The sequence below is a fragment of the Lactuca sativa genome, chromosome 8 (assembly GCF_002870075.4).
Source record: "Lactuca sativa cultivar Salinas chromosome 8, Lsat_Salinas_v11, whole genome shotgun sequence".
Lineage (NCBI taxonomy): Eukaryota > Viridiplantae > Streptophyta > Magnoliopsida > Asterales > Asteraceae > Lactuca > Lactuca sativa.
This window is the reverse complement of record NC_056630.2, coordinates 94,673,163-94,745,251: the sequence shown is the minus strand read 5'-3', so window position 1 is coordinate 94,745,251 and position 72,089 is coordinate 94,673,163. Positions and strand designations below refer to the sequence as shown.

General features: G+C 37.8%; 3 protein-coding genes across 4 annotated transcripts; all 3 read left to right on the top strand.

Moving 5' to 3' along the window:
• The first annotated feature begins 22,517 nt into the window (after positions 1 to 22,517).
• LOC111908314 (nod factor hydrolase protein 1) lies at positions 22,518 to 23,996 on the top strand. The gene is made up of 2 exons (XM_023904149.3): positions 22,518 to 23,685; positions 23,797 to 23,996. The coding sequence occupies exons 1-2, from the start codon at positions 22,566 to 22,568 to the stop codon at positions 23,817 to 23,819; spliced, it is 1,143 nt and encodes a 380-aa protein (XP_023759917.1). The 5' UTR covers positions 22,518 to 22,565; the 3' UTR covers positions 23,820 to 23,996.
• Positions 23,997 to 26,057: 2,061 nt separating this feature from the next.
• Positions 26,058 to 27,397, top strand: LOC111908345 (60S ribosomal protein L39-1). The gene is made up of 3 exons (XM_023904167.3): positions 26,058 to 26,205; positions 26,928 to 27,031; positions 27,172 to 27,397. Exons 1-3 carry the CDS (start codon positions 26,203 to 26,205, stop codon positions 27,218 to 27,220), a joined length of 156 nt encoding a protein of 51 aa, XP_023759935.1. The 5' UTR covers positions 26,058 to 26,202; the 3' UTR covers positions 27,221 to 27,397.
• Positions 27,398 to 27,549: 152 nt separating this feature from the next.
• On the top strand, positions 27,550 to 45,011 carry LOC111908346 (uncharacterized). 2 transcript variants are annotated; one of them, XM_023904169.3, is made up of 6 exons: positions 27,550 to 28,017; positions 36,539 to 43,142; positions 43,249 to 43,810; positions 43,929 to 44,338; positions 44,448 to 44,524; positions 44,631 to 44,818. In XM_023904169.3, the coding sequence occupies exons 2-6, from the start codon at positions 43,012 to 43,014 to the stop codon at positions 44,675 to 44,677; spliced, it is 1,227 nt and encodes a 408-aa protein (XP_023759937.1). In that variant the 5' UTR covers positions 27,550 to 28,017; positions 36,539 to 43,011; the 3' UTR covers positions 44,678 to 44,818. The 2 variants fall into 2 exon arrangements, with proteins under 2 accessions (XP_023759937.1, XP_023759936.1); XM_023904168.3 differs by lacking the exon at positions 27,550 to 28,017 and having other exon boundaries at positions 42,576 to 43,142; positions 44,448 to 44,546; positions 44,631 to 45,011.
• Positions 45,012 to 72,089: the final 27,078 nt, after the last annotated feature.

Genomic DNA, 72,089 nt, shown 5'->3' with positions numbered 1-72,089 from the left:
GGTTTCCAAAATAGTTTTATATCAGAGTACCCAAAAATCCAAATCAAAATATGAGGGAGTGTACGGTAACGCCTTCGCCTTCCCACGGTCATCCGTTGTACCTGAAACAATAATCGATAAATGTAAGCTCGAAGGCTTAGTGAGTTACCCCAAAATACCAACCTCATACAACCATAAACATATCAAATAACAAACACAGAACAACCATGCATCTCGAGTCTACACTGTGACCGGTCTGCCCGCACCGGGCCTTCAGTCCACCTGGTCCACTCTCTGAGTCTACAGTATAACTGGACCACCCGCACCGGTCCTTCAGTCTATATGGCCCACTCTCCAAGCCTCGACACGTCTGGACCGCCTCTCGGGACCTTCAACCTATTCGGACTGCTTGTCGGGCCTTCGGCCTAACTATGTGCCCTCCGGGATCTGAAGGTCTATCCGGTCCGCCCTGGGTATGTTAGCCTACAGCACGGAGCATGACCCGCCTCAACCCAACCCCATACCAATCACACAATCATGTGCACATAAATATCATACGCTAGCATGTGTATAACAGATAATCATAACGATCTAACAGATCACTAACACAACAACCATCCTATAACCAGGATACCAACCTAACTGGTCACTAACATAACATCATCCTATATAACAGGATACCGATCTAAACTAGGTCACTAACATAATACCATCCTGACTAACAGCATGCGGATCTAGCAGATCAATAAACATATCAAGCAAATACCCGGATACAAATCCAATAAAGGGTCGGCCATGGTTCCTTAGACCTTGTTGATATAACAAGGATAACTTATCTCGCAATGGCGGTCTGAACTGAAGTAGCGACTCCCGAAGTGCTGTCTCACTGAAAATCCCGAGCTATCCAAAATAACGAATGCTGATTCAACACATAGGCTATCAATCCTGACTAAGGGGTCCATATAGTCCATTTTTTCTTTTCTCTAATTTGGGCCAAGGCCCAATACCAAAACAAAACCCAACAGTAGGTAGGCTTTCCAAGCCCACTAATGGCCCAATTTGCTAAATTGGGCCTAATCCCCCTAATCGGCCTTACCCTAAAACTAAACATCTTCTTGGCCCACATTATCTGACTTTTGATGGCCCACTAATGCCCAAAGAACCAAAATCCCCTGCATGGCCCAAACCGAGGCCCAAAATTTGCAAGGCCCGTATATGATGAGTACGTTGGGCGTACTAGCTAAATGCTAAGTATGTTGGGCGTACCAGCATGTACGTTCAGCGTACTCCCCTGTTAAGTCACTTTCCTATTATGTTCTTAATACTCCAATCCAAAAGCTACAATCACAGATCCAAGTCCTTTTCAACGTCTTAATCCATAAAGTCACTAACTTGGTGACTTTGCATGACCCTAATAAGCCCAAACTCCTAAATATTCCATTCTCATAGAAATGATCTTAACTTATGCATGAATCCAATAAGACATTCAAGATGGCAACTTTCTGCCTTAGGGACTCATTTTGAATTGAGAGTGGCAACTTTAAGTCCAAAAATCAGATTTGAACCATAAAGTTCTATACTTGGGACCAAAATGACTTCAAAATCAAACTACACTAGATCTAAGCATTCTTGAGGAAAGTTATGAACTTTATACCTCCAAAGAGTCTCAAATGATGATGCTATTCCAGATCTATGAGCTCAAACTTCCCATGTCCTTCCTTTCCAACTTCTTCTTTCCTCTTCCAAGCTTAAAAACACCAAGATGGCCTCTCAAGATAAAGATCACACAAGAATGAAGAAATGAGACGTTCTAGGGTTTTTCTGAGGTTGGGGAGGCTGATAAGGAGGCTAGGGTTTGAGCCATAATGTTCCATATATAGTGGTTAGCCCCCAAATTAGGGTTTAGGATCTCTAAGAGTACAATGGGCGTACTCCTCCCACACCCGCAATCATTTAACCTTCTCCGTTGGGCGTACTCACCCAGTTTCCACCTTTTCATGCTTAGTCCTTTGTTTCTACTTCCTTCCAAAACAAGGGCCAAAAGTGACATAATTCAAATTCGAGGGATGAATTTTAAGCAACTCGTAAAATGGGATGTTACATGTGGGGTACTAGGCTAGATATTAAAACAATGTTCACATTCCATGATTTCTATTCCACATTTTGCCTAGTCTTGTTTTACTAAACTTGTTTACTTTCAAGGGGGGTTATTTACGATATGGTTTTTAAAGTTTCAGTATATAACAACTTATATAAAACAATAAAACATGATCTTCACGGCTTTCAATGTTCTAGGGCATCTGGTTATGTTGTGAATTTACTCGTATAGGGTTAAGGTTTAGACCTAGCTTGATCCAAAATCTTTCAGTTTGTCACATCATCCCCCTGTTAGAGAGAATTTTGTCCCGAAATTAGCATCTTCATTGGGTTCTTGGTAATTCTGAGGGAAAGTTGCAGGTATCTCTGTTTCATCTGGTCTTTCCGTTCCTAGGTGGAATTAGGTTCTTGTGTAACACTCAGAATCAGAAAGACCAAGAAAGGAAAGGAAAACCATAAGTCAAAGGGGTCAACTCGTCGAGTCCATAGGTGAACTCGACGAGTTGGAGCGGTTTCCGTGTCGGGATTTAAGTGACTGACTCAGCGAGTCAGGTCTGGGTTGGGAAACCCTGATTTCCGGGCTTGGTGCCCTATTTAAGCATCATTTGAGGCCTTCACCCCAGCCTCCATCACTCCCTTTACCTTCCTTTGAAAACCTAAGCCTCCATTGTAGTACTCTCAAGCTTTCTTTTCCATTTGGGTGCTTAGAAGCAAAAAGGAAGAAAGGAACCTTGGGTCATTCAAGAAGTGGCAGTGGGCTCTGAGTTGGTTTGCTATTTCAGATCATTGGAAGGTATGGAGCTCATAACTTGGCTGTTACTCATTTAGATTCCCTTTCCTAGTTAGATTTTATCATTTTGGTCCATTTCCAAGGCCAATCCGTGTATTGTGCCTTTGTGAGCAAAGATAACTTCGGATCTAGGGTTGTCTTGGCCCATAAACCCATAAAGTATCAGTCTTTGGTGTGTTGGTGAAGCATGCTTGTCTTAAACCCTATCCCTAGAGTGTTTTAAGCCTATAGCTCCTTGCTTTTACGTAAAGTTTGCAACTTTACATGAAGGATGGACCTTAAAAGAGTGGATCTACAGTTTGGAGCCCCTGCATGGCTCGAAAATCCACTGTATGGATTAAGAACTGAAGCAACTCGGTGAGTCGCATGGGTGGACTCGGCGAGTTGTATGAAGATAGGCAGGAACTCGACGAGTTGGAAGAACAACTCGGCGAGTCTATTGAAAATTGTCGTGGACTCGGCGAGTCTGTTCTTGGACTCGAAGAGTTGGATCTCAGAACCTCAACCTTTTCTGGTTAAGACTTAGATCGGTGAGTTGAGTGGTGACTCAGTGAGTTGGTCAGGAAGGGACTCGGAGATCGTTGATCTCGACGAGTCGACGAGGTGACTCCGCGAGTTGAGGCGTATTGTGAGAGTTTTTGAGTATAAGGACTCGACGAGTCAACGGGTTGACTCGGCGAGTAGAGTCAGTCAGGAAGGTTGACTTTGACCAGGACTTTGACTTTGTCAAGAGTGGACTTAATTGGCTTCTAGAGTTCAGTTTGGATCTAAGTGATATATATATATATATATATATATATATATATATATATATATATATATATACATATATATATTGATATTGGTAGCTCGGGGAGCTAGTGGAGCAGCGGTTCAGAGAATTGTCGGACAGCAGCCAGAGGGTTACCAGCAAAGTTCAGCAGTGCAGGTGAGTTTCCCTTTGTGTGAATGGGTCTACGGCCACAATGTCGGCCCATGTAGTTATGAGTAGGAAGACCCGAGGGTTAGCCCTAGGCACTGTTTGCTATTATGATATTCAGGACCAAGGTCCAATGTCGGGTGGGTGCCCTAGGAGTGGTTGCATGATAGAATATACTTGTTGTCTGTGTGATGCATGTATGTGCCTGGTAGAGAGGTGAGTGTGGGCAAGGTCTCGTATCTCACCAATAGCAGAGTATGGATGGTGTTCCAAATCTCATTAGTAGCAGAGCAGGGGCGAGGCCCGAGATAGGTATGGAGTGAGTGTAGGCGGGGGGCCCGTATCTAACTTACAGTAGGAGCTTAGACGGGGTTCCATGACTCACTAGTAACAGGATAGGGGCGAGGCCCAAGACAGGCGAGGCCTTAGGACAGGAATACAGTAGGGTATGTTCAGTTGTGTGTTATATGTTATTTTGTATTATGTGGGTAGCGGGCGGGGCCCAGAGACAGGCGGGGCCTAAAAAAACATATATGTATCCGAGCGGGGCTTGAAGCCAGGCGGGGCCGTTGTAGCGGGCAAGGCCCGAGGTAGGGGCGAGGTTCAAAATAGCGGGCGTGGCCCAGTATATGCTATATGTGTTTGTACAGGGTATGTGGTAGGTTGGGAACTCACTAAGCTTCGTGCTTACGGTTTTCAGTTTTGGTTTCAGGTACTTCCGGTAGCGGAGGGAAGAGCTCGGGGTGATCGCATGGCACACACCATTAATTGGACAGCCTGGGATGTTTTACTCTGATAATGATAATATGTTTTGAATTAATACTCTGAATGTATGTTATGAATTATGACATGTCTTTTATAAATATGGTTTTAGTAATGTTTAAAGAATTTTTTTTAGTCGTGATTTTTGGACGTTACATCTTGCCTGGTGTTCTAGTGGACCTTCGCTATTGTTATCTAACCTTGTTCTGTTCTTTCTTTTTCCCCTGTCCATGACTCCTTCATGTTCCTCTTTGGGGTGTAGGTTCTTGTTTACTTGGATTTCATTGAGTGAGACTATAAGAGTTTCAGCGGTCCGTCACTTCTTAAGGTTGGGCCAATGAAATGTGGGATGTATGTCGCTGAGTTTCTTGTGGTAACCAAAAACTATAGGCTACTAGACCGATCCTGGAAAGGATCTAGAATGGTCGAATGATGATTGAGTACTTGATGCCCTAGATGTATTGTCTCTAAACTTTTAAGACAAGCACTATTGTTACTTAGGTTAAATTTGTGTGCGATGTAGCTGGCCTTATGAGTCTTAGGTTGTCTTGGGAGTCTCTTCCTATGGAATTCCGAGCTAGTGGTATGTTGACTTCTGCTTGTTTCTTGAAGTTAGTCGAATAGGTCCTTGATTCGGAATAGGGGATGTTGATCCTTGATGATGGGTTTTTTTTTACTCTTGATAGTCAATGGTCCTATGGATAACTCACCCTTGCTCTCTGAGCTTTGAGGCTTGGTCTGATAATTTCCTTACTTATTAGGTCGTTCCATCGACTGGACACTTTCTGTGGTTATGTTGATGCTAAGTGTCGTTGGGGATTTGGCTATGGGAATGGTTCCAAGAGTCGAGTCGATTCCGAACTCAACTTGGCACATGGTTGATATTTCCGAAAGGACTTCGGGAACATCTCGGGGAGGTTATAAACTTCTGAGATTCCTTTGAGGTCTTTTTGTTTCTTGTTTCCGATTTCTATTGTCGCTAGAAAAGACTGTGGTACCTTTTATGTAGGTACTTATGAGTCTAGATGCAAGAGATGATTCAGAGGTTTGTCGTTATAGATTGAAAAAGTTTCGTTAATCGGGCGGGTAAGGCGAAGGATCTCTTTGCAGCGCATGGAATTGGTATGGTGAGGATTAAGCCAATCCATCTCAAATGACGATGTCAGACTTCTTACTGTAACAGATGTTAAATCGATTTGGAAGGGATGATTGTTTAGAATGATAGTGTATTCTATGTACATGCTTTTGACGCTACCAATTTAATCCTTGTTATTACCAGAATTAGGGTGTACTAGCAGTACGAGTACCTTGAGAGATGATGAAATTTTGTAGTATGTTTCCTACTAGGTCTCTCCATAATAGTTTGGTGTAACCTAGTCGTATATAATTAGGATTGAAAAGAAAGTCGACTGAGTGGCCCTGCCCTAAATCCACCACCAGACAAGGAACATGAATTAAGGCAAAATCACGTACTCTAAATGCGTAGAATCTTAATTATAGATGACCCTTCGTTAACACTAAGCCATCATAGTTCCCTACAAGGGTCTTTAGTTTTTATACAATTGATATGATTTGTTCGGATGAGGGAGCAAGTTATGATTTTGTTTTTAATTAGCAAAAGTTTTAGTGAAAATTCGATGCTTAATTATTGTTGTTTGGAAACGTACCGAAAAATCCCAGTAGTTTTCCTTGTTGCTTCATCATGTCCTGATGGATTTGAGCCAAAAGAACATCATATGTGCTCATGCAAACCCTAATGCTTGGATCTAGGTTTCTCTATTGTACATGCATTCATCCAAGTCTTGCAAACACTAGATCTAGTGAGTATAATTCGAAATTAACATAACAAAAGCAAATCTAGATGATTACCTCTTCTTGGAAGCTTGAATCTTTTGTCCTTGGATCTTAGAGTCACAAATGCCACTCCTTTAATGGCTTACAAACACCAATAGCAAGAGGATGATCTTGGAGAGAGGTTGGAGGCTCTAGAATTCGACTCTTGCACTCTAGGAATAGGGTTAGCCGATTTTTGAAGCCTAAGGGGCCTATTTATACTTATGTTGCTAGGGTTTCAGTTAAAACCCTAATTGGATAGCTTAGGCCTTAAGCAGTCTAAAGAACCTTCCAGAATAAGGCCTTGGACGAAAACTAGATGGGCTCCCACTCTATTTTCATCCACCCCTTAATCCCAAAGGATTCTCAGCCCAAATCAACTATCACACAATTGACAGTTCCAGTCCCCTTTATTTAATTAATCTCTTTTAGCCACATAATTAATTCTTAATTAATTCTTGTCTAATATTAATTAAACTATATGATTTCTCTATTAATATATTATTCATATAACATATTAATAAATCATAATGACCTATTTATTCATAAATCATCCTATCATGTTGCTTTGGTGAAGGCAACCTAAAAGGACCATGCACAACCGGGTCAAGTACTTACCAAATAGAGTTACGGGATTAGACACTAATCCAACAATTGTTTCATCATGTCCTATTGTTAAACTCCTTCCGCTCCTCCATCATTCCTCTTTGTTGGACAATCTCTCTTGAAATGTCCCGTTTCACCACATGTGTGGCATACTGGACTTACTACAGTATCGGGGGTTGGAGCGATGCATTGGGCCAGGGTCTTACAGTGGCGGGCGGCGTGCCCCTTCTTGTTACACCTATTTCAATGCAACTTTCGGTAGACTCCATTATGATGGAAACCGCGTTTGTTGCATTTTGGGAGGCTTCCAACATATGATTTTCTCAGTGTTGAGGTAGTAGGGTCAGTGGGGGTATGGACTGCTACAGCTTGTTGCCTTTTGGCAGGCCCTTGAGTCGAACTGCCCCTTCTCTCGTTCCCGAACTTTCGTTTCATGTTCTTAGGTTTGGGGTTTGGGGTGTCCTTGTAATCAGTCACCCGTTGGTTTCCTTGGTTGTTACTACGGTTGGAATTGTCGACACTATTTCCATTTTTTTGTGTTGTTAGCGTTGAGTTGCGCCATGACAGCTATCATGGCAGCTGTTACGGCGGCTTGGAATGTAGTGGAGTCTATCTGTAGAATTGGTGTTTCGCCGGTGTGCTGGTTATTTCCATGGGAAAACATGATTCTCTTTCATGATTAGAAACGAGCTCATAAGTAACCATGGTAATTTCTAGTTGTATTCATCTATTTATATTTACATATAAATTTCACGTGTTGTTGTACAGTTCTTGAACGATCTAAAGATCAAACAACTTATCAAACAATGACAAAAAATATAAACAATAAAGATTCACAAAGAAAAACTTTTCACTAAGAATGATAATCTCACAAAGAGATAAACGTATGCACAAAGCGGCTATTAGGGTTTATGAAAACGCACGACATATTACAAATTGATACAAAAGATTATATACTACTATTCTAGACAATCCCTATAAATCAGGGATATGCCAGCTAACTAATTTACGCTAACTATGGAAACAAGATAAATACAAAAACTGTTACAACGTGCTGAATAAAGATATATATTGATCAACTGAGATGATGATGTTGATGCTGACGTTGAGTCATGCGCTGACGCTAATAGACTAATTTCAAACATCATCATATTTCAAGGTTTGACCTTACAGTTCTCAATGTTTCGACCTACATCCCTATGATGTATTTATGGTAGAGAGTAGAAATAGGTATTGTACGAACCTTATGCTTATCAAAATAGAATATAGCTATTAATACAATTAGTGGATTCAGATTACATGGGTTCTTGGAGGGTGTACCTTACTTGATTCACTACTACTAGTTGCGACGAAAGAGTAAATAACCTAAGACATAGTGCGAGTAGTGTAGTCACTAGCTTACTTGGCTATCCTAGTCTATCATATGCCAAAATGGCGCGCAAGGTGCCTAGCCATTTCACTCATATCACGAGTGGCCTCTTCCGCTCTCCGATCTGCTAAGGTCACCGTAGCTTCAGCTGCAATGATTTGTTGTCTCATGGTGGCCACTTCCTCCTCTAAGGAGTGTAGACGGTCTGTAAGGCCCTCCTGCTCTACTTGTTGGTTCAGTATTGCTCCCGAATGGTGTTCTTGTTCTTCGTGGAGGTGTTGAATTTGCATTGTTTCATTTCGGGTTTCGCCTCTAATTTCCGTTACTTCATGATGCAGAGCCTGAATTTGGGTGTCTAGACGGGCTACTTGTGGTACAATTGGCAGTAGTTCTTGACTCGGGAGGGTGTTGGGGTCCGGGGTATGGTGTAGTGGGTGCATGCCCAATGTGGATCGTCAGTTGTTTCCTCTAGCCCATGCGTGTAGCTGAGTTTCCCATTGTGTAAGTGCTTCCTGGACAAGGTAGATGTCAGCAACGAAGTGTGCCCTTTCAGGGGTAGTACTTTCTTACTAGGTATGGTTATCCAGAGAGGACCTCTATTGGGTGTCTTACGTACCTGGAATGAAGGAGTTGAAAGGGTCTCTTTTCTGTTTTCGACAGGGTAAGGCTCGCTAAGGATCTATCCAACACCTTCAGCCTCGTCTGGCTCTTCATTAGAATCCTCCCCCTCGTAATCCACCTCTTGGTATTCTTCGGGACCCACTTATGGGTTTTCCTCATGAACGTCTTCTAGCTCCTCCTCGATCCATCCGTTGGCAACAATGGCAGTGTAGTGGGGGTCTTCGTGATGAAATTCAATAATGTTATATGCGCGAGAATAGAGGTATGAGAAATACGTAGAAGATTTAGGCGTGGGGGTTATATGGTATCCTAAAATACTCCTATAGTATTTTAAACGCTGTGTTTGGTTCTGGGTATCTTATTGTTGGTAAGTGTAGACTCGTTGTTTACTATGACTATTTCCCAACATATTCTAGTTACACCCCGGATGAATATAGTTGACCAGGCTATATCTATTCAAGATCTAATTACATATTCCGCGGCCTACCCATAGTTTTCATCTCATCATACTACTTTTATTATGCCCTCGTTATGAAACTGCCCTAACTTGTATGTACTTATATTTTACTTAAATTATTATTATATTTTTAAAAGTATATTTGTAGTCAGAGTGTTTTAGTCCCATTGTATTTATAGTTGTATATCTTGTATGGTTTGATATACTAGTTCACTATAAACAATGCTCTGATACCAATCTGTCACACCCCCAAACCAGAATGGCGGAAACGTCTGGGGGCGGATGGAGTGACTTCATGTACAATATCATAACAATTGAATAGTAATGAAACATAGCAACACAAACATTCATACATTTAGAATTCAAGTATTACATTGTTTACAAACACAGTTGTTCCAAAAGTTGAATAAAAATAACTGAAAAGTAGGAAAACATGGGACGCCGACGCCGACCCTCAAGAAGGGTTGAGTACCTGTCTACTGGTTTCCTAAGAATATAAGTGATTTTGAAAAGTGTCAACAGTTAAGTTTGTGAGTTCATAAGCATTTTGAATGAAAAGGGTTTGTAACTGTTTCGCAAAAAAATGGTTTCGTATATTTCCAGAAAATCCGAAATTTTCTTTAATATGAACTGTAATTGTAAGCAATTCCTTTGTATTTTTTCCTTGTAAAGTAATAATTGTGTAATTCCAGAAAATCCAATATTTTCTTAAAGGTGAATTGTAGTCTTAAACCCTAAGACCAAGATGTAGGTGAATATTGTACATAAAATAGTATATAGTTTCATATTTTTTAATAAAACTAATGAAGTATAAGCTTCCCGTAAACCAAATAGTTTCGCTAATCTCTATGTGAGTTCTTATAACCATGCTAATACGACTGATATGTCTGAAACTTCGTTCTTCAGGCGTCAGAGTCGGTAAGACAGTTGTCACCCTAGACTTGATGGTCTAACTGTAGCGAACAACTGAGGTGTGGGGTTGTTAATCCCATATAGATCTATACACAACGGTCTCGCTCTCCTTCCAGGAGACTCTGGTTATAATGCATGACTTAAGGTGTACGCTAGGTAGGTACGATGAAGGAAAGTCTCACAAAAGCATTAACAAATTTACATGAACTATGACTCCTTTAAATAATTATATGTATCTCCGAAAGGTGTGGTTTGCGACTTCCAAACTATACCAACTATAGTTTATCTTGTTTTGTTGAAACTGTTCATATAATCTTTTATATAATTATAAAGGTGTATTCTAGTAGGAAAATATGAAATCAAAACATAATATTTTGGGGATTAAAACTCGCTAAACTAGTAGATGACTATAATGTAACCATTTTTGCTAGTAAAGTTATGTTTTAGTAAAAGTTCCCAAAAGCCATGTAGTTTTACAAATCATAACTTTTCTTATGATTTTATAACATAGATTAAGTTTGTTTTAACAGTATGTATATCACAAATACTTATACCAAAACTAGTATAAACCATAACTTGTACAAGTAGTATTTTAGCTTTAACATAAAGATGAAAGTTTGTAATTATTTGTGGGATAAACAAAGTTTTACTTGTATCCCCCCCCCCCTAAAACATGAAAAAAAAAGCTTGAAAAATATGGGGGTATGAACTCACCTTTAGGGATGAGCAGCGGAAGCGGGTACCTGCTTTCGGAACCGGAACCGCCTCGGAACTGCCGGTTCCGGAACCGGAACTGCCTTAGGCGGTTCCGGTTCTGGTTCCTAAAGTCTCGGAACCGCCTTAGGCGGTTCTGGTTCCAATTCTCATTTTTAAAAAACCGATACCCGCTGGATACCCACCGGTTCCGGTTCCAATACCGGGTACCCGGAACCGGCGGTTAACCAGAACCGGTACCGCCGGGTACCCGCCTCTTTAAAACATATATATATATATATATATATATATATATATATATATATATATATATATATATTTATATTTATATTTATATTTATATTTATATTTATATTTTGGAAAAAGAAGTGGCGTAAAGACTAAAGCGTAATTGCCTTATCAATTTTAGGGTTTGTGACTGAGAATTCATTCTTACCAAAAAAATGCAGACACTCACACAGTCACACTCCCCTCTCGGCTCTCGCAAATCGCAATCGTAAGCACCGACACTCAGATTCGTTTACTCGTTTGATTCGCTGGAGTAGAAGACGAAGGTGGATCGTTCGATTCTTAGGCCCCGCTCAGTCGTTGATCGCTCACGTTGTTCCCCGTGTTCAATCGACGAACGAAGAAAGTTAGAAACCCAATTGCCGACCAAATCGTTGACCATCGCTGCAAGCCTGCAACTACAAGTCTTCATCTTCAAGGTTAGATTCTCGAAGTCTCAAACTGTTACCTCCATCTATTAATCTCTCCAAGCCTGCATTAAAATGTCGATTTTTTGACTGGTACCTCCATGACTGCAACTAAAATCTCTCGAAGCCTGCAACTAAAGTGTCGATTTTTAATAGTGTTGATTAATCAAATTTGATTTAGTGCCCTGTATCTGTATGTGTTCTGATTCCTATGGCATAGTTAATATTAAACCGTATAAAGTCCATTTTTTTGGATGAAGTGCATCTGCTACTCCACGATATCTGTATTTGTGAATTTTTAATACTATTTTACTAAGAAAACAGACACGATATCAAATAATTTGTTCAATGAAGTGCCTATGCAACTCCACCACTCTAAGGAAAAACTGATGAACCATTCAGTAAGTTGATTTGTGAATCTTTAATGCTATTTATGAAGAAAACAGACACATGCTATCAAAGAAATTGGCATGATGTTTACATTCATGTTCCCTGTAGTCTATTGCTGTAAAGACTTTGAAGTCTTCCATTAGCACTTGTCTGTATTATAGTGGTTTAGGGTTTAGGAGCTCAAAATTTTCATTGTTATATTTTGGTTGTAGCTGTATGTGTTTTGATTTAGTGCCCTGTATCTATATGTGTTCAGATTCCCACTGTTTTTTTGTGTTTTGTGGTGTCAAAAGTTCATTGTTTTCTTTTGGATGTTATTGATTTATGTTTGTTGTCTGAAATTTTAGGTTCAACAATGGAAAGTAGTCGAATTGATGTTGACTTGGATGGTGAAAGTGAGGCGGTTGAGCAAAACAAAGTGCCGGTAGTTGGGGACAAAAGGACATCAAACGCTTGGCGCAACTACACAGATGTTAGAGATCCAAAGACGGGCAAGATTATAAAGGCGCAATGAAAACATTGTTCCAGAATCTTGACAGTTACTACAAAGAATGGTACATCATCTTTGGGTAAACATAATGCTGTATGTTTACAGAATCCTGATAATATTGATAAAAAACAAAAGAAAATTAGCACTTTTAGAACAAGTCAAAGTGATGCGACTACTGTTTCTAATTGGGAATTTAACCAAAATACAATCAGGCTTGCTTTAGCAAAGATGATTGTCATTGATGAGCAACCATTTTCATACGTTGAACGTGACGGGTTCATATATTTTTGTAGTGTTGCTGTTCCACAGTTTTGTATCCCGTCACGTTTTCACGGTTGCTAGAGATATTAGTAAAGTGTTTCTTTGTGAGACGGAGCAATTGAGAAATACCTTGAAAAGTTTGAATTCTAGGATCGCTCTTACTACTGATTGTTGGACTTCTGTGCAAAATTTAAGCTATATGTGTTTAACTGCTCATTTTATTGATGATAACTGGAAATTACATAAAATAATTTTGAATTTCCGTAATATTGATAGTCATAAAGGAAAGGAAATCGGGAAAGAAGTAGAATCTTGTATTCTTTATTGGGGTATTGAAGAGAAGTTATCTTGCATCACTGTAGATAATGCAAGTGCTAATGATGTAGCTGTTGCTCATATAAAAGACAATCTAATGGATAAACTTGTCTTAGGAGGTGAGTTTTTCCATATGAGATGTGCCGCCCATATCTTAAACTTGATTGTTAAAGATGGTCTCGATTTGATTAAAGATGCCATTGTTAGGATTAGGGGTGTAGTTAGATATGTCAGGAGCTCTACGGAAACATCAAAGTTGTTTGATACTTGTGTTTCAAAATCAAAAATTTTGAGTAAAGCATCTGTATCTCTTGATGTACCAACACGGTGGAACGCCACTTACATTATGTTGGAAACGGCAGTTAAGTTTGAGAGAGCTTTTAAAAGAATGAGACAAGAAGACCCCGCATTTGAGAAAGATCTTAAAGATGGATTTCCATCCCAAAAAGATTAGGAAAGTGCTAGAAATTTATCTCTTTGTTTGAAGCAGTTTTTTGAAGCCACGAAAAGGATGTCGGGAACTTTGTATGTTACGGCTAATATGCATTATCATGAGATATTAGGTGTACTTGCTTCCTTGTTGGAGTGGACACAAGATGAAGATATCAATATTGTTCTTATGGGTGATCAAATGAGGAAAAAGTTTGACAAGTATTATGGAGACTTTGGAAAAACAAATGTGATGGTGTTAGTTGCGGTTGCACTTGATCCAAGGTATAAGATGAGGTTTGTGAAGTTTTCTCTAAGAAAAATCTATCCTTTAGACTTCAAGAAGGTTGAAGAACTATATGCTAAAGTGTTTGAGGTTTTGAATCAACTATATAATCATTATTCTAATGTTTCTTCAACGGGCAAGAATGATGGTTCTAGTTCTTTCAATACAAATGATAATGATGGTCAAAATTTTGATGGTGTGGTTAAGAATAAGCAAATGAGAAAAATATATGATGAGTTTTATGAAAATGATGTTGAAGATGCTATGGAAAAATCTGCATTGGAGGAATATCTTGATGCTCCACCCGAAAAAATGAATAATGAAACATTTGATATTTTGAAGTGGTGGAGTGACAAATGCACAACATACAAGGTGATGGCATCAATGGCAAAGGACATTCTAGCCATTCCGGTTTCTACGGTTGCTAGTGAGTCCACTTTTAGTACATCCGGACGTGTAGTTGATGACTTTCGTAGTAATTTGCTTCCAAAGACGGTAGAAGCTTTGATTTGTACTCAAGATTGGTTAAGGGCATCAAATGTTTGTATTGACCTTGAACAGTTATTGGAAGATGTGGAAAAATATGAGGAAGGTAATATGGAAGATACACTTTTATTTATTCTTTTATTTTATGTTTCTTATATAATATTTAATATTCTAATTTGAATTTTTATGTTTAATTCCATTGCAGAAATCAGTCGCAATATGGAAGATACACGTGGAGGGAGTTAGTAGTTGCTGTTTTTGAAGTTGGGATGGTGCTGTTTTTGCTGCCTACTATTGCTGTTTGCTGTTTTGCTGTTTTTTGCTTGCTGTTTTGCTGTTTGGCTGTTTTGCTGTGGTTCTTTTGCTGTTTTTGTGCTGTTTTGAAACTTGATAAAATTTGTTTACTGTTTTGCTGTTTTGTTGTTTGTTATTGCTGAAAATTGTCATTTGTTATACTACTTGATAAATTCCAATTGTGTTGGCATGGTGTTTTGAGATCAAGTTTTTATGATTATTTTAGTTTTATATATTGCAGTCCTAGTCTCCTGTTGTTTATAAAAGTTTATTCAATGAAATGTATACAATAAAAGATGTAAATTATCAAGAAGCCGGATACCCGGAACCGGAACCGGTTCCGGGAGCGGTTTCAATTTTCTAGGAACCGGTGTAGGCGGTTCCGGTTCCAATACCCAAAAACTAAGAACCGCCGGTTCCGGGAGCGGTTCCGGTTCCGGCTAAAATAGGCGGGTACCCGGTTGTGCTCATCCCTACTCACCTTGATGATTTCGTGAGTTGAAGGAAGGAAAAGCGAAGGAGATTTCGAGCCTAGCCTTGCACAAACTGAAGAACACTCGAAAATTGCTAGTGTTCTATGGATTCTAGCACACGAAAAGGGTGTGTAAACAAGATGATCTTAACCTAAAATGTATTAAATCATTTGGGTTTTACAAGAACTTACCCAAGTTTTTCTAGGACCACTTGAAGATGCATCTTCCTTTGGAGGTGGTTCACGAAATTTGGAGAGGGAATGAGAGTGTTTGGAGAGTAAAATGAGTGAAGAATGATTTTAGTGTGGCTGTGTGTGTGTGTGTGGGGGGGGGGGGGTGTTTGCGGCCGAACACTCCTTAAATGGGGGGTTTGGTTGCTTTCCTATTTATTTGGTGGGTAATTTGCTTAGAGACATGGTGGATAATTAGAATAGAAATATGGTGGTCATTAGTACATATGCATGGATACATGTTGGTTAATTGTATTGATGTTTGTGGGGTATAAGTGAGGTGTCACCACCTTTTGGCATTTCTTCTTTTTTTCTTTTTTGTTTTTCTTGACTCCCAACCGAAACCTCACAAGGGTTTCGACCACAAAAGGAGGTGATTTCGGCCTAGGCTTGGCCGAAATCTCTTGGTATACATTCTTAATGATGATTTCGGTCCTATAGTATTATAAACAAGTGTTTTTGGGTCTTATATTGGAAGGTTTTTGGCCTTAATTGGCCATGGATTATAGTTTTCGGTCCTAAGCATTTCCACTAAGGGTTTTCGGTTCTAAGATGTCTTATGTAGGAGATTTCGGTCCTAGGGTGTCCTAGCTTGGTGATTTCGGTCATGAGATGTTCTAGGGTGGGGTACTAGGCTAGATCTTAAAACAATGTTCACATTTCATGATTTCTATTCCACATTTTGCCTGGTCTTGTTTTACTAAACTTGTTTACTTTCAAAGGGGGTTATTTACGATATGATTTTCAAAGTTTAAGTATATAATAACTTATATAAAACATGCTCTTCAAGGCTTTCAATGTTCTAGGGCATCTGGTTATGTTGTGAATTTACTCGTATAGGGTTAAAGTTTAGACATAACTTGATCCAAAATCTTTCGGGTTGTCACAGGGGTAGGAAGGCTGGACATTTCAAGGGTGGGGGCGGGGACGTGGGAACGAGAAAGTTTCGGGGGCAAAGGCGGGGGATGCATTCCCCATCCCATTTACTCCGGTTGACATCCCTATACAGTAGACGGATGTAATTTTTACTATTTAAAAGAATTTCTATGATCCAGTATGTCATGCTCAATATACTTCTAAAGAATATAAAAAACAATTTAAATATGTATGTTTCGGGATCGATTCTAAGGACTATAAATAACAATTTAAACATATATGTGTCACGATTAATTTAGGCATATTTCAACTAATTATTTGTGCATTACACACACATTTCTTTTATGTGGGGATATTGATAAAGTTATATTGGAGTTGTTTTCATTTTATACGATGGTTTGAAGATCATTATGTGACAATTTATTCTCCACAAGTGTAAAATTTATTAATTTTTGTTTTGTTTACTTAGCATAAAACATTCGTTATCTTTGTTGTTAGTATTTTATGTTTTACAGTTATAAGAGTAAAACTTAGATAACATCTTTTACAACATTTTGTCACTGATGTGACAAACCGTAAATTCAACCATTTTCCTAAAACCTAAGAAACCATAGAGACATACATAAATTCGCTCTTTAATGATCTTCCATGTTTGAAATCACATTCAATGATGTAAACCAATTTCAAATATGTATTTCCTTATGAAGATCACCATGGATTTATCCTATCTTTTCCTGTTTTATTATTATTATTATTATTATTATTATTATTATTATTATTTTTTAACCCTACTATAAATTTTCCTTTATTTAATACTTCCCATCTTTACAAATGGCTACAATTCTTTTACAACGAGGATTTAAATATATAGAGAGAAATGTATTTTAAATTTCCAACATATTTTTTAATAGGTTAACACATGCACCTGCTATACTATTCATATAATTCATATATCTACATCTTTCATCTCCAACTAGACTTAAACCTTCAATATTTGGTTGAATGACACCTTTCTATATCAACTTTTGATACCATTAGACTATAAGCTTTTGGTAAATTGACAACATATCTTAATTCTATATTTTGACACACTAAGTTACATAATTAAACACTATTTTAATCCCTTAATGGTATTTCATTCTTCTGAGTTTATAAACATTTAAACTTAACATTTGCAAAATGAATTTTGCTATTTTATGAACTACTCCTCCTACTACTACTAAAAAAAACCCTCTAACAAAATTTGCTAAGTGACACGTCATCTTGCAAAATGGTAAAGACAATTCTACTAATAATAATAACGTTGTAATTTGTAAAGAACTTTTACAAGATAAATGGTTAGTTTTGTGACATCTATTGGTATCATCATGGGAGCGTTGAGGGGAACAAAGTGAATAACTGCACATGACCTAATTTTTTATTATATATTTTTATTTAAAAATAAAATTTTATAATAACGATAATGACCTTTTTTTTCTAACTCGTCGTGGGCCTTTAAAAATAATTAATTTCTCAAGACCGGATATCATTTGTTGAAAGGATAATTACTATTTAATCATTTTAGACAACGGCCATAGAACAGTCCCCTCATCGCTTCATTGTTTTTTTGGACAACTTAATCAATTATTCAAATATCATTATCCATAAACTGTATGCCTTAATATTGGCTTTCGATCCTAGCCAATATTGGATAAAAAATAATTGTTGTCCAAATCATTAGTTATAAGCAGTATTCGGTATTTCTATTTATCCAAGATATGGACAAAAGCTTAACATCAAAGAACTTGAATTGGTCAACAAAGTAAATAGGTGTGTGTGCCCAAGCAAAAGCCAATGTCTTAAACAAAGTTAAAGATGGTTCTTTTTCATCAAGTTTTACAAATTACATAAACAGTCCTTTTGGTACGTATGGTTCTTTTACACCAAATGTTGTGAAGCTAACCATTAGAAACCAACATGTCATGCATAATAATACAATAATATCAAGATCTATGAATATGAATATAGTTTTTAAAACAATTAGTTTTACAACAGAACACAAGCAACAGAACTAGGGAAACAAAACCAAATTTCAAAACAAAAGTCATATAAACAAGATAATAATTATAAAATATTTTTACATTGTTGATCAAACAAGAACTCCTAATCAAACAAGTGATTATTTATAGTCTATAATAATAAAATTAACAAACATTTAACATATAACAAAATAAAATATCATTTAACAGGTATACTTTTACAAACTACTACTTATTTGAAAAAAAAAATACAAATCTTTATTAGGTGAAAAAATTCTTCTTATTTCTACTTGACACACTAGAAAACTTGGAATGACAACTAATAACTTGTAATTTATTCTTTAGGTTGCTAAACTTTTAATTGTATCCTATAAGCAAACCAACTTTTTATTTTGGTTTTAAAATACCAACGGTTACAATTTTTATCGGTTAAAATGATTAAAAAAAAAAAAAAACATTGGCATTACTCTTTCCACGTCTAACTAATAGCTTATTGTAGTCATTTTTTTCAAACCACAACGTGAACTACATAGATATTTACCGGTTAAACTAACGATAACACAACATAATATGGAGTTGCTAATAGTTATCGGTTGTGGTTTGAAAAAAAATGATTACAAAGAGACTTTTAGTTAGATGTGGGAAGGATAATAACGATGTTCATTGTCATTTTAATCGATAAAAATCGTAATTGTTGATATTTTAAAACTAAAATAAAAAGTTGGTTTTCTTATTCGATACAATTAAAAATTTAGTGACCTAAAAATATAAGTTTTGTGTGGTTTTTGTTTTAAGTCATTTCCCGTTTTTATACTACACAATTTTTATAAGATTTGTTATGACAAATTTTTATACTTTGTCTTTTTTTTTTTTTTTTTTGTTTCAAGTAAATAAAACGTGGAGAAATATAAGTTGTTCTTATTGTTTTATATAAATTATAATTTTGAAATAAATATTAGAAAGAATAAAACAAACCGGATCAAAGTTTATTGAAAATAGTTAAATACGTATCAAGTGAATGGGCTCTTACTTGTATTAAATGAATTGGGCCAGTTTTGCTTGGGTTATGTAGTTAACTTAAGACTTGAGCCTTGAGGAGTCAAGAGTTAAGAGTCGTAACACGTTTTTTAGTTAATTTTTTTATACGGTATTCGTGATTTTTGAGGGGATTAAAGGTGAGCTTTGAGTATGAATATTTGATTATTATAAACTTATGTCGCAAATAATTGATTTTTTAGTTTTAGTGATTATTTTTATGATTAGTTGCTGATCATATGAAATATCATATATCGATTCTCATAAATTGACTAGTTATATCCTTCTTTGTAACACTATGTCAAGTTGTCTAGTAATTAAAACTAATACTTTTTTTTTCACTTTTTTTTAGACTACAAAAAGAAAAAAAAAATCATGTTTTTGTTAAAAAAGTGCATGCCTTGAAATACTAAATTGTGCATACCATGATTTTATTTATTTATTTTTAATAGTGCATACCCTGAAATCTTTTTGGTAAAACAGTGTATACCATTTAATCTTCTTTTTAAACAGTGCATTGCATGACGAATTTTTGGCTCATGCCCTAGAATCTTTTTGGTAAAATACCAGGGGTGTGCATATCAACATAGTGATATACCATAAAATCTTTATGTTAAAAGAGCACATAAACTGGAATCTTTTTAACAAAACGATATCACCGAATATTTAGACTACAAAAAAAAAGTTATCGGGATAAAAGCATATTTGTAGTCATTTTAGACTAGAGAAGTTTGACTCAATCATAATACTTCTAAGTTCAAGAATTAGGTGATGTTTGGTTCGCAGAATGTTGCTGAAGAAATTTGAATTGGAATTCGAAAATGAATCTATCAGCAATTTGAATCTAATTCTAAATGTTGTTTGGTTGGCAGGAAATGGAATTGGAATTAATTCCAGAATCTGTTTGGTTCGCAGGAAATGGAATTGGAATTCATGTAAAATGACACAATTACCCTTTTTGCTTAATTTTACCTTATTTTCCAACTTATATGTAAAAATACGTTATAAAAATTATAAAAACAATAAAATTTCTGCGGTGGTGGCAGTGGTGGTGGGGGAAATGGCGGTGGTGGCGGTGATGGTGGCTGGGACGCTGGTGAATTCGAGAGAATTGGAATATTTTTCCCTCGAATTCCATTCCTTTCCTACGAACCAAACGCACCCTTAGAATACTCTAATTTCATATGTTTTGTTGTTATCATAAACCATCTCGTGAACTCTCTAAATAATACGATGACACAAGAATAATCAAGTTCATTACAATCTTGACACTTTCAAATTTTGCCGGCCTATTGATTAGTTAAACTAAAAAAGATTCATTTTGTGATATTTAAAAGTAAATTAATGTAATTATAATTACTCCCGTCTTCTTAGAGTAGTTGAAGACTATGACTTCCATTAGCTACCTCGACCATATACAGACACTCACTTAGGGACAAAAACCGATAGGTTTCTTTTTACCTGACTAATATTGGTTGAAACTCGTTTTCTTAACATACTATACACATTTTGAATGTTTAAGAAAATAATATAACACAAGTAAAATCTCTCATCCTAATATTACTCATATCTATGTTATTATTTATCTGTGGAAAGTACAATATTCTATATAATAACATTCTAGGACTAGATAATTACAAGAATAAATACAGTAATAAGATAAGATTTGAGTAATACTAATCTTAGTATGAATATATTTTAGGTATTCTGAAATTTCTTAACGGTTATTTAAATATAAAGAAAATTTTAATATTATCCACGAAAAGTATATTTTACAACATGTAAGAAACCATAGACAACAAAACCTTACGCATTTCCTGAAGAAGCATAGAAACACTTGGGTTATAATATGTCCATCAATTAGTAGTCTAATAGGAACTGATTGACATGTTTTGGAATTTTTTCTTTGTCACGTTTTAGTGTTATTATTATTTAATTTAATTTTGTAATAATGATTCATATATTTCAAAATCCATCAAGAGAGGGTATATCACAAACGTTGAATCAGTCAATAAAAACGATATAGAATAAAGATGAATAACAAGAATCCAAAACTATGTGACAATTATGGATCATTTTCACACACTTTTCCTCAATGTTCTAAATTTTTAAACAATTTACTTCTGGATTTTCTCTCCTTTCTTACCTTGTGTAACCTTTTTCCTGGTGTGTGTGAGGATGACAAACCAATTTTTTGTTTGGCCATAGGTTGGTCCAAAGAACTTATTAAGAAGAATATATGAGTGATTCATACACAATATCCCTTTTCTTTGTCTAGTACTCTACCAATTGATATTTTCCAAAACTAATTCAAAATAAGTTTCTTGAATTTCTATCTTCAATTTTTGAATACACAAAAATTTTCTGCAAATATTGATTAATGAACCTATAAAATCTTTCCAAATGTATTTTACAATCTACGGATATGTTTGACAAAACTGGTTTAATAGATAAAAGTTGTAACCGTAAGTTTTCAACAAAAGTAGTTGTTAGCTTTTAAATTCATAAATTATCAAAAAACTAAAAACTAAAAGATTTCAAAAGTTATTAACAATAGCTTTCAAATTACAAGTTTTTTTGCTTAACATAAAAACTAAATGCTGTTAAGCAAATTTTTTCTTTAATTTGAGTTTTTTTTTTTCTTAAAGCTTTTAAAAAATCAAAAAACTTTAGATGTACTTTCCTAATTTATTAGTCATAGAGGCGGTTTTACATAGGTATCAGGTGTGGCACCGACAATACCTAATTCCTGCATATGTAATGGAAAATTTTTCGATTTTCGATATTCTTTTATCTGTTTTTTCTTTACCGGCAACACCTATTTCAGTCTCGGCAACAAACATGTATTCCTGCATCCGTCCGTCCGTGATTAGTCAATCAAATCTTACAGATTATGTACTTTTTCCATTTATATTCTTTGATTCATTTTCCTTTTGTGAAACCTTTTTTATTTTAACCTTTGTTTGTTGACGTATGTGCATGTTCCAAATGTTTATCAATTAGTAATCAACTAACCATCAATGCATTTTGCACTCAATAATCAAGACCTTTAAGATGTTTCTTACCATGTCGTTATCAAAAGATAATTTAATTATTTGTTAAGCCATAAAACTATATTAAATTACAATACAACTTTTTAAATCAATGCCAATAGGCAATAACTCCTTTTTCCACTATTTATAAAGAATCCATGTAGCCAATGAATAAGCCATTGGAGAAAAAAGTTTCATGGAATTCCTCAAAGCTCATAGCCTTCTCATTCTTGTGGTTTTAAGCCTCACCCTATCTAGTATCACAACTGTTACAAACTCTATGTCTTCTTCTCATAACCCAAACAAGGGAGCATACTGGCCTTCATGGGTCAAAAACTTTCCACCATCATCAATCGACACCAATCTATTCACTCACGTCTATTATGCTTTTCTTTCTCCAAGTAACACCACATTCAAGTTCGAAATAGATGATCCAACTGCTTTGTTGCTCAAAAACTTCACCACCACCCTTCACACTAAAAACCCTAATCTCAAAACCTTGTTCTCCATTGGAGGTGCCTCAGAAGGCTCACAAATCTTTTCACGCATGGCTTCAAGTCATAAATCAAGAAAAACTTTCATCGCTTCCACCATAGAAGTCGCACGAAAGTTTGACTTTGATGGTGTTGACTTAGACTGGGAGTTCCCAAAAACACCAAAAGACATGAAGAACTTTCGTCACTTGCTGCATGAATGGCGTGTTGCAGTCAAGAAAGAAGCTAAAGCAAATGATACGCCTCAACTTCTTCTTTCTGCAGCTACATACTACTCCCCAGAAGTTAACTTAGATAATATACATCGTAAGTATCCAGTGGAGTCTATAAACGAAAATTTAGACTGGATAAATGCAATGTGTTATGATTATCGTGGTTCATGGGATCTCTCTGCAACCGGGTCTCCAGCCTTGTTATATGATTCGAATAGTAATGTAAGCACGAGTTACGGGTTACAAGCATGGATCGAAGCTAAGATTCAAAGAGAAAAGTTGGTGATGGGGTTGCCACTCTATGGTCGGACATGGCAACTAAAGGATCCGACTTTATATGGTATCGGAGCTCCGGCTGTGGATGTGGGACCCGGGGATGAAGGTCAAATGCCTTATGTCGAGGTGGAAAAGTTCAATGCTCAAAACAGTGCAAAAGTGGTGTTTGACTTGTCAACGGTGTCGACTTATTCTGTTGCAGGGACTTCTTGGATTGGTTATGATGATGTTAGATCAGTGGCATTAAAGGTTGCTTATGCTCGAACACAAAAACTGGGTGGATATTTCTTTTGGGCAGTTAATGGTGATCAAGATTGGAAAATCTCGATAGAAGGTATAAATTCAGTTTTTCTAATGTTGACTTAATTATTCTCCATATCCAAAATTGATTTATTCTTGAATGATGAAATGTTAATTGTGATGTTATTATTTGGAGTTTATGCAGCTTCAAGAACATGGACTCTTTGAAGAACGATGGGAAGGGGTGTCAAATAGAGGAGTGGAATGTGGATCATTGTATTTGTCTGATTATATATTATATGTTAGTATTTTAATTATAATGACCAAAAAAAAACCTGTTATACAAGAAGTACCATTAACAATCTGTATGTGTCTTTTGATAGTTTGAAGTCATTCATTTTCCTATAGTTGAAAAATATAGATATTACTAGCAATTTTGTTAAAAATAACTTACATATCATAATAGGACTTATATCTTGGATTTACATGTTTTGACCCTTTAAAACAAGTTCCCTAAATTTAATACAACAAAACAAAAAGAAAACTGAAATAATGAGTTGTTTTGAAGATCACGATTATATATTTATATTTTTAAAAACCAAAATTTCAAGGTTGATTTTGCTTTAATTTACAAAAAAAAAAAAAAAAAAAAAAAAAAAAAAAAAAAAAAAACCATGTCTTTATATAACGTCATCTTACATCGGGAATAAAGTGTACATGTATTCTATGTTGTCAATATTACAATTATTTATTTTAACCAAAAGGTCTTTGGTCTAGCGGTAATGAATGATTCTTTCAAATGAAAGGTCATGGGTTAAGTATCTTAAAAGACATAGGTGATATTTAGGAGTAGATTTATAGATAGTTTGTAGTTTAAAAAAAAGTTACATTTTTAGAATTGGTTGAAAGGCCTTTGTCAATAACACCAATACAAATCACAAACTCACAATACACTTGAAAGTGTATTTTTATATGAAATATGATATTATTTTTCAACAATGGTATTTAACTGTAAAGTATAAAATTATGGCTACATATATTTAAATCGAGCCAATGTATTCTTTAGAGGGGAGGGAGTCATTCCTTCCCAATCCACTCTTACATCAATTTTTGTCTTTTATTTTTCATCTTTTCCAATCCACAACACATGGAAATCTTATCTTTTTCAACCCACTCAATTAAAAAAAATACAAAACAATTAAGGTACAAGTTTTAAAACACATGGTACAAGAGAAATTGAGAGAGAGAGCGAGAGAGAGAGAGAGAGAGAGAGAGAGAGAGAGAGAAAGTAGAAAGAAAGAGGATGAAGTGGGTTAGTGAAACCAATTAAACAATCCGCTGAAAAGGGAATGATAACGACAGTAACTCTATTGCGAATTAAGATTTTACCTTGATTGTTTTGTATTTTTTTTTTAATTGAATGGGTTGAATGGGTTGAAAAGATACGGTTTCGTGTGTTGTGGGTTGAAAAAGATGAAGAAAAATAAATAGAAAAACTGATGTGGCAGTGGGTTCTGTGGATTGGAAGGAAATCACTCCTTCCTCCCTTATACATGAACCAATGGCGGATGTAGTATATAAGAAATAGGGTGTATGGACCATTTGCAAATGGGCCCCACCTCCTAACTATGTAAAAAAAACTTACTTTTTTAAAATAGAAATGTTCAGATTGACAGATCATATGAGTTTGCAAGTCATAAAATTCAATTCGAACAAAACCCGTGTAAATATTCATGTCGTTTTGATCAAGAAACCAGTGGAATTCCACGACTTCTTGAGTAATGGTGACTGCTGTAAGAAACCACCGTTGCTGGAAGGACCGTTGTTAATTATAGAGTGGACCTCTGTTGATTTTTGTTATAGATCCGCCACTTGGAACTGATGTGGGTTACAATAAAAGATGATAACATTTGATGTAATGAGAAAATAAAAAATAAAAAGATTATAACTTGTAACTAGAAATGTACAAGACTACAAATACTCAATAGTTTTTTAGTAACAGTGAGGCAATTTTTTTTTTAATTGTTAAAGGTGATGGATATTCATTGATGGCGTCGCTACCTTATGTGAAACCACACTAGGTGTTTGTTTTTTCATTTTTTTTTTCCAAATTATTTCTCTTCCTTCCTAAAAGGCTAAACACATAAAATAAAAGAGAAATCTTCTCTGAAAGGGTTACTTCCCTAAGACAATGAACCCTCATATAGTGTTTCCTAAGGTGCCTAGCATCCCGAAACTTTTCTCATCTCCTTCCCGCTCAACACAGTCCACCCTAACACTAGAACTAGATTATACAAACATATCCTGTTATAACTAAAATTAAGTTTACTAATTTGTTAATAGACTAACTATTTCATATATTTTTCTTTCTTGTTAAACTTATATAATTATATTAGAAACTTTGTCGTTACTATGTAATATATGAAATTGTACAATTTTTATTGAAGTAATATGGGCTTGCATATCCAGTTTTAAACAGGCCAAGGTTTTAACTGGGCTTGGGCCTAACCCACCCAAAGCCGATACCTAGCTACATAAATCTGTTTTATTTTCGTCTGAGCTCCAGAGCAAAAAGGGAGAAGAACGGCGCAGCTCTCATTCAACCAACGCCATGGTAATCTATGTTTTCGTGAACTTTGCTATGTTAGATCCATAGTCTATTTATGTTATCTTGTTGAAAGCATCTTAGCGATTGTGCTTGATTCTAATGATGCTGGATATCTGGATGAAATGTTCTTTCTAGGGTTTGATACATAATCTTATTGTCTGGTCTTCTATGGATTTGATCGGTTCTCAAAATGTGGAGGCTTTTCTTCAGTTTATATATGTTTATAATTTGTGGTTGGTTCTAAGGGATTTAAGTTATTAATCATAGGTGTATTTGACCTAGGGTTTTCGAATTGTTTATCGACTAGGATTTATTGATCATATGAGTATGTTGAAACTATGCCTTTATATTACAGATCATTGAAGTATAATTTCGATTTTGTAGATGTTAATTGTATGCCATTTCGTGGTTTATGGTTGTAATTGTTTTATAATGATGAGTTCAATACTTAGAAATATTATGTTTCTGTGTATGCTGCGACATATTTCGCATAATCGTTGTTTCTCTACTTGTAAAAATAATAGCGACTCCTATGGATTACTTACTTTTGTATATTAAAAATATAAAACTTAGTGATTACAAATTTTAACCTTACTTTCTTAATCTTTTTACCTAATAATGAACAACATATGAGTTTCCATTTTCCAAGATTCTTTTTTTACCTAATATTATCAAACTTGTTTTGATGATTTGATGATAATTAGCTCATGAATGTATATTATTTACAGCCGTCACACAAGTCATTCATGATCAAGAAAAAGCTTGCAAAGAAGATGAGGCAAAACAGGCCCATTCCTCATTGGATTCGCATGAGGACAGACAACACCATCAGGTCAAAAAGACCCTTCTGCCCTTTTAGTTTTATGCCAAAAGACATTATTGCCTCTCATAGCACATTATATGTTATGTGATGTGTAACAGAGTATAAAGTTAATGATTATTGTTGTTGACTTAATTTGTTAATATTTTTAGGTATAATGCTAAGCGTAGGCATTGGCGTAGAACCAAGCTTGGATTCTAAGGTGTTTTGGCAGTTTGCTAAATCAAATTATGGAAGATTGTCATCAAAACAAGAGAAGTTGTTTTTGTTTCTAGTTGTGTTTTAGCTTAAATGAGTGATTTTGTTCTTCTTGTTGCTCATTTCTAGTATTGAAATATGGATTATTATGGTTTTATATAAAAAAAAAGACTTGGGAAATTATGTGTCAGTTTTCATTTGTGCTTATGTTTTGCTGTATTTATAAAATCTTGAAAGGAAAATTTTGCATTTGGTCTTCCATGAACATGTAGGGAAATAAAAGGACAATTGTTTCTCTTATTATGTATAAAATGCCAAACAAATAATATTATTCTACTTTTTTACAAAAATTGCGTGTATGGCTTTTATGCTATATGTAATAAAAGACCAAACAAATAATAATATTTTACCCCTGTTGATCTATGCTATGGTGCAACTTTTATCTGTAAATTTTTGTAAGTTTAAAGTATGATACTATAATTTGGTCTGATTTTCCACTGTAAATGTTTTGATATGGATAACTAAAAGTAGGATGCTCTCATGAACATGTTTGTGAAAGTATGTTGTTATTTGTTGAATTTCTTTTGCTAATATTAGATAAATAGTCTTTTATCCATGTTATGTTTGTTTTGATACTAGCTAATATCATGAAACTGTAGGACTATCTTATGTAGAGAAATCGATACTTGAAGCAAGAAAATTTTGAATCGTGTACATTGTCATGGGGATGGGGTTAGCGGAGGATTAAAAAAAAAGTTCAAAGCAACACCATTTTGTTTTTCCGTGAAACATAAAATAAGGTATTTCTCTTTTTAAAAACTATTGTTTTTTAAAAGTGTAATTATTAATTGGGTGGCTGTTTTCAATATATACCGAAAAGGAGCTGATACACAAAATAGCAACATATTTAATTTGTTTTCTTATCCTAGGCTCCATGGAAAACTGAAAAGAAAATTAGTTAGGCTCGGTTGTTTTCAAATGGTTATCACTCCACAAAGGAGACAGTGGCACTTGTAGACATGATATTTTTGTGACCATTTATTGATAAAAAAGAATGAGTACGAAACCAACTTTGTATGAAATTTTTTAGACAAAATTGCAAGAATGGTTCCTGTGGTATGTCAAAATTAGCAACTTTGGTCCAAAATGGGTTTGGCTCGCAAGGATGGTCCAATAATTTTGTTTTGTTGCGAGTTTATCAAATTTCATATGAACTTCTTTATAATGACGGATTTGCCCCTTATTATCTTATTTTCCATTTTTCTTTAATTACAACAATTAAAAATAAAACAAAAAATAAAATCTCTCTCTCTCTCTCTCTCTCTCTCTCTATATATATATATATATATATATATATATATATATATATATATATATACCAAAATCAAACTTCCAAAATCACCACCACCAATGTCTCCTCCTCCCTAACGTCACTACCATCATCTCCTTTTAATCGGAACCATTCCAACTTAATCACTATAAGAGAATTGTTTGAAGATGTATTTTTCATTGAGGCAAATACAACTACATATACAGGGGAAGATCCGATAGAATAGGATCTGTTACAGCAAATAAGGAAAACTAAAATTATCTATATTTACAATTGATTAACAAATATAATATATGTAAAAATATGTATCCGGTGGGTGTTATGTGTTAATAGGCCCCCTCAAGATGGACGATCTGGAAAGGAGTCCAATCTTGGATGTAAGGGTGTGAAACCTGTGGTTTAGTAGAGGTTTTGTTAAGGCATCAGCAAGTTGATCATCACCACTGATGTGGGTAACGCGTATAGATCCATCTTGTACCTTTTCACGAACAGAGTGAAAGTCAAGAGCCAAATGTTTCATCCTTGAATGAAAAACATGATTAGCAGAGTGGTGAGTGGCACTGAGATTATCACAAAAAATGGTTGGTGTGTTGGCAGATTAATAACCAAGTTCAGAGAGGAGTGAAATTATCCACTGGACCTCAGTGGCAGTTGATGCGACAACTCTAAATTCTGCTTCAGTTGAGGACCGTGCTAATGTGGGCTGACGTTTGGAGCTCCGTGCAACTGGATGTGATCCAAGGTATACGATGTAAAGGCATGTTTGTTTGTCACCTGCCCAATCTGCATCAGTAAAGGCATGTAAGTGTAATGGTGAGTTACGTTGAAAAAGGAGCCATGATGGAGAGTCCCATGTAGGTAACATAGTAAGCGTTTCAATGCAGCCCAATGAATGTCAGTAGGTTGGTGCATGAATTGGGATAGTTTCTTGACAGCAAAGGCAACATTGGGGCGTGTAAGTGACAAGTACTGTAGTGCGCCAACTAATGATCTGTAATCTGTTGGTGTGGGTATAGGTTTTCCATGGTTGAGTGTAAGCTGTAAAGAGGATGACATTGGGGTTGTCAGTTTACAGTCACTCATGTTGGCTTTATGAAGAATATCAAGAATATATTTGGATTGAGAAAGAAATAGACCAACAGAATGATGAAGAACTTCAACACCAAGAAAATAAGACAAGGTTCCGAGATCTTTTAAAGAGAAGCGTTTGGCTAGAGAAGTAATGAAAGATGATACATGAGAGGTGTTACGTCCGGTGATAATGATGTCATCGACGTATACAAGGATGTAGATGGATGAGGTGTTAGAATGATGGACAAAAAGAGAAGGATCAGAGATGGTGGGCTTGAATTTGGCGAAAAGGAGAAACGATTTAAGTTCATTGTACCAAGCACGTAATGCTTGGCGAAGACCATATATGGCTTTATTGAGTTTACATACATGTTTGGGAAAAGATGGGTCAATGAACCCAGGGGGTTGCGACATATAGACAGATTCGGTGAGATTTCCTTGCAAGAATGCGTTGTTGATGTCTAGTTGTCGTAGACACCAGTTTTGAGATGTGGCAAGGGAGAGGATAATCCGTAAAGATGCTGGTTTAACGACATGGCTAAAGGTTTCGATGTAATCGAGTCCTGGTCATTGGTTGAAACCTTTGGCTACTAATCTAGCTTTCAGGCGATCAACAGTTCCATCTGGGTTGAATTTAGTGCGATAAACCCATTTGCAACCGACAATATTAGGGGCTGACTCTTGAGGAACAAGGGTCCAGGTGTGGTTGCGTAATAAAGCATCATACTCAGATTGCATGGCCTGACGCCAAGCTGGTTGTTTTAAGGCTTGAGTGATGGTATGAGGTTCAAGAAATGATTGTGTAACTGAGTTGTAAAGGATAAAGTCATTGTTATAATGTTTGGGATTTGTTTTCGATATTTGGGAAGAGGTTGTGGGGTCGGGGGTTGTGGGGTTGGGTGTTGTGGGCCCGGTGGAGTGGGAGGTGGATCAGGTTGTGGTATGGGAGGTGTGGCTGGAGTGGGTGTGGGTGAAACTGGTATGAGATTAATATGAAGCCATGTGTCTGGATTTGGTGTTGGTGGGTTTTTGGTGTTGGTTAGGGATGTGTAGGGAAATTTGGTTTCAATGAAATGTACATGGCGGGAAGTGTAGATTTTGTTTGTGATTGGATCAAGAAGATGGTAGGCACTTTGGGAGGAAGAGTAACTGACAAAGATGCAAGGTTTGGATCGAGGTTGAAGCTTGTGTTTGGAGTATGGGTGTAACCATGGGTAAGCTAGGCAACCAAAGCTTTTGAGTTTATCATAGTTTGGTAGAGTTTTGAAGAGCCGAAAGTAAGGAGAATCGTTGGCGAGAGTTGGTGTGGGAAGTCGGTTAATGAGATAAGTTGTTGTAGAGACAGCAAAGGTCCAAAAGGTTAAGGGCATGCTTGCGTGAGACAGTAGGGATAAAGCAGTCTCAACTATATGACGATGTCTTCGTTCGGCATAACCATTGTGTTTAGGGGTGTGAGGAAGAGAGGTGAGGTGAGATATGCCACATGAAGATAAATGGGAGCCTAGTTTGACATATTCCCCACCATTATCAGAAAATAGTTGCTTGATTTTGAGTTGGAAAAAATTTTCAACAAGGTTTTAAAAACGAATGAAAGTAGTAAGAGAATCAGATTTTTGCTTTAATGGGTATAGCCATATATACTTTGTGAAATGATCAACAAAGATGAGGTAATATTTGAATCCGTCAATAGATTGAACTGGAGAGGACCAAATATCTGTAAAGATTAATTCTAAAGGAGAGGTAGAAGATAAAGAAGTTGTATGAAATGGAAGTTTGTGACTTTTATTAATGCAGCAAGAATTAAAATTATCTTTGGAACAAGTAATTGCAGGAAAAGTAGAAGCTAAATGTTGCAAAACTCGAAGGTGTGGATGTCCAAGCCGATGATGCCACGGATTGAACTTATTTGAGTGGGAAAGAAAAGCAAAATGTGGAGATGGAGAGCATAGCTCATAGATCCCTTTACTTGCTAGTCCGCGGAGTAAGATTCGCTGAGTTTTGAAGTCCTTGATAAGAAAATGAAAAGAGTAAAATTGGATTAGTATAGGATTATCAATGCATAATCAGGATATAGATATGATGTTGCGAGATATGGATGGAACACAGAGAATATTTTTGAGAACAAAGGTGGTAGTAGAGAACTGTAACAGTAAAGAACCAACATGAGTGATGGTAAGAGACGAACCATCCCCAATTACAAGTTCATCGGTGCCACCATAGGGTGCATGAAGAGATAAAGCTTTGAGGTCATTGGTGATGTGGTGAGAAGCACCACTGTCAAATAACCAATCAGAGGTAGAGGTGGTTATGGTGTTCATGGCATGTGCCTGCGGAGAGGTACTGTAAGTGGTGGGTAAACTGACATGGGGGTATTTGTTTTTGAAGACATAACAAGAGGTTAAGGAGTGACCTTTAGTGAAGCAGAATTGACATTTACCAAGAAATTGTCTAGTGGGATTGGTGGTCTGTTGAGGGGTAGGGAGAAAAGGAGGGTTATTATTGGAATTTCTGTATTTCCCAGGTTTTGAAGGTGGTCGTTTGTTTGTTACAAAGGCTGTTGTTGGTTGATGAAGGGTAGTGATGACAGGGGAAGTTTGAGCTAGAGAAAGCTCATGATTGATAAGCTTTTCATGAAGTTCAAGGAAGGAGATGGGTGTGTCCTTGGCATGAATGGGGTCAATCACTGTTTTGTAGGATGTAGAGTCTAATCCAGTCAAGATAGCATTTGTAATGTCTTCTATATCCATCTGTTTGCCTAGAATACCTAGTTCATCCACTACAGTTTTAATGGATTGCATGTATTCAGTGATGGACTAACCAGGTGATTTTGTGATTTGTTTGAGGTGGTGTTGGAGTTGTTTGATGTGGCCAAGAGAGGGTTTGGCATAAGTGTTGCAGAGGATTTTCCAGGCCTCTAAGGAGGAAGAGGCATTAGTAATTAGCGGGACAATAGATGGAGAGAGAGTACCAACTATCGCACCGAACAACAGACGATCTTGGCGGAACCAGGCTGGGTAATCTTTGTGAGGATTAGAAGTGCCATCGGCATTGACAGTAGGTTGAGGCGCAGGGTGAGTGCCATCAATAAATTTGTAGAGATCAAGGTAGTATAGAAGGGCTTTGATCTGAGTCTTCCAGCACATGTAATTGGTGGATAATAGTTTGAGAGATGATGTGAATTGAACTAGGGTTAGAGACGGAGTGGTGAGGGGGAGAGTATGAATAACAGAGGAGTGAGAGTTGCCTTCGGTAGACATGGCTGGAGAAGAGCGATTGGGAGATTTAGGAGAAAATAGGGTTCCTCTCTGATACCATATAAGAGAATTGTTTGAATATGTATTTTTCATTGAGGCAAATACAGCTACATATACAGGGGGAGATCCGATAGAATAGGATCTGTTACAGCAAATAAGGAAAACTAAAATTATCGATATTTACAATTGATTAACAAATATAATATATGTAAAAATATGTATCCGGTGGGTGTTATGTGTTAATAATCACCACCGCCCCTGATTTCTCTTCCTCCCACGAACCAAGAAGGTTCCAAATACTAATCATGAAAACAAAGATATGAAGGTTTTTGTAATATAAAGATTATTGATTACAGTCATCTGAGAACCAGATGCGAGAAATAAAGAGAAGAAAATGAGAAGAACACTAAAAGACTGGAATCGGTAAACAAGAACGAAGAACACCCATTGTGGATTTGGATTTGGGATGTTGGATGGTGGTGGGTCATGACAGGGGGAGGCGGAGGAGCTGCCACAGTCAACTGTGGTGGCTCTCTTCGCCGGAGAAGTGAGAAACGAGGGAGATAGACGAGTTAGAGATGAAAGGGAGGCGAGGAAGGGATTCTGACGACATCGGTTGTGGTGGGTGGTTGGGTTGTTGCAAAACGAGGGGAGGTGTTGCCCTTTTCCAGCGATGGAGAAGAGGGTGGATTAACGACATTGATAGGCGGTGATAGCCGAAAATTATGAGGGCAGTGGGGTGTTCTTGATCGTAAGTGAAGGAGGAGAGAGTTTTTTTTCTGATGAGAACTAACGAGATGAAGAGATGATATTAGAGAGAGAGAGAGAGAGAGAGATTTTCTATTTTTCTTTTTCTTTTTTTGATTTCTGTAATAAAAAAATTAAAAAAGGGAAAACACCAAGGGCAAATCCGTCATTACAAAAAGTTTTAAAATTTTTGGACTAAATTCGCAACAAAACTAAACTATTGGACCATCCTTGCGAGCCAAACCCATTTTAGACTAAAATTGCTAGTTTTGACATACCACATGGATCATTCATGCAGTTTTGTCAAATTTTTTATGTTGTTGTTCTTAAATACATAATTTTATCTTTTTTGTTAAGTGATAACAAAACAAGCACTAAATGATTTATGTATGTAAATTTCTCATTTTATTATTCTTAACTATATAAAATTATGTATTTTTTAGTAGCAAGATTTTAATTTGATTGATTTAGAAGAAATGTTGGCTTAGAACATAAACATTTTTAAAGCTATTTTTTAATGAATAATGATATTTTGATGTTTCTAATAAACAAATAATTAAATTAGAAGTTTATTTTTTAAAATTTAAAAAATTAGTCGTTTTAAAATATTCTTTATCATGACTAAAAGTTATGCGACTGGTCCCTATGGTTTGTAAAATTACATGAAAGATCCTCCTGCCGTTAAATTTAACTTTTCATCTGTTAGATTTTAATGTAAAAGACTATTTTGCCCTTGTACCAATATTGCAATACACTACAAATCTCAAGGACCATTCGTGTAATTTTATAAATTTGAATTTTATGTATATATAAATTATAAATATATATTTCGTATATATATAAATTATAAATAAAAATTATATATATATTCTTGATAATTTTTTTTTAATATTTTTGACATTTTATTTTCTATTTTTATTTTATAATTTTAGTTATTTATGTTTTTTTTATGTTTTTATTTATTTTGATTTAAGTAAATCAATTTAAGTTCGATAAACCATATCGAAACCTTTTTTTCTTAATTATGAAATGAAACGTTAATGTTTTTTTTTTTAATTTTTTGTTGTTACGGTTTAGTTTATTTATTTATTTTACTTTGATGTTCTATAGTTAATATAGTTAGCAACTTTATGTTTGCATTTATCATTATCATTATTTCACATTTTGTTGTTTTTTTAAATATATATATTTAATTATTTATTATTCTTCTATTGTTTTTATTTATTTTGATTCAAGTAATGAAAAATAGAAAAACAAATAAACAAAAACTCAAACCCCAAAGTTGTAAAATACTCTAATATATTAATACATTTTACATTTTTCATATTTTTTGTTTTTTTTCGCATTTTTTTATTAATTTTGGTTATTAATGGTTTTCGTAACTTTTTTTTTTATTTTGATTTGTGTAAATAAAAGAGTTATGTTTATTTTCTTTATTTATATTTGTAAATATAACTATTTTATTTACGCGAATCAAAATAAAAAAGTTACAAAAACCATAAATAACCAAAATTATAAAAAAAATCAAAAAAAAAAAAAACTCAAACACCAAAATTGTAATATACTCTAATATATTAATATATTTTAGACTTTTTGGAAAAGGTCAACAAAAAGTTATCAAGTTGATGAAAAATAAAATGAAACAACGAAAAAAATAAAAAATAGGAAATAATTAAAAAATAATATGAAAAAATGTTAAAAAAAAATAATACTAAAAAATTTAAAAAATATGAAAAAAAACAAAAAAAAAATATGAAGTTGTAAAATGTATTAATATATTAGAGTATATTACAATTTGATATTTGAGTTTTTTGTTTTTTGTTTTTCTATTTTTCATTACTTGAATCAAAATAAATAAAAACAATAGAAGCATAATAAATAATTAAAATTATAACAAAAATAGAAAACAAAAGGTTAAATAATGATAATGATAAATGCAAACATAAAGTTGCTAACTATATTAACTATAGAGCATCTACAAAAACATGAACAATAACGACATAAAATTAAAAAAATAATAATAATGAAAAAAATAAAAAACATTAACGTTTCAATTCACAAATAAGAAAAATTAAAGAAAAAATAATTTCGACATGGTTTATCAAATTTAAGTTTTTATTTACTTGATTCAAAATAAGTAAAATATAACAAAAAGCCATAAATAACTAAAACTATAAAATAAAAATAGAAAACAAAATGTCAAAAAGATAAAAAAAAATTATCAAATTATTGAAATTATATATATATATATATATATATATATATATATATATATATATATATATATATATATATATATATATATATATATATATATATATAATTTATATAAATACAAAATGCGAAATTTATATATATATATATATATATATATATATATATATATATATATATATAATTTCAAATTTATAAAATAACACGAATGGTCCTTGAGGTTTGTAGTGTATTGCAATATTGGTACAAGGGCAAAATAGTCTTTTCCATTAAAATTTAACTGCTGAAAAGTTAGATTTAACGGCAGGAGGACTTTTCATGTAATTTACAAACCATAGGGACCGGTCGCATGACTTTTTGCTAGGAAGTTCTCAAAGTGTGATATTTTGTAAACCACGGGGACTAATTGTGAAATTTTGTCTTATTATATTTTGACAAAACTGCAAAAATGGTCACTGTGGTATGCATTTTTTTTGAGGTTTTAATCCAAACTACGATTTTTTTAGATTGGTGGTCCTTTTGGCCATGTTTGTACGTAGATTTGGTCCCTCGTAAAATTGAAATGACTATAATACCCTTATGATATATTTTTTAATTTTTTTTCTATTTAATTTAAATGAAAAAAGAAAATAATTAATTAATTTGGGCCTCTCTCTCTCTCTCTCAAATTAATGCTTGTCTTCACCTCTACATCTTCAATACAAGGTACAACTTTGTGGAAATCCAATCAACAAATCTTCTATACTTCTAAACCGGAAAATCAAGAACCGGGTGTGGCTCTCAATTGATAAAAACATTGGTTCTTCTTCTTGTTTCCGTCAAAGTCTACACAGAGAGAAAACAAAAACAGGCCTGTTCCTCACCTCATTTTTTTGGGTCTTCTTCTTCTTCTTTCCGTCAAAGTCTATCACAATCGTAATTAATATCATCGGACCCACAATCTCTTCAAATCAACCACCAATCTATATGTAAAAGGGTCTCTTTTGAAGAAGTCGACTGTTGGAAGTTCTAGCAAGCAAGAAGAAACGAGTTGATGTACACCTAAGATTTCAGCTCGGGAGAAGCTGTTAACTGAGCCAATCTGGAGACGATTTCTCTCCCTCTGCATCACCACCGAAAACATACACCACCGTCGGCGCCACAATCAATACCCATTGCAACTCGAATCCTAAGGAAATCAGACCCTATCATCATCTCATACCTACAACTTGAGACCTACTTATCAATTTTACAAATAAAGAAGAAAGAGACATCAAATCTCCATCTCTGTCCCATCTTCTCATTCAATATCAAATAAGAAAAAGAGGATCATTGAGATATGCTTATGAATTACCACATCTTCAAACAACAGAAGATAAAAAGGTTTACAATCGAAATAAGTACAAAAAGAAACATGTTGATCAGAAGCATTCAATGAAAGGAAGGCAAAGGTCGTCGGTGGAAAGGCGACAAATGTAACATCCCAAAAATACAACCCAAAAATTTTTGTTTGAAAACATTACTAAACCATAATATCAAATATCACAATAGAAAAACTATGAATCATGTGTCTCAGAATGTCATAATAAATTTATCAAATCAAACTAGTGTCCAGATCATATCAAAATATCAGAGTCGAACTCCCGGGCTAAACTGTGGTGTGTGTCATGCCATCATCCCGAGTCCTACTCTTTGCTAGCTGAAGTACCTGAAACCAAAACTGAAACTGTAAGCACGAAGCTTAGTGAGCTCCCCAAACTACCACATACCATACAATAACATATAAACACATATTGGGCCTTGCCCACTGCATCGGACCGAAGTCCGGAAACTGCATCGAACCAAAGTCGGGAACTAACCAGGGTCTTGCCCTCTGCATCAGACCGAAGTCTGGAAACTGCATCGGACCGAAGTCCGGAACTAACCAGGGCTTTGCCCTCTGCATCGGACCGAAGTCTGGAACTAACCAAGGCTTTGCCCTCTTCATCAGACCGAAGTCCAGAACTAACCAGGGCCTTGCCCTCTGTATCGGACCGAAGTCCGGAAACTGCATCGGACCGTAGTCCGAAACTGACTGAAGTTGGCATAACATAATAATAACTACTGGCATAAACACATATACTGCATACTGCATCGGACCGAAGTCTGGAACACATAACACAAATACATGCTTGAATCAGAAAGACATCAAGCACCCTGAACTAGTACATCGGACCGAAGTCCGGGACTACTGCTAACTAAACGGGCCGACATTGTGGCCATAGACCCGTTCCTACTGGAAGGAAACTCACCTTACATTGCTGAAGTCCCGAAGACATAACCCCACATTGTTGAAGTCCCGCAGACTCAACCTCAGTTGCTGGATGACAGATTCCCGAACTGTCAACACCAAAATAACACCCAATTAATAATTGGGTTCCAACTCATAACCATAAGTCCATACTTGGGTAAAAGACTACTTTACCCCTGTCTTAGCTTGACTCCAGCCCAAGGCCCAAACCAAAGGCCCAAAAGTCTAATAATGGACCAAGGCCCAACTACGACCCAATTTTCCAAATTGGGCCCAAACCTCTACATGGACTTCCCTTAAGGCCCAATTATTCAGTCCAGTCCAACATGTCTCATTCTAAGGGCCCAGTATCATACAACCATCTAGGCCGAAACTATGGCCCAATTTTTCAAATTGGGCCCAATCCTTCATATGGGCCTTACCCTAAAGCCCAACTAATTACTCTAGTCCATTTGATTATTCTTGAATGGCCCAACACAAAGCCCAAGTGAATATTAGGGTTTTCTCACTTAGCCCATTAAGGACTTAATCCATTAAGTCCTTTACTCTACTAGATAACTGACATGGAGAAATTAGGCTTAATACATAATCCAATCTCAATGCCCCAAAAGTAGGTCCAATAAGTCCAAGGCCCAAATACTTTCAATTAAGGTTTTTCACTCAAATATGGCCCAAATAAGTCTTTAAGCCCATTTAGGTCTTGCTAGGTCCATTAGGGCTTGCTTGTGGGGCACCAACCACTACCGCCTCGGGTAATGGTGGCTAATGGCAGTTCACGGCAGCGGTCACCACCTTACGGTGGTGGTTACTATTATTATTTTCATTATTCCATGCAATTACAATTACAAGGCTTTTATCCAAAGAACACACACACACACACACACACACACACTAACTAATACATACACACACAACCACACCATGGTGGCCGACGGTGGCTCGTGGTGGCAGTGGCTTTTCCCGAGGATTCCGACTAAACTAAGCACACTCAACACACACTTCCACAGAAAACACACCCACACATAAGTCTTGCCCGGAACAGGAGCACCCCCACCCTCTTGGTGGTGCTTGGTGGCAGCAGGACGCACATAACGGAGGCAACAACGGCAGAAGGAAGCGGAGAAGGGAAGATGGCCCTCCACCGGAGTACGACGCAACAGCAGTGGCGCTAAAGGCGGCGACCGATCTTGACAAGGCGGCTGGAGAAAGAGAGGAGGAAGAGCGGCGGTTCTAGTGGTCGCTATCATCGGCGGTCAGCGGCCCTTGGGGCCCTAGGCATCTGGCATTCTCGTTGAGGCGATACCCGGTGGTTACAACGGTTAATGGCAATGAAACAGTGGAGCACAAGATAGAAGAGAAAAAGAGGATAGCGGGTTGCGCTGCAACATAAGGGAGGCAGCAGAGGTGACGTCACGACTTCGAGCTCCCGATCTTCCCTTGCTTGCACGCTGGAACCACGTTTGCTGCCTTCGTCGACAGCAGGAGCAACAACAATGAACGGTTTTGTCGGCACCCTGGTTTGCCGGTGGCTTGTTTGATCGGAGAGGAACGAGAGGATAGGGTGGCGGCTGACTTCACTCATGGCGGCTAGAAAAACTCTTAGGTTTAGGTTACCGGGTGCGACGGGAGGAATACACGGGTTATATACCCAACTCTAAAACATAATTTCATAACAACATAATTAGTCCCTCCTTCCCCCCATTCCTTACAGAGTAAATCCAATATTTACAATTTAAACCCTGAATATTAAAATCCATTACAACTTAAGTACGAAATTTACCAAACAACCCCCTATCTTCCATAATCTATTCAGATGAAGTCCCATACAATACCATTTAGTCTCTGCCTTCATAAATACTTACCAAACTAATTTGAATCTTATACTTTTAACCCTCAACTTCTAAAATTCTTTACAGATTAGTCCGGGACTTATATTTCTTAATTTATTTAAGTAAATGGGGCGTTACAACTCTCCCCCACTTAAATTGGATTTCGTCCTCAAAATCATTCCTTACCATTCCCTTACATGCCCAAACACTCTAGTAACATGGTCACCATCCTGGACACACCCTAGCCTTCTCAGGGTAGCCATGACCAATCTTTGCAAAGCTTTAAATTCCACTGGTGAACAGATTCCTCGCAACAGTCTACATCCATTTTGTCTGAAATATGTTGTCTTGAGTTGGTCTAATTCCCTGACATACCACTCATACTAAACCATTATCGATGAAACCAACCTGCTTATCTCTCAACTCCTGATTCCCACTACAAAACATGTTCACAAACCTAATTATCCCTGTAGATCACCTATACTTGGCCAAAAATCAGATAATCCCGCTGTAAGTGACTTAGCGTATCCCACGCAATCTGTGACTCTAACCATACATGAAATCCCAAAATACCATTACCGTTTGAGATACTGAACTGTCCGAAGCATTGAAATTTCTGAAACACTGAACTGCCTGAAACACTGACTGCTTGAACACCGAACTGCCTGAACACTGAATTACCTGAAACACGGAATTGTCTGAAATACTGAACTGATTGAAACACATGTTGCTACATGGCTGCTTTCCAACATCTATCGAGACCTTCCTGGTCTCAATTCATTCGTCGGTCATCTGAAATACCGGTTTCCAGCCCGACTGCGGAGCCGAAGGACTCCCTACTTAGTCGCCTCACACAACTTCTGAACGAAATCCTTCTCTGAAACTAACAGCTACTAGTTATCTTGTTACTGTGGCCCTAGCGGCCTTCTGATCTAACTGATCGATTCCACACATCGAATCCTGAGGTTACCAACCCACAGCTAAATGCGATTGCTACATGACCAATTGTAGCTTTATATAACAAGCAACCTTTAGCAATTCATTGCTTCCTCGGTCTCAAAAGTGCAGTGGCGTTCCTACAGTCTTATCACTGGCTCAACTAGATCTAATCCATCCAGATAATTCCGAAATCCAATCCGTGGATTTCCGTATCCTTACTGCTACACCCAAACTAGTGGGTAATATTGTTCCTTTCGCGTCCTAACAACGCGCTCATGTTGTCTACCAGCCAAGCGTATTCTGCGGCTACGCCCGTAGTCCCACAACATTCTAGCACTACCTGACTGCTAGTGAATGCTACGGCTACACCCGCAGACTTACAACACTCTAACACTATCCGACTGCTAGTGAATGCTACGACTACACCTGCAGACTTACAACACTTTCTCACACTATCTGGCTGCTAGTGAATGTTACGGCTACACCCACAGACTTACAACACTCTAACACTGTCTAGCTGCTAGTGAATGCTACAGCTACACCCACAAACTTACAACACTCTAACACTGTCTAGCTGCTAGTGAATGCTACGGCTACACCCGTAGACTTACAACACTCTAACACTACCTGGCTGCTAGTGAATGCTACGGCTACACCCGCAGACTTACAACACTCTAACACCACGTATTCCATGTAAAGTCTCCTCAAACGATACAATCAAGACGAGGAGGACCCATATATAAGTGAATCGCATCGTGCCCCGGTCGCAAATGTTGTATCGTATGAAAAGGAAGTGAACGAGATCCTAGCCGATAGAGTGGTTCGCGAACGAGGATCGCCTAACTGGATAGAGTTTTATGTTCGATGGAAAGGGCTACCAAAAAGCGAGACTAGTTGGGAATGTGAGCAAGATCTATGGCAGTTTCGAGACAAAATAGAGGCGTACGGGTCTAAGACTTGATGAGGACATCAACAATTTAAGTGGGGGTGGGGGGGGGGGGGGATGCCACGATCGAGATCTAGAATTCCCCGGTGTACTCAAGAAGACACTAGATCATATAAGAGTAACCTGTAAGACTTGTATTGTCCTAGAGTTTTCTAATATATCATAGTATATATTAAAATATTTTAGAACCTTGTAAATATAAGAGTATAGTAGAACGATCTAGAATAAACAAGAAAGATCGGGATCTAAACAGTTCCATTTTAGGAGGTGTAAGAACTCTATAAATAGGGGTGAAGTCATTTGTAGCAAACCATCAAGAAGTTGTTTTAATCTCTTGAGTTCTCTTAATACAAATACTCTTTATATTCATTCTCGAAGTCTTAGTCTCTTGCTTTCCAAGTTCGTTAGCAAATCTAAAATCGTTGAAGTAGCCTGACTTAGTCGAAGAAAAAACTAAGTGACATACGAAATAGACTAGTCACAAGAGTCATCTCATGACAAGTGGCACTTGTAGACATTAGATTTTTATAACCATTGATTGATAAAAAAGAATGAGTACGAAACCAACTTTGTATGAAATTTTTATATTGTTATTCTTAAATATATAATTGTCTTTTTTATAAGTGATAACAAAACAAGCACTAAATGATTTATGTATGTAAATTTCTCATTTTATTATTCATAACTATATGAAATTATGTATTTTTGAGTAATGAGATTTTAATTTTATTGATTTAGAAGAAATGTTGGCTTATAAATTAAATGATTTTAAAGTTATTTTTTGAATGAATAATGATTTTTTGATGTTTCTAATAAACAAATAATTAAATTAGAAGTTTATTAATATATAAAAAGATAGTCGTTTTGATATTTTTTTTTTATCATTGACTAAAATCTAAATAGTTGTAATTTAAAAATAAATACGTATTATTATGTTTTTAATTGTTGGTCCCCAAACTTTTTGGTTATACTCTTGTACCCATTCTGTTCTCTCGTATCAACAACCATCGCCGTCCGTGAAATAGCACACCGTCGTCCACCAGTCTACCGCTGCTGGAGTCCGGACGTAAACCAGTACACCACTCGACCACCGTCGCCTGAAATAGAACCGCACAGTCATTCAAAGTGAGTTATTTGACCCGTTCGTCACGACCTAAGTGTTTTTTCCCGCTACTTTTCTTCTCTCTCTGTAGCAATGTCGCCCGAGAGACTCACAGAATATGAGCGCAAACGCCTTGAAAACATCAAGCGCAACGAAGAACAGCTCGCCTCTCTCAACATCCGTTCCAAGCTTGCTGATCTATGTACATCAACCAAGCGCCACAGGTAACTCTACACTTGATACAATTATGTAAACTGAAACACATTGATTCGGAGACTTTGGTTATGGATTTGTTCAGTTGGTGAATTTATATTTGTTGTTTTTGATCAGGGAACAGACTAATAGACCACAGAAGAAAGCAAAATCCGAAATCCCAATTGTAACCCGTAGATCTCTAAGAAACCAAGGAGAAAAGCCAGAATCTACAGGTTTAATAGATAATTTCTACGAAGTACCTGAGAAACCAAAATCGCCCAAATCAAAAGTTGCACCTGAGAAATCCGCTCTAAAATTGAAGCCACTTAGTATGAGAGAAGTGAGTGTTTCTTCTAAACCGGATGAACCACTTGTCAAGAAGATTTTGAGCGTATCTGAGGAGTCGCGATCAAAAGGAGTAAACAAGGATGCTGGAATTAGGGTTAGATCTTCGATTGATTTGGAGTCCATGAAGTTGATTCCAGAAAATATTGCTAGTGTTGTAACTAACAAGATACTATCAGTTAAATTCTTTCCATCTGCAGATATGAAGACGGTTGTTGTAGGGAACACATTTGGAGATTTAGGGTTTTGGAATATTGATTCAGAAACTGAAGATGGTGATGGGATTTACACGTATCATCCTCATCCAGCACCAATTTCTTCGATTTGTATTCATCCATTTTCTATCAACAAGGTACTTACTTACTAGTTACTTCTCATCTAATTCTCACAGATTTTCTTCTTTTTTCATACGTAATCTAAAAATTTATTCTCTTTTCAACACCGAGTCATGTTTATGTTACTTGATGCAGATCATTACGTGCTCTTATCATGGTTTTATTCGCACATTAGATGTGGAGAAAGAGATTTTTGATTTGACATATTCTACCAAACAGGAGATTTTTTCCATGTCTCAAACATCTGATGATGTGAACTCCTTGTATGTTGGGGAAGGCAAAGGAATTTTTCATGTCTTGGATGAAAGATCCAAGAGCTCATCAATGACTTGTAACTTGCATACTTCTAGGATTAACACCATTGATTTCAATCCAACAAACGCCAATTTAATGGCTACAAGTTCTTCAGATAGAACTGTCTGCATTTGGGATTTGAGAAAACTTGGTAAAAATAGTAATCCAAATTCTATTATAAAGATTACACGGGATAAGCCTGTGCATTCAGCTTACTTCTCTCCTTCAGGAAACCTTCTTGCTACAACAAGGTACAATTTACTAAATCACCCTTATCCATTAAGATTCTGACTTTTATCATCTTATATTCTTATTAACTTATAACCGAAAAAGTAATGTTTTTAATTTTTATGTATGTAGCACTGATGATAAGATTGGAGTGGCAAGTGGAGCAAATTTTGACGATGAGTTCTCTGTGTATCATGACAATCAGACGGGTAAATGGGTTTCAATTTTCAAGTAAGTTGTTTTTTTTTGGCTGAATAAACTATGTGAATGTGAGTAAATGACATTTTTGCCCTTTTTTGTTATCTAATTGAGCAGGGGTGTGTGGGGGTGGGATGATTCGTATATATTTGTGGGAAATATGAAGATAGGGATTGATGTTATTTCAACAAAAGAGAAGAGGATTATTACTACTTTGAAGAGCCCTCGTATGAGTGTAGTACCAAGTCGTTTTGATGCTCATCCTTTGAAGCCTGGGATGCTTGCTGGATCGACAGATCGAGGCCAGGTTTATGTGTGGAGCTTATAGTATGTTGATATTAGTTTAGATTTAGTTTGAGTTCAAGATTCTGTGAATCTTATTTTTGATCTTTGACAATGTAATTTTTTTGGTGATAACTAGTAAACACCAAAGTATGTGATGACAAAAAAAGCAAGTAGATATAAAATAGAAGAGAAAGGCAATAGTTAATTGGTTGATCTTTATGGTTTTATACTTTTATCCATTTTTATTTTAAGTCTAATAATGCATCTTGAAACTAAGATGGAATGGAAGGTAAATAAAATGAAAGCAACCTCATTCTCTTGAAGACTTGAACCTATTGCTTGTAGTAACTATTGAAGTCCTAAACTAAAAATGGAATGCATGAGACTATACACGTGTCAACATACAACTTAAAAGAGTAAATTACACGAATGGTCCCTATGGTTTAGTGTAATTTGCACATTTGGTCCCTAAATTCTTTTTTTAACTCGGAAGGTCCCTATTGTTTGTTTTTGTTGCGCGCTTGGTCCCTATTTTACCTAAAAAGACTATTTTGGCATTGATTTTTTAATTTATATTAAATAAACACACCCCAAACCCATCCCTCACCTTACCTTATCTATCCCACAATTTTTTCGTATTTAAATAATAGTTTTTTTAGGTAAGACAGGAACCAAGTGCGTAACAAAAACAAACAGTATGGACCAAACGCGTAACAAAAACAAACAGTAGGGACCTTCCGAGTTAAAAAAATAAGTTAGGGACTAAGCGCGTAAATTACTCCAAACCATGAGGACTATTCTTGTAATTTACTAAACTTAAAAGGCTAGAGTTTATGAATAGTTTTTATTATTTAGGATAGGTCAAATACCATAAAAGCTACTACATTTTCATGCGTTTTAAAAAAAAAGTCATATTATTTTTTTTGTTGGCTTTGGCCACAATTTGGACACAGAGTTACCATTCTAGTCCATTTAACGATTTTCATAGTTAACTCTATTCATTTTTTTTTTTGCAAAATCAGTCTTAAAAGTTCAAATTTGGTTTCCGTCGTTTGCAAAAATTTACACATGTCCAAAACTCAGTTTTATGTTTTTTAACATCTTTATTTTCATTTTTTTTTACTTTTTAATCAAAGCTAAACTTGCTTTTATATATATTTTTTTAATTTTTTTTATATTTTTCGGTTTTCCTTTTTGTTTTTTAAAAATTATGTTTTGTTTTTCGTCAATTTGATAATTTCTTTTGATATTTATTAAAAATTTTAAAGTGTATGAATATTTTTTTTTTCGTATTTTTGTTACGTTTTGTTTTTCGTCAATTTGATAATTTTTTTAGAAAGTGTAAAGTGTATGAATATATTAGAGTATATTACATTTTTGGTGTTTGAGTTTTTTTGATTTTCTAAAAAAAATGAAAAAACAAAAATAAAGAAAAAACAAAAAAATAAAAAAAAAATAAAAAAATATGAAAAATAAATGAATATAAAAAAAAAACAAAAAAAAGAAGTTAAAAAAAAACAAAAAAAAAATGAAATAACAACGAAAAATATAAAAAAAATTAAAAAATATATAAAAGCAAGTTTAGCCTTGATTAAAAAATAAAAATAAATAAATAAAAACAAAAGAAGTTAAAAAACATAAAACTGAGTTTTGGACATGTGTAAATTTTTGCAAACTACAGGGACCAATTTGGAACTTTTAAGACTCATTTTGCAAAAAATTTAACAGTGGGCTAGAGTGGTAACTCTATGTCCAATTTGTGGCCAGAGCAAACAGAAAAAAATAGGGGTTTTTTCAAAAAAAGCATGAAAATGTAGTGGCTTTTATGGTATTTGCCCTTTAAAAAATATAATATTATTTAATTTTAAAAAACATAAAAATAATAACTATTTTTTTCTCTACAAGGACATATTTTTCATATTCAACTCCAAATTTCTTTCTATTTTTATTTTATTTTGTCCCATAATCTATTTAAAATAAATAATCTAGTGGCTTTCAAATAAAATAATTTTTTTTATATATAGAATATAAATAACAATAAGTTATATGTATTTATTAGAAAATTGGGATGGACTTGGTTGATAATGAGTATGAAAAATTAGGTTTAGTTTGGTCGTGAATGTGTAAAAGAGATTAATTTTTTGGCTTGCTAATAAAAATAGGCTAAAAATAAAAGAAAGATAAGTACTAGCTTACGAAGCCATGATCGAATACACATATTTTGATGAACACCTTTATTGCATGTGTCTATATAACTATAGATTCTCCATTACAAGGGATGGAAGATGCATAAAATTAAGAAGTAAAAAGAGAGTCATAAATGATAGTACCGTATAATGTCATTAATTATCTTAATCATGCATTTTGTTGAATACCTTGATTTCATGTTCAGATGTGGAGTTGTATCTAAGATTTCAAGTTCGGATATTGATGTGGAGTTATATCTAACACAAAAATGTATTTGAGTTTTCGGTTTTGATAGTTTGGTTGGGTATTTTGATTGGGATCTATAATTTTTGGATTTTAAAACAATAGAAATGTGTGTATGTAAATAGAGGAAGCGAAGAATGGTGTGGAAAATATTCTTGTATGTAGTGGTGTTTATAGGTCAAATTTTATTTATTTATTTTTATAAAAAAATTACAAACTAGCCGTTAAACGACTAGTTAACCAAGTAAACACCCAAATGTTTTCCAATTGGTTGTGGTCCATCGTCCTCCCCACAACAATCTACCACGACGACGAAGAAGAACGAGACACCCAGGTGGTGTTCACTTCGTGGTTGGGCGTCAAGTGGACACCAAAGCCCTTCGTTCACGGTACTCTAGAGGCCCTAAGCTATGGTCAAGACCAAGAAATTGTGTTAATTGGAGTTTATCTTCTAAGCCATGGCCTAGACCAACTCTTACTATAAAAAGACCAATAAATCTCACGTATCGAGATCACTCTTTTACTCTCTAGACCTTGGCAATACCATCTCCTCACGAGAACTAACTTGACCGTAGGAACACCCTTTCGAGAAGTGATTGACATTGCGTTCCACTTTGTGTGTGATATAGATCATCATCGTCACTGCCACCGTTCTCAAGTCACTGGAGGAGTTGATATGACATCATCATACTCATTCGGTATTATGACAAGGTACATTTATGTGACTCACCGAACAATTTATCAAGTAACATCCCAAAAACATGAATTAAATTTTCCATTTTTAGTTCATCAATTCACATAGTATTTGTCCCAAAAATCCATCATAGTAAAAGTGCATCATAACTATCAGAGTAAACAATAATCATCAATGCAGAAAATCCTCAGTGAAAATGTTGTGCAGTCAAGCCGGGATTTTCCTTTTGGAACCGGAAGTACCTGAAAATGTTCAAACCACAAAATCTTAAGCACAAAGCTTAGTGACTTCCCCAAAATACCACATATCATACATACATTATCATGGGCTACCCCCATGGTCTTGCATACAAGTGTCATGGGCTACCCCCATGGCCTTTCCTTGCACTGCCATAGGCTACTCCCATGGTCACATATACAAGTGTCATGGGCTACCCCCATGGCCTTTCCTCGCATTGACATGGCTATCCCATGGGCTTATATGCAAGTATCATGGGCTACCCCATGGTCCTTCATACAAATGCCATGGGCTACCCCGGGGTCTTTTAGGCATGTATCACAAAGACAACTAGTGTAACACCCAAAAATTTCAAACAAATTTAAACTTTTAAAAACATTTTAATCCGATAAGTCATTACATAGTTGGTTTTCAAAATACAGTTATCAGAGTATCCTAGTATCAAATCATAAAAGTCATAACAGCGAGAGGAGCGGTACGATCATGTATTCGCCTTCCCGCGATCACCAGAGGTACCTGAAACAACAACTGAAACTGTAAGCCTGAAAGCTTAGTGAGCTATCCCCCAAAATACCAACCACATAACCATGCCATATAAACTTATAACCAAACAGCAAGCATAATGAGCCTTCAGCCTGACTAGATCGCCTCACAGGCCTTCAGTCTATCTGGACCGGTCTCCGAGCCTTCTGCACGTCTGGACCGCCTCGCGGGGCCTTCAGCCTATTCGGACCGCTCGTCTGGCCTTCGGTCTGACTATCATACCCTCTTGGGTTTTGTAGTCTATCCGGACCGCCCTGGGTATGTTAGCCTTCAGCACAAAGCATGACCGCCTTAACCCAACACCCAAATCAAACAACATGTGCGTATACATTCATAGGCTATCGTAATAACAGACAAACCGATCTAACCGATCAAATAGCATAGCAACGCCCTAAACCAGGACACCGACCTACCCAGATCATATCATAGCATAATCATGTAACTAGGATATCAACCGAACCCGATCACTAAGCATAAGCATATCACCATCCTAACTAACAGGATGCGAAACAATGCACATATTATGTAATAATCCAAATACAAATCCCTAAGGGCCGGCCATGGTGCCTTAGACCTTGTTGATATAGTGAGGATAACTCACCTTGCAACTGACGTCTGAAACTAGAAAGCTCAACTTCCGGGTCACCAACACGAACTCCACCACCTATAGTTACCATGAAACCCTTTTCCATAAATCTCCGAATTACCAAAATACCTTTAGAAGTCAACTGGTCAACCCTTGGTCCAAGTTAAAGTCCACAGTCAAAGTCAACAGTCCATGTTGACTCGATTCATCGAGTGCAGTTCACCGACTCGTCGAGTCCTTCCTGAACTCAAGAAGTCGTGAAATCCTTGATTGGCTCGTCGAGTTCCCCTTTAACTCGTCGAATTCATACGTGTCCAAGGATTGGGAGAAACCCTAGCCGACTCGCCGAGTCTTCGAACGACTCGTCGAGTTCAAGGCAATCTTCAATGGACTTGACGAGTTGTTCATCAACTCGTCGATTTTATGACCATCTTCAACGGGCTCGCCGAGTTGTTCATCCAACTCGCCGAGTCCTTGCAGACCTTTATCCATGCAGACGCTTTTTAAGCCATGGCAAGGTTCCAGATTACAGATCCAAGCTTTTAAGGCATGTTTATCACGTAAAGTTGCAAACTTTACGCACATGCAAGGATCTAAAGGCCCTAAATGACCAATCTAAGGTTCCAATGGAGCTTTACACCTTGGGAGAGTCTCATCATTGCCTCGCGGGGCCTTCAGCCTATCCGGACCGCTCGTCGCGCCTTCGGTCTGACTATCATACCCTCTTGGGTTTTGTAGTCTATCCGGACCGCCCTGGGTATGTTAGCCTTCAGCACAAAGCAGGATCGCCTTAACCCAACACCCAAATCAAACAACATGTGCGTATACATTCATAGGCTATCGTAATAACAGATAAACCGATCTAACCGATCAAATAGCATAGCAACGCCCTAAACCAGGACACCGACCTACCCAGATCATATCATAGATATACATTCATGAAAATCCCCTAAATCACAACAACACCCTAGATATATAAAATGTAATGTTCAAGGGACTCAGGGAAGTCATAAAGTCGTAAACTTTATCTCTTCTACTCATTCTATCTTTACAAATGGGGAAAATATGGCACAAAATCTAGATCCATGAAGCATACAACAAAAGGTGAGAGTTTGAGGACTTAAAAGAAGTCCAGAGGCTGCTTACAAGGACGATGAGGGATTGCTTAGAGAAACTAAGCACTAAAGCTTCTTCTTCTACCTTCAAAATCTCAAAATATTGCAAAAATAAGCTCTAAACTTCAAGAGGACTAGGGTATTACCAAAGGGCCATTTGGAGATGATGGAGGCTGAACGTGAAGGAAACCCTAGCCCCTCACTTCCTTTAAATAAGGTTCAAGTCCAAAATTAGGGTTTTGCATCTGATTAGGTGTCACGTCGTGACATACAAAATGATCCATCCTGATAAATGCGGCCATATCATGACGTGACAGTGCTTCCCTCACGTCGTGACCCTCCCAAAACTCATATTTATCTCCACCTTTTCACACCTCAACGATTCGGATGTTACAAATCTCCCCCACTTGAATCAGACTTCGTCCTCGAAGTCCTCTATCACAAACAACTAGGGATAATGCCCCCATCTCCTCCCCGGGTTCCAACGTCCACTCTGAACCCTTCCGGTGCTGCCAGTGTACCTTCACGAAGCCTACCACCTTGTTTCACAAGGTCTTCGTCTTCTTGTGGATAATCGCAATCGTTCTCTCAACATAATTTAGCGCTCATCAATCTGAATGTAATCCAGGGGTACCATCGCGGACTCGTCAGCTAAACACTTTCCAAACTGAGAGATAGGGAAAGTGTTATAAATATGAATAATCTCATCAGGCAGATCTAACCAGTACGCCACCTTGCCCATCCGGGCGATAATCCTGAAGGGACCAATGTATCTGGGGCCCAACTTGCCTCGCTTCTTAAACCGAATGACACCTTTCCAAGGTGACACCTTCTGTCACACCCCAAAACCAAGAACGGCAAAAACGTTCTGGGGCGGAGGACGTCATGTAAGGTAATCACAAGACAGTAAATGTAAATAAGCAAACAACATCATCCATTGCATTAAATATATAAATTTAATACATGCGTGTTCTGTACAGTTTTAGACACCAAAAATATAACGTAAATCAAAATAATAAAAAGATGAGTCTTGAGTGCGCTCCATCATCTCAAAAGCTGGCATCGGTACCTGCCTACTGATGACCTGAGAATACAAGTTATTTTGAAAGAGTTTATCAGCATTAAGCTGGTGAGTTCATAAGTATTTTTAATGTAGGTGTATGTTATCAAAAACGTTTGAACATGTCTCAAGTATAAGTTCATGTATGTAAGTGTTTGTAAAAGTTTGAATCTCTCAGAAAAACCTATATTTTCTAAAATAGTAGCCTTCTACCAAGGCTTTAACTGTTTTGTAGGTTCGCTTGTTGTACAAGTGTGTAAATTCCCAAGTGCAACTATCTTTTAACAAAATATAGTTTGTACATTAAAATTCAAGTGAGGTTATCACTTAAAAATGTGTAATGGGGAAATCATTGTAGTACTGTAGCTTAGTTTTATAGTGACTACTGCTGTACTAATTACCTTAACCGGATTTATATTAAGGTTTAATGTGATAATTGCACCATACTATCGACTGATAACAACGACATAAAGAACGGTCGTAATAACGGAATGACGTTTGGCACCCGCAGACCTGCAGGTCCGGCTGTAGCTAGTAGCAAGGTGTAGGATAGTCAATCCAGTATAGATCTATACGCAAACTCAACGCTCTCCCTCCAAGAGAATTCTGGCTACAACTCGGGCCATGACATTTAAGGCATGCTCCGATACAGTGGATCACATTTGTTATCGTATTCTTGCATATGTGATGAAATGTTTCTCGTTCTAGTATAGTTGTATATGTTCTCATAGTATAGTTGTATATATTCTCTTCCTAGTATAGACTCATGAATGAACTGACTCAATGATCTAGCAGTTGTAATAGTATGATTCTGTGTTACCCCGATGGTAACTTGCTAACGGTGCGTCTAGTACGTATGATTATGGAAGTACTTTTATGTCTATATATGTATATTTGATATATAATTAATATGGAAACGACCTTCGGATGGTCACCCGAAATCCCACCAGACCACATCCAAATCGAGGAAAAGGAAATAGGGTGGATGGCCTTCCTAAGCCCTTTAAACATTATTTATACATCTATACATATACGGGCATGCAATTTATAATATAAAAGCATAAATAAGTATTTATAAGACATTTGAAACATAAGTATTATTTTTAAAGAAAGATCGACTTGATGTCGATCTATAGAACAAATTGAAGGCGTAGGGTTGGTTAAAACAGTTTAAGTATAAGGAACATTTGTTTAAATCACAGTTGTAATATAATTTGAAAAGTAAATGGGTTTGTAAAACATTTTGAAGTAAAAACGGTTTGATAGACAGTTTGAACAGTGATAAAATCACTGGTTTCCCTTAGTTACTAATCACATGTGATTAATGCAATCACATGTGATTGAAGCAATAACTATAAGTATTTAGCTTGTATCCCCCCCCCCCCCTTGAAAGCATATAAAAGCATTTAGAATGTTTAAAAAGGTTGATTAAGGGGTATGAACTCACTTGATTAATTGAAGATAGCGAGATGGAAAACCGGGCAGAGTTTCGTCTCGGAAAACGGATTTTTCTCGGGATTCTCGGGAATCTCGGGAGTAAAATCGACCCTCGGGACTTGAGCAAAAAGACCAGAGCTTCGGGTTTGAACGGGCACGGAAATCGGGGCAAGATTGTGAGAGAGAAGAGAGAAGTGAGCAAAATTTTCGGAAAGCCTCGCATTCTATTTATAGGAAGGCTGAACCGCCTCCGAACGCGGGGCGTACGCTCGTACGCAGCGCGTACGCGTACGTCATGCATGACCGAAGCCTCGACTGCCTCGGCTTCGGATGGGACGGGTTGCTGGGTACGCGGGTCGGATGGGACGGCGGGTCGGACGGGACAGCGGGTCGGACGGGTCGGATACTTCGGACGGGTCGGACGGGTCGGATGCCTCAGATAGGGCGAAGTGGACGATCAGAGGCCAAGTCTCTCGGGTACGCAGCGCGTACCCGGATGAGGACGCTGACTCCTCTTCGGATAAGGTCCGAAATTTTGATTTAAATAAATATATAATTTATTTAATAAACTTCAAAAATTCATATCTTCTTCATACGAACTCCGTTTTCGATGGTCTTTATATCCACGCGTAGGTGAGACTATGCTCTACAACTTTCGTTTAGACTCCGACGGCAAATTCCGAAATTATTTTTTTTATTATTTATTTTAAATCCATCGTGTTTAAGGAATTTCTTTGAAAATTCATAACTTCTTTATCTGATGTCGGTTTTTGCCAGACTTTTTACCGCTGGAATACCATTGTCGAGACCTTCGATTCTCGTTTAGGTCATTCCGGCCAAAAGTCGCTCGATCTCCGATTCGAGTTTTTAGCTGTCTGTTGCTAAGCCGAATTTGAAAAAATCATAACTTCGCTATATGAAGTCGGATTTGGGCGTTCTTTTCACGTACGATCATGGTTCAAAGACATTTAAACATAGAAGGAAATTAAATAGAACTTTTTGTACATTTTATTATCAAAGTAAATTTTATTACTCAAAAGTGGTTACAAAACTTGACCCTTTTTGGTCATTACAAAGAGTTGAAATATCGGGTTGTCACACCTTCAGAAGCACAAAATCTCTGACCTGAAATTTGAGGGTTGAAGGTCGTCGATCGACATAGCTCTTCTGGCGACTTTGCACGGTCTGCAACCGATCATGCACCTGCTAAATCAACTTAGTGGTCTTGAGTACGACCTCATTACTCCCCATAACTTGATGTCTGACCTCTCCCCAACAAACTAGGGCCCAACATTTCCTCCCGTAAAGCATCTCGAAGAGAGGTCGATCAATATTGCATGATAACTATTGTTGTAGGAGAACTTGACTAATGGAGGATAAGTATCCCAGCTCCTGTGAAAATCTAGCACTCAATCCCTAAGCATATCCTCAAGCATCTGAATAGTCCACTCACTTTGTTCGTCGGTATGAGGGTGGTAAGTGGTGCTGAAAAGTAGTTGGGTACCCAAATCCTCATGAAACTTCCTCCAGAACCTAGAGGTGAAGTGAACATCATGATTAGAAACCTCCAAAACTTGTACCTCATGCCGAACCACAACCTACCTGATGTAGATGTCCACCAATTTCTTGGTGGAGATCTTCTCATCAAGGGGAATGAAATGAGCACTCTTGGTCAATCTGTCAACTATAACCCAGATAGAATCAACCCCATGTTTCATCATCGATAACTTTATAGTAAAATACATGGTGATCTCTTCCCACTTCCACGTGGGAATGGGTAACGACTGTCTTTTGTCGTGGGGTCTCTGATGTCCGGCCTTGACTTTCCGTCAATTCAAGCACTGATCCACGAACCATGCTATCTCCCTCTTCATGTAGGGCCACCAATATCTCAATCTTAGGTCTCTATACATCTTCGTAGCCCCCTGATGGATCGAAAACTTCGACTTATGAGCTTCCTCCAATAACATCTACCTAACCCCACCAGCAACCGGGGCCCATAATTTACCGCACTGAGTCAATAGCCCACGACTGTCCCTGACAAATAGAAGAATCTGACCCTTGATCCTCTCTTCCTTCCAACTTTCCTTCTTCAACCCCTCTGCTTGAGATTTCTTGATCATATCCAACAGTGGTGAAATAATAACCATCCTCAAACACTGATCTTTGATGGGTGTGCTCGATATCCTGCGACTTAAGGCATTGGCCATAACATTGGCCTTCCCAAGATGGTACAAAATCTCGCAGTCATAATCTTTCACCACATCCAACCATCTCTATTGTCTCGTGTTCAAGTTCAGTTGATCTATCAGATACCTCAGGCTCTTGTGATAAATATAAATAGTGCACCTGGCCCCATACAAATAATGCCTCTATATCTTGAGATAAAAAACCACAGCCCCCAACTTCAAATCATGTGTAGGGTAGTTCGTATCGTGACGCTTCAACTTCATTTATGCATACATAATCGCATGACCCTTCTGCATAATCATTGTACCTAGACCCATAATCGACGCATCGCATGAAAGATCTTATATGCTAAGATTCATATTAGAATGATATTGCTAATTAACATATGATAGTAAGGGTCACACTAACAACCTTGATACAATTGATTATTTATTAGAAATTGATTTTAATAAATATTCATAAACTCTTATAATAATTAGGAAAATATTTATTTCATGGAAATCATTATTTTACAATTACAAGTAACACTTTATTTCATATGGTATGAATTAATAAGCCATGCACAACCATTTGGACTAGTTGAATCATTTTTATTTTGTACCTAAAGACAAAGTTTATATTTTATAAACTTAGAGTTTATAAAATTTAAACTATTATCTTTCTTTTTTCTTCTTTAGGTCGAGAGTGCCTAAGAGGATAAGGGTTGAGGGATTTTGATTTGTTTAATCAAAAGAAATGGGTATGGTGCATGCATGGGGGGACATGCTTGTCTAAAGAGCTAAATGGCTAAAGACCTTAAGATAATGTTTCTACTTTACTACTAGTCTTAAGGCTTTCATTGTAATTCATTCAAGGCTTGCAATTGCCAAAAATTAGCTGCTCTTTCTCACTTTCTTAACTTTTTGCAAAGTGCTAAAGTGTTGAAGTGTTACTTGCATTCTCTCTTTAAGTCATACTTTTGTTTTAACTTAAAGCTTAAGAGTTGTAATTGGCATTACACCAAGTTAATCAATTGTTGGTGTCTCAAGGTTCATTCATCTCCATCAACTTCCAAGCCTCCCCTAGAGGACCCAAAGTTCTTCAAATGTTGTTCTTACTTCTTCCTACTATGGTTGTGTTTTATCTTTCTATTTCTTGTAAGTAGATCCTTGGTGGGTTGTGGTTTGTCATTTAGTTCGAATTTTTAAGACTTTTGTTGCTAATATTTTGAGCTTTTGGAAACTATTTTTGAACTAAACCCAACATCGTGATACACCATCAAGTCATTCATCCCCTCTGAAAGGGTCAAAATCGGGGCCTGACACAATTTCTACCTCAAAGTCTCAAAAGTTACATGTTGATCAGGCCCCCACTGGAAAGAAACATTCTTCTTCGTCAAACGCGTCAAGGGAGCGACAATCTTGGAGAAATCTTGAATGAACCTCTGATAGTAACCTACTAGACGAAGGAAGCTCTAAATCTCATATAGTGTCCTCGGAATCTCCCACTGCATCACTTCCTCTATCTTGGCCGGATCGACCAATATACCTTTTTGGTTGACGATGTACCCCAAGAACTACACCTTGCGCAACTAGAACTCATATTTGGAGAACTTGGAATAAAGTCTCTCCGTCCTCAAGGTCTCCAAAACCTCCCATAAATGCTCTTCATGATGCTCATTGGTCTTGTAACATCCCGAGTTCAGGAGTGCAAGTTTAGGGTCCAAAGTGAAAATGTGAATGGTCAACTCGGCGAGTCCATGGATAGACTCGGCGAGTAGGGTCGCGATTCTGGTCGCGTGTCAAGTGGCCAACTCGGCGAGTCGGTGGCTGGACTCGGTAAGTTGGTGTTGTGTGCAGAAAACCCTAATCCCAGGGGTTGAGCCCTATGTAAAGAACATAATACCCTCTCCCCAGCCTCTTTACTCTCCCTTGAAGTCCAGAAACCCTAATATCCGTTTGTGAGAGAATTAGAGAGAATTTGGATCTTGAAGCAGTGTTTGTTGAAGAGATATTTGAAGATTAAGAGGCTTGGAGCAAGGGGCTTTACAAGGTTTTGGCTTATTCTTCTGTTGGAGTCTTCTCTTGAGGTAATGATTCGTTGCTTGAGCTGTTATCCATCTAGATCTATCATTTGTGGGATTTTTGGGATTATATCTAGTGCTATCTTGAGTTTGGAGGTTAGATCTGAGGTTGCTACCTCAGATGTAGAGTAATGATGATCCAAAATAGCATAAAGTCCCTGTTCAAGAGTTGTTGATGAAGCCTTTTAGTCGCAAACCCTATCCCTAGAGTGTATTATGCTTAGATCTCCTTGGATTTGCGTAAAGTTTGCCACTTTACATGATGGATGGCTTGTATAAGAGTAGATCTATGGATTGGAGACCCTGCATGGCTTGGAAAGCCTCTATATGGGTTAAAAGCTAGAGGTACTCGGCGAGTCACATGGGTGTACTCGGCGAGTTGCATGAAGATAGGCAGCAACTCGACGAGTTGGAAGAACAACTCGACGAGTTGGTTAAAGATAGCCTTGGACTCTGCGAGTTTGGTCATGAGGTCCTAACCTTTCCTGGTTAAGCTGTGAATCAGTGAGTAAAGGGATGACTCAGTGAGTTTAGTGCGATTAGACTCAGAGTTGTGGGACTCGGCGAGTCTTGGGGCGACTCGGCGAGTTGAGTCGTGTTGTAACAGCCCGGAATTTCAAATGTTGATATAATTATGATTTTGGGGGTGTTTTAAGAGGGGACTCGGCGAGTTGGAGCCTAGACTCGCCGAGTAGGATCGCAGACCGGGTCGCGGGTTCGCGACTGGACTCGACGAGTCCAGATATAGACTCGGCGAGTCTGCGATGTTTGGCGAAAACCCTAACCGTTCAGGTTTGGGACGTATAAGAGGCACTTATTGGCCGTCATTGTTCATTTTAGCCTTCTGAGAAGAACCCTAAATCGATTGGGTGCATCTGGAGCAAAGTTTAAGGGCCATTGTTGATCTTGGAGGGTTTGTGGTGCAAGGAAGAGAAGGGCTTGGCTAAAGGAACAGCAAGGGAGTCACGTTTTGAGGATTTGGGGACACAGAGGGCACATTATTCAGGTAAGAATTCGAATTATGCTCTGCTATGTTGATGTGTCATGGAATTAGGGTTTATGGAACCCCTTTGTGATTAGATTAAGTGTTACCCTAGTCCCCAAATGTAACACCGTAAATTTCAAGACAAAATTTTCATTTTAAATAATCATTTTATTCTTAGAACACTTGTTAAAAATCTCATTCATAATCAAATTACAAAACATAGCTCCATTTTCACTTGCATAGAAAACCAGGATCCTCCAAAATATGACTCTTGCTCTGGTGTGTACAATCAAGTCGGTGCCGTACCGTGATACTGAAAGAAACCTGAAAACAACATAACACAAAACACTGTAAGCACGAAGCTTAGTGAGTTCCCCAAAATACCACACACATAACACATATAAGCCACTCGAGGCTATAACTCTATGGGTCCGTGCACCCAAACTCTGTGAACCCTCAGGTTCTAACTCTGTGAACCTTCCGGTTCTAACTCTAGGAACCCTTCGGTTCCAACTCTGCAAACATGCACAGCATAAATCACATAGAAATAATGCAGTACAACACATAACATACATAGCATAGAAATACTCTGTCACATAACTCTGGTTACCTACTCAAGGTAAAGTATAGTGAGAAGACTCACCTGGCAAGCAAAAGCAGATATCTCCATACTCGGATCTCGAACTCGCCACCGCCTAACACGTAAGGCAAAACTCTCATGACTATAACTCTCGAGACTAGAATCAATCCTCTCAATGCACCCTCTTAAGGGTAAAAGACTATTTTACCCCTCTCTTGGCCCAAAGGCCACATCGCTGACCAAACCCTAAAAGTCAACGGTCAATCCCTTGGCCAAAATCAAAGTCCTCAGTCAAAGTCAACCCCTGACTGACCCTACTCGCCGAGTCAACTCTATGACTCGCCGAGTTTCTATAATCAGAACTTCACTCAATCCGCGACCTAACTCGCCGAGTCACTCCGAGACTCGCCGAGTCCAACAACTCTGAGTCCACTCGCACACAACTCACCGAGTCATCCCTTGACTCACCGATTCTCGACTCAACCAGGGAATATCGGGACTCTTCGACAAGACTCGCCGAGTCCAAGAACAGACTCGCCGAGTCCAAGACTATCATCAACCTACTCGCCGAGTTGTTCATACAACTCGCCGAGTTCCAGGCCATCTTCATCCAACTCGTCGAGTACCCCCATGTGACTCGCCGAGTACCACCGGTCTGAATCCATTCAGAAGCATTCCAGGCCATGCAATTGCTACAAAACATAGATCTAGCCTCCTACCACTCATCCATCACGTAAAGTGGCAAACTTTACGTGAATCCAAAGAGATCTAGGCCATTTGCACATTGGGCTAGGGTTTGGGACATGAAAGCTTCACTAAACACTCCAACACAGGGACTTTCATGCTCTCTGATTCTTCTCCCTTCCAGATCTGAGGTAGCAACCTCAGATCTAACCTCTAGACTTCCCATTACATCCATAGACAAGTTCCCACAAACCCCAAAATGAAGAAACACATAATAACAGCCCAAGAACGAGATATTACCTCCAAGAGATGCCCCAACTGCAATGTAATTCGAATCCAAGCAAAGCCCCTTGCTCCAAGCCTTCAATCTCCCAAAATTCCTTCAACAATTACTTCTCCAAGCCCCAATCCACTCAACAATGGTGCTTCTCCGCGATTTAGGGTTTCCTGGGGCTCAAGGGGTGATAAGGAGGCTGGGAGGAAAACATAATGTTCTTTATATAGGGCTCAACCCCGAGAATTAGGGTTTTCTCCAATCAGCGCCTACTCGTCGAGTCCTCCTCACTGACTCGCCGAGTCGGCTACTTAGCACGCGACCCAGTCGCGACTCTACTCGCCGAGTCCATCCATGGACTCGCCGAGTCACTCTTACACAACTTACTCTTTTAGCCCTTCAACTCTACTCTTGATATTTCGGGATGTTACACCAAACGACTATAACACTGTATTAGGACCTTAGAGGTCCAGAAGGTCCCATGCTTGTGTATTTCGGGGCAATACTTATCTCAGGAAGCAGTTTGATCGACTGCATGGCATGGACTCGACGAGTCCGATGAACAGACTCGGCGAGTAGCTTGAAGAATAACTGGGACTCATCGAGTTGTTCTTCAGACTCGACGAGTTGAGTCGGGGTGGCCCCGCGATTCTTCCAGGAGGAACTCGTCGAGCAAAAAGGGGATACTCGACGTGTAGAAAAGGAATCTTAAGGAATCGGTGAGTCAAGGGCGAGTGGACTCAGAGTCGTTGAACTCGGCGAGTCTTGGGGTGACTCGGCGAGTTAGGTCGCGGGTTAAGTGAAGTTCTGAGTATGGGGACTCGGCGAGTCATAGGGTTGACTCGGTGAGTAGGATCAGTCAGGGGTTGACTTTGACCTTGTCTTTGACCAAGGATTGACCAGTGGTTCCAGGGGTATTTTGGTAATTGTTGTTATTGTTTGAGTTCAGTGCATTGGTGACTATCCAGAGGTGGAGATCGTATCAGTGATCGGAGCAGCTTGAGCTATCTGTTCAGTCGGCAGTTTCGAGGTGAGTTATCCTCACTATATCGCTAGGGTTTATGGCATCAATGCCAACCCTTTTATCGGATGGAAATCCGGGTAGTTGTCAGTTGTTATATGTTATGGGCCGGAAGGCAATATATGTTATGGGCCGGAAGGCATTACTATGTGGACCGGAAGGTCATGGCCTGGAAAGGCGTATGTATGCATTTAGTATGTTGACTGATTCATAGGGTAATGTTATGATAGTGACCGGCTAGACCGGTATCTTGTTAGAGTAATGCTATGATATGTGATCTGTTGATCGATTGTTGTCTATGAACTGCTATATGATTGTTTGTTATTTTATATATGCATTTTATGCTTATGGGCCGGAAGGCAATATGTTATGGGCCGGAAGGCGATATGTTATGGGCCGGAAGGCGATTATGTTGTGTGATGGACCGGAAGGTCGACGTGGGTAGGACCGGAAGGTTTACCCAGCAGGGACGGAAGTCCCCTGAGACACATGGACCGGAAGGTCAGGGCCTGGAAAGGCGTATATGTGGTTGGTATTCTGGGGGTATCTCACTAAGCTTTCGGGCTTACAGTTGTGGTTTTATGTTTCAGGTTCTCAAGAGTCTGTGGCAAGGCAAAGGCATGATCGTACCGTTCCTCGCGTTGGTGTTTTATGATATGAACCTGGGAAATTATTCTGTTTAATAATGTATTGAAAACCTTTTTGTAACAACGTTAATAAAATGGGTGATTTTGAAAAGTTTTAATTGTTTTGAAATTTTGGATGTTACACGTGTTATGGGAGTTTCTAAGCATAGGGACTCGACGAGTCTGCGGGATGACTCGACGAGTAGAGATAGTCTTGAGTTGACCAGTTGTCTTCCAGGGGTATTTTGGTATTTATTGAGTTCAGTGTTTTGGTGTTTGATCAGTGGTGAAGTTCGTGTCAGAGGTTGGAGCAGCGTGATCTTATCTCTTCATTTGGCAGTTGCGAGGTGAGCTATCATCACTATATCGACAAGGTCTACGGCACCAAGGCCAACCCTCTATCGGATTGTAATCCGGGTATCGTTGTTATGTTATTGCTTGCTATGTTTGCATCCTAGTAGTTAGGATGTCATATGTTAGAGACCTGGTTAAGGTCGGTATCCTGGTATATAGGATGATGATATGTTAGTGACCGGTTAGGTCGGTATCCTGGTTAGGATGATGTGATGTTATGTTATGTGATCTACTAGATCGGTTTGATTGGATGCGAATTGTTATATGATTGAATGTTTATGTGCACATGGTTGTTGGACTGGGGTTGGGTTGAGGCGGGTCCTGCTTTGTGCTATAGGCCAACATACCCAGCACGGACCGGTTATCCCGAAGGCCCAGCGAGCGGTCCGGATAGGCTGTAGGCCCCAAGAGGGCGGACCTGACGTGCCGAGGCTCGGTGAGTGGACCATGCCGACTGAAGGCCCGGTGCGGGCGGACCAGTCATACTGTAGACTCAGAGAGTGGACCAGGTGGATCGAAGGCCCGGTGCGGGCAGACCAATCACGCTGTAGACTCGATGTATATGGCTAGACTCGGAGGGTGGACCAGGTGGACTGAAGGCCCGGTACGGCGGACCAGTCACACGGTAGACCCGAAGTGCATGGCTGTTCTGTTTTCTGTTATGATATGGCATGTTATGTGTATGGTATATGTGGTTGGTATTTTGGGGGTATCTCACTAAGCTTTCGGGCTTACAGTTGTGGTTTAAATGTTTCAGGTACTTTAGGAGACCGTGGCAAGGTAAAGGCGTGATCGTACCGCTCCTCATGATTATGTTTTATGATATGGTTATGAGAAGACTCTGATAAATAATTGTATTGAAAACCTTTTTGTAATAATTTAATGAAACTGGGTTGTTTTGAAAAGTTTAAATTGGTTGAAATTTTTAGAGTGTTACAAGTTGGTATCAAAGCCTTGGTTTGAGTGAATTGGAGGAACATTCGTGTGAATCCAGTCTCAAATCAAGGAGAGTTTTCAAAAGAGAATTTAAAATGGTTTTCAAAATGAGTAAAAGAGGACGCGGAGGTACGATCAACCGGAGCCAGTTAGTAACCCCAAAATACCATACAAGATAATTGTTTTTGAGGTATGATAGAACAGCATGCTAGTACTAGGCTAGGGATCTTCAGGAATTTCATGATAGAGTTGACTGATTTATGATGCCTGCTAGCCTAGGGTTTCTTCTATATGAGAGTTCTAGTGTTCCTACAGAAGTGAGGGTTGAGTGTTTGTTATGTATGATCATCACTAGGGTGTTGTGGTGATACTTGATATAAATATGGATAGGTGTGGAAGGTAGTATGGGCCCGTACTACTGAAAGCACAGGACCCATATACGTATCGAGGAAGCCACAACCTCTAGGGTGGGGTTGGGAGTTGGTTCCCGGGGTTCTGGGAGAGTGTCTGATGTTTTGCGGTATTTTCAGTATGGTGGTTACGAGGCATGCTGGGAGCGGATCCGGATCAGGATCGGGAGCAGGAGAGGGCGGTCAGGGTGGGTCAGTTCCGCCCGAGGTTATTGGTTAGATGAGCACAGACGATTTGGATGCTAGGATTCGTGAGATCTTGCATGATGAGGTTGATGCGATGTTCTGAGCTGAGTTTCTGAAACTGTTTGGGTCGATCAAGACCGCTATGGTTGAGTATTTTGATGAGCGTTATGCAGCTTTTGTAGAGACAGCGGTCGCGGCAGCCGCAACGGCTATGGCAGCGGCAAGGGGAGGAGTCGGTCGAGGCTTTCAGTATCGGGACTTCGATAATTCGAAGCCCCTACTTTTGATGGAGTTCAGGATCCGATAGTGGCTATGAGATGGTTGTCAGATGTGGAGGGCTATTTCTTCACATGTTCGTGTCCCGCGGATCAGAGAGTGAGGTACGCTCTGAACCTGTTAAGGCTTGGGGCGAAGGATTGGTGGAGATTGACCACTGGGTCATATTCAGATGCGCAGAGGGCTGTGGTTTCATGGGATCAGTTCCGAGAAAGTTTTAGCACTCGTTATGTTTCGCGGGTTGAGAGAGAGAGAGAGAGAGAGAGAGGTTGGCTCAGGAGTTCCTGGAGTTGAAGCAGGATTCGGAGTCGGTGACAGAGATCACCAGGATGTTCACTGAGAGGGCGATGTTTTGCCCTGAGTTTGCTTCGGAGCAGGCTCAGATGTCCCGATATTTGAGTATGCTCAAGAGGGATATCAGGCAGTTTGTGTCTACGCAGAGGTGCGAGACCTTGTTAGAGTTGCAGGAGGCCGCTAGGCGGCGTGAGTTGGAGATTGAGTTGCAGTTGCGAGAGCAGAGGCAGGCTCCGATGCAGTCGCAGCCAGCGCCGAAACTGTTGGGTCAAAATATGGTTTATGCTTTACTTTTCTGGGCATTGTATTTTTGTGTAATAATTGTGGAGTTTTCGGTCTAGTTTACGGCTGAGTTTACGGCCGTAAACACCTTACGGCCGTAAACTCATTTACGGCCCATTTGTTTCCGGCCCATATCCAACATGTATAAATAGAGGTGTTAGGGTGAGGAGTAGAAATGGATGATTGATGAACACTAGTAGTTTACGGCCAGAGAGACAGGAGCTTTTATTTGTGTGTGAATCTTGTGTAAGGAATTTCATTCATATCATTAATACAATCAAGATGACCCAACAATATGGTTTATACTTTACTTTTCTAGGCAATTATATTTTTCTGTAATAATTGTGGAGTTTTTGGCCTAGTTTACGGCTGAGCTTACGGTCGTAAACTCATTTACGGCCCATTTGTTTCCGGCCCATATCCAACATGTATAAATAGAGGTGTTATGTGAGGAGTAGAGATTGATGATTGATGAACCCTAAGGAGTTTACGGCCAGAGAGGAGAGAAACGGGAGCTTTATGTGTGTGTGAATCTCTTGTATCCGGATTGTAATTCATATCATTAATACAATCGAGATTCATCTTTTTCTTCTTCTCATTCTCTTTTATTTTATTTTACATCATCCGTTTGATTGGGATTTCGCACCATCAAACGGATCTGACTGATACACGGGCAGATTAGGGACTTACAATTGGTATCAGAGCCAAGTTGTATCAGTCAAAAGGGTTATTGTTTCATAAAAAAAAATCAAATATTCTGTGTTTACGGTCCAAGTTTACGGCCGTAAACACCGAGTTCTTGGGCCGTAAACTCTATTTGGGGCATTATTTGATCTTATTTTCTAGATATTTTTACGTTTTTGGAAATATCTCGCAAAAATAAGGGGGGTTTGTTCTTTGTGTTTTTCATAAAAAAGGGTTTTTGATCGAGTTTTGGAAACTGTTTAAGGCCGGCGGCGGCATTGGTGTTTGCGGCTAGGGTTTCCGGAGATCTCGGCTCGGCTCGGCAGCTTGCGGATCGGACGGCTCGGCTCGAATTTGCGGCGGCTCGGAACATACGGCTCGGCTAGGGAAGCCGGCTAAACAGCAGCAAGCAGCAGCAGCGCTTCAATTATAAAAAGGAAGAGACTTGCAGATGCCAGGAATTGATCTCGGGTCTTTTCATAAGTCCAGCGCCTTTGCCAATTGATCCAGCTTGCTGGATGTTCTTCTCCTCCTGCATTTAATTCTTAAACACTCTTTTTCTCGGGTTCTAATTTCGAATTTTGACACTTTTAACCCAAAAACTCAATTTCTTTTAATTTTAAATTCCTCTTTCATATAAATAATTTTTTTTTAATAAATAATAATAATAATAATAATAAATTGTTTTTATTTATTTCTTTATTTTTTACTTTTTATTTTGACTTTTTATTTCAAATTTTGATTTTAAACTTGACTTTTTCGTTTAACCTTTAAAATTTCAAATTTAACTTTTCGGTTTGACTTTTAAGTTTGAATTTTCAAGTTTAGACTTTTGAGTTTAATTTTTAAAATTTGACTTTTAAGGTTGACTTAAAAAAAAAAGAGGCATTTTAAATTTGACGTTTGCTTCTAGTTGTTTTTTAATTAATTGATTTTAAAGTCTACAAGGGGTTTGAAAACATGAAAGAAAGTCGTCAAGATATGTTAAGACAAATTTTCAACTTTTTCGATTATGTCCCTGGAGAAACGCTCGAAACTCAGTTGCAGCGGTTTACTACACTCACTACTGAGATGAATATAGTCGGGATCTTCTTGACTAAGTCCGAGATCAACAAAAAGCTGTTGAATTCACTTCCAAAATCGTGGGACATGGACGTGGCTGAAATCAAGAAGACAAAAGATCTTAATCATCTTAGTCTAGCTGATATAATTGAAGAACTTAACGCTTTGAATTGTCGAAAAACAATGAGTTCAGCAAACCTTCCGGTCAATGAAGTGTCGTGTTCTCATTCATGTGAAGTTTCATATTCTCAATCATGTGAAGATACAATTAAATTTCTTCGGGAACAAATTGATTTATTAAAAGGGGAAGTTGAGGACCTGAGATATAAAGGATATCAACTCAGGAAAGGACAGAAACCCCTGAAGGCTGAGTTAGAAGCTAAAACCAAGGACTTTAAGAAACTTCAGGAAGACTACAGTAACAAATGTGAAAAATATGATTATGTAGTCAAACAAAATGCTGAGCTAGTGGCTGAAGTTGAATCTTTGAAAGGAAAGTTTGAAACCGCCAAACTTGATGTTAGAAAATATGATTTCTCAAGTGAGGTGGTTGCAAATATGATAGACCAAAGCATGCAGTTTAAAAGGAATCAACACAAGGGTCTAGGGTATGATAGTGTACCTCCTCCTTACAATCATAACTACACATCCATCCCTATGAAACAAGAAGAAATTGACAGGGAGGCACATCTTAAATACGGAAAACCAGCTGGATTTGTGTCAGGAGGAGTTATTAATGTTGAAAATACTGATGCTTCTGTTACATGTGCAGGTAAAGTAGCAGAGGATGAGAACAAGGAGAGTTCTTCTAAACAAACAAACGACCTCCTGAACTCTAAATCTGTTGCTTCTAATCAACCTCCCGTTGGTAAATATAGGCCACCATTTCAAGCTAAACAGAGTGCCTGTTGCAACTGTGCGTGTGGGAAAAGTAAGAGACAAGGCAAGGATATGCCACCAGGGGCAGGAAGAGACAACTCCCCAGTGAAGAAAAGGACATGTTTTCACAGTGGAACACCTGGACACATTGCCAAAAATTGTCCTAATCGCGCGTATGTTCCCTACTACGCACAAGGATGGCAGAACGCGCCAAGAGGGAGATACTCCAAAAGAAACCCCTCAAGGTCACGCTCAGACATTGATGACTGGAATGCCAAGAAGGCCAAGAATTCAACTCCCAAGGCCAAGAATCTGAATCCCAAGGGCAAGGAGGGAATGCCGACCAAGAAGTCTAATCCAAGAGATGCCCCAACAAAACCAAGACCGGCTAGGTCAAAGTCATCTCGAAGATCGGCTTCAAGTGCCAAATCAAGTGCTGAGCCACCCATCGGATCGAAAAAGAAATGGGTTAAACCCAACTACAAATGGGTTCCGAAGGCTCAAACTCCCAAAATTCCTAATGCTTCTAACGTTTCTACATCTTCTGTTTGTGATAAGCAGGACATGTCATGGGAGAGAGTACCGTGCAAGGATGACAAAGGTCGACCCAGTTTTAAAATGGATTGGGTTCCAAAGACCAACTAATTTCGCTCTGTGTCGGAGCAGCTATGGAGGCATATCATCAGACTTCGGTTTGTTGGTAGTGGCTGCTCCTGGCATATGATTGGGGACATCTCTCAACTGTACAACCTTCAAATCTTTGTTTGAGAGTATGTGTCCTTTTGCGGGAAAGGAAGAGATCACACGGGGTTAGTGCTTAACGATGTGAAGAATTTTCGGATCTATTCTGAGATTACGTGTGCTGTTCTCAGACCTTCTGGATGCAGATTCAATCGATGAATTATGGTTTGCGTTTTCTTCTCTATACTCCTAAGTTTTTCTTAATCTGATTCGCTTTAAAGACTAATTTTTGTTTTAGGATAGTTTAAATTTGCGCATTTACTTTTGTTTCTCTCTTATGCACAAATTTAGGGGGAGAAATAAAAACAAAACAAAAAATTAGAAATTTTCAAAAATCCAAAAACATCAGAAAATCAGAAAATAAAAAAAAGTATATTGGTTATGAAATCTGTTTGAGGGAGTTGTTTTGGGAAGTGATATTATCAAGTGATAACAGGCAACCTGAGTCTGCGTAACGTACCCGAAGTTGAAGGGTCTATGCTCTGACTTGATGCGTCAGTAGGCACGAAAAATTTTAAAATGGACTTGACTAGGGAGAGTTGAACTTAGGAAATTTATAGACTTGACAAATCTTGACCTAGTTAGATCCGTTCAGCCTGACAATACGACGCTCGGATAGGTTGAGCAGGGAGATATATATGGGAATCTACTCGTCACATTAATTGAACCCATACTTGGAACCGTGGTTTAACTTTTCCTCGATGTGCGGATTCTGTCCTTAATTCCGGTTGGATGGGGCGACTGGTAAATTCCGATAAATTAGGTCTGTAGAAAATCGTTTTCTTTCTTTCTGTCTGTTAGTCATATGTTGTCTCCTTTGCGTGACTTCCAATCCGACCTGGTACACAACATATGCAACTCTATTTCTCTGCAGGATATATATATATATATATATATATATATATATATATATATATATATATATATATATATATATATATATATATATATATGTGTGTGTGTGTGTGTGTGAAATATATGTGTGAAATACTTCTCATCTGTTAGCCATATGTTGTCTCCTTTGCGTGACTTCTAATCCGACCTGGTACACAGCATATGCAACCTTCTTCTTCTCAACCCCTCTGAAGTAGTTAGCAATAGAATTCTGAATCTCTTCTCTCTCTGAATGGTTGTCTGCTCACCCGGTGTAAGGAGTACTCTGGAAGTTCTTGATGGTTGGGGCATATCAGGAAGCGGGAAATACGTTCCAGTACAATTAAAATGGAACACTCAAAGATTGTCTATAGATCTCGCTGCTCAATTTAGGTGGACAACAATATCCCTGGTCGTCGTCAGATGAATGGTCCTTAAGATATAATATCTAAGGAATTACGATCAGATATAATTTTTAGGAACTTAAGTTCACTTTGTCTTGTATCAAATAGTATGTCCTAAATAAGTCACAAATTTTTCGTGTTTAAGTGGACAACAATACCGACGATCGACCAGACAAAGATGTGAATATGGAAGGTACCGACAAGTGGATAAAGGTTGTCTAAAAACTTTGATCCCAAATCTCTCTTAAAGTTAGATATCATTTTATTTTTTTAAATTTGTCATAGTTTCTTCTAATGTAAATATTAGAGGAGAATTAAAAATTAAAAAAAAAAAAAACAAAAAAAAAATCAAAGAAAAAAAAACAAAAATTAAAATCCAAAAATAGTGTTATTTCTGTTTTATTTCTTATTCAGAAAATAAAAAATCCAAAAATATTTTTGTTTCTATTTTAATTTGTGTGCTAATTTTTCTTTTAGTTTTGTTTTGTCTTGAAAAGTGATTTCAGGTATAGATAAGACTCATGGAGTTTGTGTTGAAGATTTCTGAACCAAAGCCTCGTCCGTGAGCATCGAAGAATTCGCATTCGAAGGAGCAAGAAATGAAGATCATTCTTTCAACATTCAATCTTTCAACCCCAGAAGCAAGATGAAGCTAAAGTTGAAGATTATGTCACGGATTGCATTGAAGCCTCCTCAATCAGTCTGCTGCTATCTTTGTACCTGCTGAAGTGATCCAGGAGATTTGTTCTCTCTGATGTTCTCTCTGAAGATTCTAAAGCTGAATGCGCCATCTTTCAAGAATCAGTACGTCAAGCCTCCTCACCCAATGTGAGATCAATGCCAAATTCTGAAGAAAACCTCAAGTGCTCAAGATGAAGTCATTCATTGAAGATTCATATGTTCATCCTGATGCTGTGAAGAAATCGAAGGTTAAAGCTGAAGCCAAGCTCTCATTGAAGATTGACAAGAAGAGCCAGCTACTTTTTAGGGGGAGCTTGTTGGGTCAGTTAAGAAAAGAAAGCTATAAACCAAGGGGGAGATTGTTGGGTCAAAAATATGGTTTATACTTTACTTTTCTAGGCAATTATATTTTCTGTAATAATTGTGGAGTTTTTGGCCTAGTTTACGGCTGAGCTTACGGCCGTAAACTCATTTACGCCCATTTGTTTCCGACCCATATCCAACATGTATAAATAGAGGTGTTAGGGTGAGGAGTAGAGATTGATGATTGATGAACCCTAAGGAGTTTACGACCAGAGAGGAGAGAAACGGGAGCTTTATGTGTGTGTGAATCTCTTGTATCCGGATTGTAATTCATATCATTAATACAATCGAGATTCATCTTTTTCTTCTTCTCATTCTCTTTTATTTTATTTTACATCATCCGTTTGATTGGGATTCCGCACCATCAAACGGATCTGACTGATACACGGGTAGATTAGGGACTTACAGAAACGGTCCAATACCATTGATTATAGATTGGGAGATCAGAGCAGCCGCACTTGTGGGAAGTGTAGGAACGTCACACCAGATTTTGTAGGTCCGGTGGTGCATGCCGCAAGTGCGGAAAGGAGGGGCATTATGCGAGGGATTGTCGGCAGACAGCCCCGGTTCAGGATTTGAGGATTTGTTATCATTGCCACCAGGTTGGACACTTGAGGGTCAACTGTCCACAGCTTGCTGCAGGACTGGTGCAGGCTCCAGCACCGGCCACTTTGAGAATTACGGGTGGAGGTCAGGGTGGAGCGGAGCCCCCGAGGGCTCAGGGTCGTGCTTTTCAGCTTACAACAGAGGAGGTCAAGGCAGTGCCGGATGCAGCTACGGGTATGTTTCCTTCTTGATATTTTGTTATCTTGTGATTATTATGGAGTATCGTATATCTGTTAGTCTCGTTGTGTGATTTTTGGTATGTATTTGTTTGTTCCTTGAGGATTATGGTATGGTTAAGGGTTTTGGTATTGGGAGTTTCGTTGGTTATCATCTATGGGGATTATTAGTGGGAAATCTGGCTTTTGGCCTGAATGTCGGGTAGCATCTGCAGTCTGAGGAGTGGTTAGCTGAAGGTCGGGCTTCTTTCGAGTCCGAGATGATCAGTGTTGATATGTGATTTCATGGAGGTTGCCCGTTCTAGTGGTAATTAGTGTAACGCCTGTGTTTATGGGTTTGTCATTAATGTTGATGTAATAGTCTAGGTTAACCTTTTTAATCCGTTTTGAGATAATAGAAGTGTATTATATGTTTTGTGCTTAATTGTGTGTCTTAATGTAATTAAGAATAAAAATAAGCGTCAAAATAAAATGTTAGATAAAGCTGATATCTATGTATAATTTTTTAGTAGTTGAAACGAGGTTTCCGAATCTATAAAGAATGTCAAAATCCGAGTTATAAAGAAGTTATGACCTGTCGAAGTTTCGCGACAGAACCGGCAACGCTGAATGACATAAAAAGTGAAATTTACGTTCGAGAGATATTTAGCCTTAGTGATCCAAACGAAATCCGTAGAGTTTGTTAAACCGAGAGCGTGCATAAAAAGAACGCCCAAATCTGACTTCGTATGAGGAAGTTATGATTTTTCTAAGTTTCGACTTAGCAGTATGCAGCCCGAATACTCGATTTGAGACCGAGCGGTTTTTAGCCGAAACAATCTAAACAAGAATCGAAGATCTCGTTAATAGTAGTAAAACGATAAAAAGATAGGCGAAAGCGGACGTCGGAAGAAGAAGTTATGATTTTATAACGGAGTTTTCCTGTCTCGGCCTACTAAAACTAAATAATAAAAATAAAGTCAAAATTAGCCGATGGAGTCTAAACGAAAGTTGTAGAGCGTAGTCTCACCTATGCGAGGATATGAAGAACGTCGAAAACGGAGTTCGTATGAGGAAGATATGAATTTTTGAAGTTTATTTAATAATTTCGGTATTTAAATTTAATTAAAAATATCCGATATTATCCATGGGGGGAGTCAGCGAGCTAATCCTCATTACGCCCAGCGTAATTTCATATTACGCCCAGCGTAAATCGAAGTTCCAGCCCCCTATAAAAGGATGTCGAGGGCAGCCGAGTTCTTTGCTCATTTCTTCCCTTTCTCTCGCGTTTTTGCATCGTTTTTCGTGCAAGAATTATCTCGAAGCCCCGGTATCATTCCCGAGCCCCGAAGCAAGTCCCAAAGCCCCGAAGATCCCGAGAAGTAAGATTCCCGAGCCGAAGCTCTGCCCGCGAGGAGCCCGGTTTTTGTGAAGATCTTCCAGATCTACCGAAGAATACTACTTCTACAAGTCGTAGTGTTGTCCGATCATCTTCTGATCAAGTGAGTGTGTAGTTACTTTCTTCTAATGCATAATTATGAAGTATTTTGTATAAAATACGTGTTATGTGTATATTTTGTT

What these genes read in the sequence shown, in the direction of transcription:
- LOC111908314 (XM_023904149.3), top strand. Translation starts at nt 22,566, where the DNA reads ATGGAATTCCTCAAAGCTCATAGCCTTCTCATTCTTGTGGTTTTAAGC. An exon ending in TTGGAAAATCTCGATAGAAG is followed by an intron (nt 23,686 to 23,796) that starts GTATAAATTCAG and finishes GAGTTTATGCAG; the next exon opens with CTTCAAGAACATGGACTCTT.
- LOC111908346 (XM_023904168.3), top strand. Translation starts at nt 43,012, where the DNA reads ATGTCGCCCGAGAGACTCACAGAATATGAGCGCAAACGCCTTGAAAAC. An exon ending in ATCCATTTTCTATCAACAAG is followed by an intron (nt 43,811 to 43,928) that starts GTACTTACTTAC and finishes TACTTGATGCAG; the next exon opens with ATCATTACGTGCTCTTATCA. An exon ending in AACCTTCTTGCTACAACAAG is followed by an intron (nt 44,339 to 44,447) that starts GTACAATTTACT and finishes TTATGTATGTAG; the next exon opens with CACTGATGATAAGATTGGAG.
- LOC111908345 (XM_023904167.3), top strand. An exon ending in AGGACAGACAACACCATCAG is followed by an intron (nt 27,032 to 27,171) that starts GTCAAAAAGACC and finishes TAATATTTTTAG; the next exon opens with GTATAATGCTAAGCGTAGGC.